Consider the following 72089-nt stretch of genomic DNA (forward strand, 5'->3'; position numbering starts at 1 on the left):
TTAAACTTTTCTCAGATTCCTGGGTAAAATACAGTAAGTTGCAGAAAAAATAGACTGGCTACATTTACTTGCAACAGTATTTTGTCTTTCACAGTTGCAACTATTTTTAGCATCACAAAATTCTAATTCTTTAGAAGAGATGTTGTTTCTGATCCTTTATTTTTGAGCTTTATGTAAAATTTATTATTAATTATTACTTTTTCAAAGGAAAATCAGCTTCTTTGTAACCATCAAAACAAATTGCATGAAATTAAGGAATAAATAATTAATGTTTTCCATTAAAAATACCCCCCCCCCCCCCAAATATATATATTCCTTAGATATTTATTGTTTACGTTCGATGTTCTGCACTGCTGTGGTAGAACATTTGTAGAGAGCTAGGGCAAAAGTCTTGATACCTGCCCCCTTTTCACTCTGTCCTGGTTTTGACTAGAATAGAGTTAATTTTCCTCCTAGTAGTTGGTATGGTGCTGTGTTTTGGATTTAAGATGAGAATAATGTTGATAACACACTGATGTTTTAATTGTTGCAGAGCAGTGCTTACACTAAGCCAAGGACTTTTCAGCTTCTCACACTGTCCTGCCAGTAGGCAGGCTGGGAGTGCAGCAGGAGCTGGGAGGGGACAGACCCAGGACGGCTGACCCAGACTGGCCAAAGGGGTATTCCAAACCATCTGACGTCATGCTGAACAATTAATATGGGGTGGCTGGCTGGGGTTGGGGGACTGGCTGCTTGGGGATAGTCTGGGCATCAGTCAGCGGGTGGTGAGCAATTGAACTGTGCATCACTTATTTTGTACACATTATTATTAATAATACTATTATCATTATTATTATTGTTTTCATTTCTTTTCTATCCTAATAAACTGTCTCTATTTCAACCCACAAGGTTTTGTTTTAATATTTTTTTTGATTCTCTCCCCCATCCCAGAGAGGGAGTGGGGAGGGTGAGTGAATGGCTGTGTGGTGCTTAGCTGCCGGCCAGGTTAAACCACTACACTCTCTTAATAACTAGTATGTGGTCTTGATACATCTTCTACAGAGACAATAGTAGTCCTCACAAAACAACCAGTGCAACTAAGAAAGGGCTATGTGTGATAGTAGTAGGAGACCCTCTTCTGAGAGGTATGGAGGTGCCGATTTGCTGACCTGATCCACTCTTGAGGGAAGTCTGCTGTTTACCAGGGATTTGTATCAAAGATGTCATCAAGAGATTACCAAGCCTTGTACAGCCTAATGACTATTATCCACTGTTGTTGTTTCACGTAGGCACCAGTGATGCAGCCAGCATCAATCTGAGGAGTATCAAGAGAGATTACAGAGCCCTGGGAGCAGCAGTAAAGGACCTAGGAGTGCAGGTAGTTTTTTTATCAGTTCTAACAGTCAAAAGAAGGCTGATTGAAAAAAAAGGGCCAGTCAAATCTGGCAAATCAACAGATGGTTTTAGGACTGGTGCCACAAACAGGGGTTCGTCTACTTAGACTATGGGATGTGCTTTGAAAAACCTGGTCTGTTGAGGGCTGATGGGGTACACCTGTCAGAAAAGGGAAAAAGCATCTTCAGTCATAGTTTTACGGAGAAGGTATCTCCCTCTATGTCAATGATCAGTTGGAGTGCATGGAGATCTGCCTGAAGATGTATGAGGAACTGACAGAGACCTTACGGGTCAGGCTTAAGGGGAGGGCAGGGACAGGTGACATTATAGTAGGGTCTGTTCCAGGCCACCTGATCAGGGAGACAAAGCAGATGAGGCCCTCTATAGATAGATAGAAACAGCTTCATGTTCACAAGCCCTGGACCTCAGGGGGAACTTCAACCACCCCAATATCTGTTGGAGGGACAGCACAACAGGGCATAGGCAATCCACAAGGTTCCTGGAATGCATTATGATAACTTCCTTCTCCAAGTGATAGAGGGGCCAATGAGGAGAAATGCCATGATGGATCTCATTCTCACCAGAAGGAGGGGATGGTGGGGAATGTGAAGCTCAAGAGCAGCCTTGGCCGCAGTGACCATGAAAAGTTGAAAAGTTTAGCATACTGAGGGCAGCTAGGAGGGAGCACAGCAAACTCACTACCCTGGGCTTTGGGAGAGCAGACTTTGGCTTCTTCAGGGATCTGCTTTGTAGAGTAGTGTGGGACAAAGCCCTGGAGGGAGGAGGGGCCCAAGGAAGCTAGTTAATATTCAAGGATTACCTCCTCCAAGCTGAGGAGCAATGCATGCTAACAAAGAGGAATTCAGGCAAAAATGCCAGGAGGCTTGCATGGATGAACAAGGAAGTCCTGGCCAAACTCAAACAAAAAAAGGAGGCCTACAAAGGGTTGGCCAGGAACAAGGGCAACAAGAAAGGCTTCTATAAGTACATAAGTGATAAAAGAAAGACTAGGAAAATTGTGGGCCCTCTCTGGAAGGAAATGGGAGACTTGGTCACTCAGAATATGGAGAAGGTTGAGGTACTCAATGACTTTTTTGCCTCAGTCTTCACTGGCAAGAGCTCCAGTCCCCACAAGGCAAAGGCCTTGCTGGGGAATGGAGAGAATGGAAGAATAAAGAATCACCCAGTGTAGGAGAAGATCCAGGTCCAAGACCAGCTAAATGTACACAAGTCCATGGAACCTGATGAGATGCATTCATGGGTCCTGAGGGAACTGGTAGATAAAGTGGCTAAACCACTATCCATCATAATTGAGAAGCTGTGGTAGTCTGGTGAAGTTCCCACTGACTGGAAGAGGGGAAATATTACCCCCAGTTTTAAAAAATTAAAAAAGGAAGACCCAGGTAACTGCAGGCTAGGCAGTCTCACCTCTGTGCCCCACAAGATCATGGAACAGATCCTCCTGAAAACTATGCTAAGGCACATGGAAATTAAGGAGGTGATTGGTGACAGCCAACATGGCTTCACTAAGTGCAGATCATGCCTGACAAATCTGGTGGCCTTCTACGGCGGGGTTACAGCATTGGTGGATAGGGTAAAAGCAACTGACATTAAATATCTGGACTTGTGCAAAGCATTTGACACTGTCTCTCATGGTATCATTGTCTCTAAATTGGAGAGACATAGATTTGACAGATGGACCACTCAGTGGGCAAGGATTTAGCTGGATGCTGGCACTCAAAGAGTTGCAGTAAATGACTCAATTCCTAAGTGAAGATCAGTAATGAGTGATGTTCCTCTGGGGTCAGTATTGGGACAGCCACTGTTTAACATCTTTGTCAGTGAAATGGAGAGTGGGATTGAGTGTACCCTCAGAAAGTTTGGGATAGCACCAAGCTGTGTGGTGCAGTTGACATGCTGGAGGATAGGGATGCAATCCAGAGAGACCTGGACAGGCTTGAGGGGTGGGTCTGTGTGAACCTCATGAAGTTCGACAAAGCTGAGTTCAAGGTCCTGCACCTGGATCATGGCAGTCCCAAGAACAAATACCAGCTGGGTGGAGAATGAATTGAGAGAAGCCCTCCAAAACTATTCTATGATGATTTTATAATGATTCTATGACAATAAAGTCTACTGATCTGAGAAGATTGTTGGGACAGGCTGCTAATGAACTGTGATATCAGCCACACTACCGCTTTACTGCTATTTTTTAGTCTTTTCTCTCACATACAGCTTTTCTTTCAGATATTGGATCATCCTAGTGCATCCTAGACTAGACATATTAACTAAGGCACATTGCAGCAGTCAAAGAAGTCATTTGGCTTGGAAGGGACCTGCAGGTATGCCCATTAGTTGGTGTCTCTGCATTGTGGCAAGTTCAAATGTTTAATTTGTATACTTAGTTGTTAGTCACCTAGATGGCTCATAGGGTGTCTCAGAATCCTTAACTATTTGCCCTTACAGCATCTGTGGGACTGTGGGAATTGCTTTTGTCACTGTTTTACAGCTAGGGAGCTGAAATGTAGTGTTAACTGGCTTGCCTGGGGTCACATAAGAAATCTGCAGTGCAGTAAGAAACTGGCTAGAGTCCTAACCACTGTGCAATTCTCCCTCTACCAGATTTAAAGCAAGAATAAGCTAAAACCTGAATCTCAGAGGGAGTTTTTCAGGTTCCTTTGGCAGAATATTGTGTTTCTAGCTGTTCTATTAGTTAAAGTTTTTCCTTTACACTTAACCTAGATGTTCTCTACTGCAGTATAAGCCCATTAGTTCTTGTTCTGTCCTCATTGACTAATGAGAATAATTTGTCCCTATCCTCTTTATAGCAACTCTTTATGTGTTTGTAGAAAGATCATTCCTCCCTTCAGTCTTCTTTTCCTTAGTCTGAACATGCCCAGTTCACTTAACCTTTTCTCATAGATCTTACTTTACAAACCTTTTATCATTTTTGTTGCTCTCCTCTGAACTCTCTCCAATTTGTCTGTCTTTTAAAAAAATATTATGCCAAAAACTAAACACAGTAACACAACAGAGACCTAATCAGTGTTGATGAAAACACAATAATTATCTTACTTGTTTTACATGTGATATGTCTATTAACACTATTTAATATAATATCTGTAACACTATTTAATATAATATCTCTTTGAGACAACGTACTGTTGTGAACTTGTATTTAGCTTTTCGTTTAAAGTAAAGCCATTTTTTCCATGTAGCATTATTTCTGCTAACATGCATGAATTTTATTTACCCACTGAGCCTCTAGATCTATTTCCTTTATTCTTCTTATTCCTGTTATCATTTATTCTCTCTTACTAGTCTGAATTGGAAGAAACATGTTGAGTCACCATCCCTGCAGGTCTTCAAGAAATGTGTACATTTAGAACTTAGTAGCATGGTATAGTGGTGGACTGTAGTACTAGGTTAAAGGCTGGACCTGATGGTCTTAGAGTCTGAATGATTATATGATTCTAAGCCTTGTCACCTGTGGATAGGGTCCATTGCTGTTCTGGAGGACTGAAGGACTTATGAGAGGATGGAGAGAAGTTTGATGGAATTAGTCTAACCACTACTGCTCACCAGCATACTAGAATCATAGAATCATAGAATCACAGAATATCCTGAGTTGGAAGGGACCCATAAGGATCATCAAGTCCAACTCCTGGCACCACACAGGGCTGCCCAAAAGTTTAGACCATGTGACTAAGTGCACAGTCCAATCTCTTCTTAAATTCAGACAGGCTTCGTGCAGTGACTACTTCGCTGGGGAGCCTGTTTGAGTGTGCGACCACCCTCTCGGTGAAGAACCTCTTCCTGATGTCCAGCCTAAACTTCCCCTGCCTCAGCTTAACACTGTTCCCGTGGGTCCTATCACTAGTGATAACGGAGAATAGGTCACCTGCCTCTCCACTCCCCCTTGCGAGGAAGTTGTAGACTGTGATGAGGTCCCCCCTCAGCCTCCTCTTCTCCAGGCTGAACAGGCCCAGTGACCTCAGCCGATCCTCATATGTCTTTCACTTCTAGGCCCTTCACCATCTTCGCCGCCCTCCTCTGGACAGTACTGGCTTTTGATCTCTGCTTTCAAACTCCTTGTCGTGTTCTTTCAAATGTTTCTGCCAACGTGCTAGTCACTCCATGACTTATTTATTTATTTATTTTATTTTATTTTATTTTTAACAAAACACATGACTCTGAATAACCTTGACAAACGTATTTCTGGTCCTTTTCTGCATGGCTAGGAGCATTCCTCCCACCAAGAGAGATATGAATGATGCCAAAGAAACATCTAAACACTTGTTTTAGATGGAGGGATTTTTGGTGGAAAGCTATCATGGGTAACCGATGAGTACATTTGATTATGCCATCATATAGTAGCCACTGTAGAGTTGTCTGTTGAATCATATTCTACTGATTTCAGCAAAAATATATTTTTAACAGATCAAGGTCATGCTGTATTGTAATTGTAGCATTCAAAATCCATAAAATATTCTGAAGGGTGTACGCTTTGTTTAAAATTGTTTTGTTAGTTCAAGTTGTGTCTTATATGTAATATGTTTCTTTGAAATATTAACCTTTGGTTAGTCATTATATGTCTGCCAGTCTTAAATTTGGTGAACATTTGAGTACTTTTATGCTGTAATCTGTATAATTTCAGCCTCAAAAATTGCTGCAAGAATTAATAGTTCCCCCTGGTGACAGCTGGCAGACAATGATTTACATTTTTCAGTGTGTAGCCAAATTTTCATTATTTGTATATGTTACTTCATTTACACAAAATATGGAACATATAATCATAGAATCATAGAAGTATTAAGGTTGAAAAAGACCTCCAAGATCATCTAGTCCAATCTTCCCCATACCACCAATGTCACCCACTAAACCATGTTCTTAAGTATCATGTCCAACTTTTCCTTAAACACCCCCAGGGACAGTGACTCCACATTTCAGTTCTTAGTCTAAATATGTAAGGGCAGCCTGCCCAATGCTAAGTGTAAGCATCTTGGTTCCTGTGTTCAGCTATTACATAAAAATCCTCACTAGGTAATAGAAAACTAAGCTCCAAGAGAGCTGCTGAGAAGATTTAAACTAAACCCGTTTGAGTGACGTATTTGCTTCCATTGTTCATAAAAGGCCACAGGCTGAGTCAGTTTCTAATCACACCACACTTCAACATGATGCACCGTAAGTCAGTGTAAAGGGAGAAAACAGTTTGTTAAGAACAATAAATTAAAACCTCCATTAAAACCATCCATATCTCACTTCAGTTGAATTAACATCCTTTTGTTCCGAACTGTTACCTGTCTTGTTTCTAGCTGGGCAGTCATCAGAAGAGAGTATGTAACTCTGTCAATTATTTTCTGGTAATTGCATACTCACCTTAAACATCTGAGAGGAAATAGAGAAGTAATGTTTCCTTTTTCTTGAGTTAAAGTTTGTGCTGTCATCATCTTCCACCGTCTACAGTAATTACCTTGTGTTTTAGTATTTTGTTAGCCTTGCAGGCAGTGTGGTTAATTTGTAAAGTTGAATCCAGTTTTAAGGAAGGGCAACTAGAGCATCTGCAGTGATCAAGACAATGGGGACCACACAAATCTGTTTTAGATAGCATTTTGAGTAATTTATGATGTAAGAAAGGAAAACCCATAAAAGACCATTGGCTCAGGGCCCCTTCACTGGCATCACATCAGCTGGGTTTTCAGTCCGTTTTATTCCTTTTTATCGTCATTGGAATCAGTAAAAAGTGTGGTAGCCTTCATTGGACTGATCAAGATTGTTCAAACCAGTGCAACCCTGTTCATACTGGAGCCTGGGAACAAACATATACTCTCAGAGTCTCTGTGTGCTGCAATGCAGCCAGTACAGAGTTTAAAGGGAGAGAGTACAAGGCAAGATTTTGTGACTGTTTCTTCTCTATAATTTACTGTGAGACTTAAACTCTGGACCTGTTTAATGGTCCTAACAGCAGAGTTTCTAGGCCAACAACTAAATCAGCCACAGTGCTCTGCATTTGCAGACAAGCCTTAAGATTTACAAAATTTAATAAGCTGCCCTCTTACGATTTTTTCCTTTCAAAGATACAGCTTTTATAATAGTTGCCAAGAAGATTGTCAAAGGTACAAATACCCATTGGTCCATTGGTATAGTGAAGTTTTAGTGTTTCTTTTTTATAACTCAATTTTTTATTTTATTTTTTTCAAAAGCATATAAACAGTCTCCAAGTATTGCTAGCTCATTAACAATGAATAAATTCTGGAGAGGTCTGCTGGCTGGCCATGGTAATATATTAATGATTTTTCATAGAATCATAGACTCACAAAATCATAGAATGGCTTGGGTCAGAAGAGACATTAAAGACCATCTAGTTCCAGTGCTCCTGCCAAGGGTGGGAACACCACCCATGAGATTGGGTTGCCCAGAGCCCCATCCAGCCTGGCCTTGAACACCTCTGGGGATGGGGCATCCACAACTTCTCTGGGTAACCTGTTCCAGTGCCTTACCATAGTCACAGTAAAGAATTTACTAACATCTAACATCTAACCTAAATCTTCCTTCTTTTAGTTTAAAACATTTCCCCTTGTTCTATCACTATCTGCTTGAGTAAAAAGTCACTGTCTACCTATTTTATAAGCCCTCTTTAACTACTGTAAGGCTGCAATGAGGTCTCCCTGGGCCCTTCTCTTCTCCAGGCTGAACATCCCCAGCTCTCTCAGCCTTTCTTCATAGGAGAGGTGCTCCAGCCCTCTGATCATCTTTGCGGCCCTCCTCTGGACTTGCTCTGACAGGTCAGTTTTCTTGTTCTGGGAGCCCCAGAATTAGTGTTCCAGGTGGGGCCTCACAAGGGCAGAGTAGAGGGGGACAATTCCCTCCCTTGACCTGCTGGTCACACCTCTTTTGATGCAGCCCAGGATGCAGTTGGCCTTCTGGGCTGCAAGCACACACTGCTGGCTCATGTGAAGCTTTTTTTTTTTTTTTTTTTCCACCAGAACTGCCAAGCCCTTCTCCTCAGGGCTGCTCCCAATGAGTTTTTCTCCCAGCCTGTAGTCTTCTATGGGAGTGCCCCAACCCAGGTGCAGCATCTTGCACTTGGACTTGTTGAACCACATGCTGTTCACATGGACCCATTTCCCCAGGCTGGCCAGGTCCCTTTGGATGGTATCTCTTCCTTCTTTAGTATCAACTGCACCACTCAGCTTGGTATCATCTGCAGACTTGCTGAGGGTGCACTCGATCCCATTTTCTATGTCATTGATAAAGATATTAAACATCACTGATCCCAAGATGATCCCCTGAGGGACACTATTTGTCACCAGCCTCCACCTGGGCATAGAGCCATTGACCACCACTCTCTGGCTGTGGCCTTCCAGCCAATTCCTTATCCACTGAATAGTCCATCTTTTATATCCATATCTTTCCAGTTTGGAGCTGCTTTAGCAGTGCAGTGAGCTACTGGCAGCTGGAGGGCAGGCACAGAGAGGAAATACAGATTATGTCATGTGTTGCTTACTTCTTTTTAAATTAAGGTTGCAAGAAGCCAAAGTTCCATCTTTCACCCAGACATGCCTTTTTAATACTGAGCTCCCACTATATTTTTAAGCTAAGAATCTTTTTCTAGTCTATTGATTCCTATTCACAGTATCTTAACTAATTATATGTCCTTTAATTAAAAAGACTGATATACATCAAACACCCAGGATGACTTTTAATGTTGATGGGTTTTATATATTTATGCCAGTTAACCATAGCTGTCTATTGAGCATTGCTCTTTGAAAGAAGGAAAGAACACAAATTTTCATTTTTCACTGAAATTTGGAATTCATGAAGACAATCATAGAAAATTCTTTAAGAACTGCAACATTTTATGCAGGCATGAAAACCTTTAAATATTTAGTCTCCTGAATGTGTCGTCAAAGCTCGTTAAACTTAACCTGTCATATTTACAAATCCAGTGACCAGCTTCAGAGCTCTTTGACTTCTCACTCTACATTTCTTCATTCATGTTTCTTTCTGTCTGTTCTTACCTAACATTTAGGGTATTATTTCCCCAAATTTACAGTCAGTACCTACAGGCAGAAACAGTTTCTTTGTCAAAAGGAGAACTTCTCAGTGTAATACTTTAGTAAGTACTCCATATCAAATATTTACTAATGCTTTGACGCAATTCTTCTCTATTCAGTTGTAAGGCAATTAGATTATTTATGAAGACTCTAGTCTAATAAAGCAGTATATTCCTGCTCAGATTAAGCAACTTTGAAAGTCACTCCTTCCAATAAAAATGTGAATATAGGCAAAATAAGGAAGATATTTATTCTTTTTAATTTAAATTTAAAAAATGAAAACAAAAAGTTGATATATGTTTGTAGTGGAAGTAATTCCTATTTCAACAAAACCCACATGTTCAATAGCCCCACATTTCCTGAATTCTTTTCTAATTTTTATGTTTGTGCTGTTCAATAAGGTTATTGGACTAGCTTGTGTTGCCTGTGTATCATGTAGAGAGAACTGTGAAAAAAAGTCGTGTTCCTCTGATTTTCTTTTAATATGTAGGATATTATGATTGTCCACCTGGACTTGAAAAACTACGGGAAAATACCAACAACTCTCATCCAACAACTCTGAGACATAAAACTCCTTGTGGAGTTAACCCAGAGGCATTTGTCTTCCGTTGCAGGGTACTGTTCCTGTTGAGGCTACTGTTCATTTGGTGTTCTGTCATTGTTTAAAACTTAATCACTCTTCCTTTTTAAGACAGTTTTCCTATAGCAAAAGTAACAAGTCATTCCAAATCTTTAAATCAGTTTGTCTTCTGTGTCCTGTTTCCTGTCTTCCATTGTTACATCCCTGCTCTTCCCCACACCCAGCTCCTTCAGCTTTCTTTATTACAGGATTCCCATTCATGTGAATTATCCCTACTGTTTTTCACTCAACCTAACCCTGAGGGGATATTACCCCTATTACGAATGCACACATTTTAGAAAGCTGTTTGGGAAGAATGGCTTAAATGTGGTGATAAATACAAGAAAACAGATATGTTTTTATCACATCCTGCCTGCAGTATTTTTTTCTATTGTAGGTAATTTTCATGGATGTATGGCAAAACAAATTGCAATCACTGGCATTTTTTCCACTCTAGTTATGTATTGCAAATGATAAGTGGTGTTATTGTTGTTGTTGTTGTTATTAATATTATTGGGGAAAATAAATAACTTTTTATATTTTTCTATGTAATTTGTGTAACACAGCAAAAATGTTTTGTTTCTGTCCCATAAGAATTCCCCTTTTTAATTTACTGTTTTACTGTTTAGCATTGTGAATATAAAAGATCTGTGTGGGACAGCTTTTAAGGTCAAGCAGAAAGGAAGATTTTCTTTTCCAAACATCTGTCAACAACCACATGGAAGAGAAGACAGTACTAGCATAATTTAATGTGCTTTCACTCAGTGAAAAATGTTCTTTGGACACTATGTCATGACTTGTACTTCAAGTAAAGCTTTTCTCGGGTGGTTTATCTTCACTGTATTGCTTTGCTTCTCTAATACTAATATTTTTTTGTTTCCTCTTTGTTCAAGGCTACAAACATGTCAGAAAAGACTCATAAGCATTATTTATTCTTTTGGCATTCAGTGTTCACTGTGATAAGAATAAGCAGTTGCCATTCTGCAGATGGCAGGAGAACTAGTTCCAGGTTTCAGTGAACTTAGAGGTCATTGATGACTGTGCTGGAACACAACTAACTGGTGATTAAGTGGCAGGTTTGACAGACATAGCTGTGGCGAGACCTATGCATCTGACACGTGTCCTTTTCCAGCAGGGGCTGCTGCAGAGCAGTAATAACCACACATCCCTAAGGGACTTGAAAATTATTTTCAATTCCCTCCTTCCTGACCCCCAGTATGTATTTAACATAAATATATCATGAAGATGTTTCTTCTTTTGAGTCAAGAGATACTGAAAAAGGAGAAAGCCACTGAAGAACATTAAATTTGGACTGAGATAAAATAAATGTTTTTGGATTCTTGATTAAAATATGCCTAAGCTGTGTTGGAGTCATCTCCTTTGACAGGAAAGACATACAAATATATGATGTAAGTACATAGAGTCACTGCAAAACAGCGTATCTGAAAGGAAACAATATGCTGTAAAGAAGGCAAGCTTTAAGCTTAGTATGAAAAATCACACAGTAAACAATAACGTGCTGTGTAGGGTTCAAAACCCTAACCACATCACCTGACCAGAACAATAAGGAACCCAGGGATTCAGTGGAAACCAGAAGTATTCTGAAGCTGAAAGATACTGTACCATAATATAAGAGTTTTCAGAGGCACAAAGCTTGTAAGGAGAGATCACATTTCAGACCAGGTTGTACAGTCAAAAAACAGATAAACTTCCAAGCACAGAGTCCATTCAACAGGTTAGAAAAATAGTTTTTCTAACTTTATAAGAAGATATAGATATATGGCTTTTCTCTGTTAGTTTTGATTAAGATTTGTCTCCTCAGATAGGAATTGTACTGTTACACTACAGCATCTGAGTTAGACTCTAAATTGTCTTTACAGAAACAAATACCTCCAGAGAGAAATTCACCTCATCCTAAAGGTGGCATTTAGGGTAGGTTATGTGAATTACCTCTGGAGACCATTTGTCACCTTTAACTATAAAGAAAGCTAAGATTTAAGTGTTTACATTCCGTATGTTATGATGATATGAATCTTAATCCATGTGTTTCTTATATGTTTAAACCATCACAACTAAAACATTGTTATCCAGTATTTTGTTATAAATAACACATTTGAAAGGATTTTATAGTTTCTCAAAAAGCTGCTTCTGCTGTCTGTTTATACTGCAGGTTGGTATAACAGCTTGGTTACATTGCCAGTGTTTCACTTATTAAAAAAAATTATGTGATTATATTGCTCCATACTGCTAGTTATCTTCTGAAGGAATATAATAGATTGTGGTGCCAAAGGAACTTACCTGCTGATACAGAAAATTGTGACATATTACCACAGTACAAATAGTTGTACAAGCACAAACTTAAATTAAAAAATAAAAAAAAAGCTAGTGAGGTAGAGAAGACTTGTATTATTTTGTTGAGACATGTTATACTAGCTGTCTGTAAGAAATAAGCCTTTCCTTGAATTGACCATAATGAGCACATTTACCCCTGAACTTAAAAATAAAAATAAAAAAATGGTGAGAAAACCTTTTATTTTCAGAGCACAGTAAGAACTCAGTGCAGACAAACTTGCAATAAAAACATATGTTATACAGAACAATTGAGGAACAATGCATTGGCTTAAAAATAATGACAAATATAAGAAAGTGAATTGAAGAAATTGTTACATTTTTCTTTATATGACTGTTCATTATTGTTTATAATGTTCATTATTGGTTGGGGCTAGGACATCTGGATTTATCTGTCAACTACTTCACTAACTTTAGTTCTTTCACTAACTCATTCAAAAAATGTTGCTAGACACTGCTAATCAATATAATATCTCTCTTCCGGTTCAGTCTGGGAAAAACGGTGTTTTCATACTACTAATAATATTTCCCAATTTTTATGTTGTTCCTGCCTGCTGTGTTTTGATGGATCATGATTTTATTGAAATGACAAGAGGTTCTTTCTTTAATCATAGTGTAATTTATACATACATATATATATATATTTCAGGTTGAATGAGTTCCACAAGTACTACACGATTGTCTTTGGAAACCAAAAGGACTCAGTTCTGATATTTAACTGACTTTTGCCCTCCTAGAGACTGTCAGATTTATTTCCCTTTTCCAGTCATGAGGCTTCTGGCTACAGCTTGCAAAGCAAGGTCTGATTCTCTACAGTAACTCCATACTTAATCAGGAAAGGAAGTGTCAGAATATAAATATATATATATATATATATGTATCAGACATAACTTCTTACTGTCAACATTTCTTGATTAATCATAAACAAAATCTCATATGGATGTATATAATTTTACTCTTGGATATTGTGGGTAGATGGAATTTTTACTTAGGAAAACAGAGAATTTCCTGAATGGCCTGTAGTTAGGTGCCTATGGCTGTCATTTGAACTATGGAAGAATCAGCTTCAGATCTCTGATTTACATCTGTTTTCAGACTTGGTTTCACAATACCACCTGTAAAGATTGTTTGAGTGAATAATGAACCAGACTGTGCCATATTTCATTGTTCTTTATTTTAGGCACTTAACCAAAATGTATAAACTAGCAGTCTACTTGTGTCTTATTTTATGCTCCCCCCTATCTTTCCATGTGAAGTAAAGACTTCCCAGCAGAATATTCAGCTCTTCTGAAATCCAAATTTCTCTCTGGAGATCATCTGCTCTTTATAAAGTGGATAGGTAAATGAATCTGTATTTGCATATAAAAAGTTGAACACATCACTTAAGTGTACAATCTGAAATCGGCAGATTGACTTTTTTTTTTTTTTATGTCCTTGTTCCTTTCCTAAAGCACAATGGAAAATAATAGTTGAACCTCAGAATTTTTCATAAAACAAATTACTTCTTTTTTTTCCCCCTACATTTTATATTAAGTTTTGCACTGTTATTTAGTATCCTAGCTATCTACTCGATTCTGTTCACTCAGAGGGTGGTGATGCACTGGTACAGGCTTCCCAGAGAAGCTGTGGATGCCCCATCCCTGGAGGTGTTTAAGGACAGGTTGGATGGGGCTTTGAACAACTTCGTGTAGTGGGAGGTGTCCCAGCCCACTGCAGGGATGTTGGAACTATATAATCTTTAAGGTTCCTCCCAACCCAAACCATTGTATGATTCTATGATTCTACTCAAGACTGGAAACAATGAAAAGCATAATCGCTGATACATTTTAGTATGGCATGCAAGAAGCTCATCTTACATTTATGTCAACAAAACAGTCGCCAGATTTCAGAAGAATTCAACAGTGGATGTGCTGAGCTTTAGGAAAAAATCCCTACCTAATGCACATATGGACAAAGAGTTACAATGAAAGACACCTACTCCAAAAAAAGTCTCATAGTATATTACAGTAGACACTTAACAAGTCTAAATGAAATCTGCACTATTTAGATCAATGTTTGTTTTGATATGTTAGTTTTGCCACTGACTTAACCTATTGTCTTTTGTTATATTTGATTCAAAAGAATTTGTCTTTCATACTTGATGACACAGAAATATTCAGGCAACAGGATACAGAAATCTTTCTTCAGGCACACCACTTTAGTAAAGGTGGTGGGTAAACTTCCTACATTCTCACAGACAGTAGGCACACATGCTTGTAACTTGCTCAGATGTCATCTTCCTTGAAGGGGGTTCCTGAAAAAAACTGATGCAAAAGAGATGTTAAAAAAGATCAATGACAAAATGTCACTGAGAATCAAACTCATGTAAAGATCCTTAGAGTGGCAGAATACAAAGAGAAAGAAATGCAGTTACTCTGCTTTTATCTCTTTGATCCTGTGTTCAAGACTAGCACAGGCCTGCAGCAGTGCTTAAACTGTAACGCTGTTACAAGAGCAGCTATTGACTTTGGCATTATTGAGAAACTAATAGCATTTATTGGAGTAGGCTCTTACTGATTTTTAACACTGACAAGATTTCTGTAAGAGCAGATCTAGTAACAGTTTCCCAGGAACTTCCCCTAATTTTCAAAACAAAACAAAAACAAAAATAACAAACAATAACAACAAAAAAGAAACAGCAGTAACAAAACACCCCAGAACTGTGCAAAGAGTATATATAGGAGTTCGTAACAGACGTGATAGAGAAGTGGAAAATATATTCACATTTTCTAATTTATTTCCATATAATGACTGAAAAAAGCCCAGATGAAAAATAGTAATTCACCTTTTGATGCATGGAGGTTTTCTTAAAATTGCAGTGTCTGCAAATGTGTATTTTTGAGGAAAATGTTTTATTTAGAACATTTAGAGGTATTTATTATTATTATAATTATTATTATTGCAAAAATCATTAAAAATAAAAGGAATTGATTCTTAAATCTGTAGATATGCCATTTCAAAGAGCTACTTGGTCTCCATTCTGTGGTTATGTTTATGATTTGGTTGCTAGGTCAGCTTCAAGTCAGTGGTAACACTCATGTATTAGCATGAATTCCTATGCTAAATTCAGAAGAAACAAACCACCAACTTGTGAGTTGCAGAATTTATCCCTTAACTGAAATTAACCTGAATTTAGCACATCACAGATAAGTAATCTTGTCAAGAAAAGACAAAAAATCAAAATAACACATGTTGGAGTCAAATTTTGCCTCATACAGGGCTGGATTCCCAAACCATGTGGAGAAACCTAGAAAAATGTGGGCTTTTTATCTATCATTACACTAGTTTGAAACAAAATCTTCAACTACTTATTTGTGAGCTTAAAGGAGAGAAAAAATAAGAGGTACTTTTCTACCACATTTTTCTACGAATGATCAGATTCCTATTATGTGCACCTCAAGTATCCCTGCTTAAGAAGTGGCTCAGTAGAAGTTACCTATTCAGAGGTAGAGTTTTCCAAATTGTGATTATGTCTGCTTCTAATGCATTGGAGTGGGAAGCCAGTGGTTCATTTTTATGTGTAAGAAACACCATATACAAACTGAATGACATCTGCATGTAGTAGCTATGACAGATCCTGTGAGAGATGAAAGATTCTTTAAAAAATGTGTGCTTGACTAATTTTCTGCTCAATATCACATTTACCATTTCTATTTATTTCTTACACTTCATATCGTATTATGAAATAAAGCGATAAGGATAATATTACACTCAGCAATAAAAGGTGAGAAAGGGGAAGGGAGGGGGAGAGGAACTCTCGTTGTGGAAGTGTCTGTCCTCCCGAACAACCGATACGTGTATTGAGGCCCTGCTTCCCAGGATGTGGCTGGACATTGCTCGTTGATCGGAAGTACAGAGTAACTACTTTTCCCCCTGTCTGCTTCCAAGCGGCCTTTTTTTTTTTTTAATCTTTTTTAATCTTTTTTTTCTTTCTTTCTTTTTTTTTCCCTCTTCCCTTTAAATAAATCATCCTTATCTCAAACCTTGAGCCCTTTGTGTCCCATTTTCTCCCCCTTCCTCTTTGAGGATGGAGAGTGAGAGAACAGCTGTGGTGGCTGCCCACCCAAGTAAAACCACCACAGATAAATGCTGGAATAGCAAGGTCTTGACTGAAACAATGAAAACTTATGAAGTTTTATTATGTATCTGAAGTATTTTCCCCTTTTTATTAAAATTGGTGTGGGAAAATACATATATTTCAAGGATGATGTATAGTTTTTATATATGTTCCCATATATCAGCAGAAGAAGAAACACATAAGCCTTTGTGTACACACAGATGCAAATATTCCACTCTGTAGTTCATATATGCATACAGTAGAAAGCACAACTGAAAATCACCAGTCACTTAAAATGTCATAGTCTGGAGTATGCCTGAGTTGTGCTGTCAGTATGGGAAATGAATTCGAATAATAGGTGCCATTATTGTAGCATGAAACTATTAGTTAAAGTTCACAGTGCTTGACTAGATCATTTAAACCTTTATTAAGAAAAAAAATGAAATTTTGAATGTTCTTCTTTTCTTCCTTAATTTGAGTAAGGGCTCAAAGTTTAACCAAAAGCATCTGGAAATAAGTTCCACTGCTGTATTCCTGGTTCAAGTTCCACAGAACAGAAGGCAAAATTCCCTGTGCGTGGTGCTAACAAGTATCACGGGGGTGTCAAGCTTGGTTTAAGGTGGATTGACATGTCATTATTCCTCTCATTCTTGCTTCTTTTTTAATGATCTGCACCTGAGCTCCGGTGTGTATTTTGTGACACTTATTAACAATCTACAGGTTTGAGAAAATGGTTGTTTATCCATCTCTCACCTGTGAAAATGTTAACAAGACAAGACGTGCAGCAGTGTCTGGTGCCAGCTGAAGGTCATGGATAGACTGAAGAAGCATCCGACATCTGTTTCTCGCAGTGGGCATTTAAGTGCATTTCACTGAAAGGAGTAGGCTGAGCGATCTCACACCATTAATATCAATGGGACTTGAGTGCATTGCTACCTACATTCGTTCCTCAGTTGCAGGAGTGGAAGTGTGGAGCTATTAGCACACCTCGCTCACATCCTAGATAAGAATGTTGAAATAGTTCCACATGGCAGATGAACAAAAGAAGTCATTAGGCTTATTCTTGTCCACATGCACTCAAGTGCTTGACGGCAACTGCCCCTGCTATTTTAAATCAAGACTGAGAGACTCAAGGCTACCGATTTACTGAATTTCAATCAACTCAAATTCATCTTTCCTTCCCCTTATTTTTCTTTTGTGAATGGCTGCTTCAGAACAACTAAATCTCATTGACTAAAATGGTTACTTTGATTTCCAGCTCTGCAGTATTTTCACAATAGGCTAGTATTAATGACATTTGCATTTTGGAAAATTAGCATATATTTTTTTTATATTTGAAGTTTTTAGGATAAGATAGATGCCTTGCCTGCAATATGGTTTTAAATTACCATCCTTCTCCTTCTTTGTGTCTATGAGAACATGTATGAGTGAATGATTGTGGGTGAAAAATATGGATTTATCTGTCAATATACATGCTTCTGTGAATACCTATGGAGACAGTCAGAAAACAATATATGTGAGTGACTATGATTTTTTTTTTCTTATTGAAATAGAAAAATATTTTTCAGAAGTACAAGTGTTATCTTCCCTTCCCCTTCCCCTTCCCCTTCCCCTTCCCCTTCCCCTTCCCCTTCCCCTTCCCCTTCCCCTTCCCCTTTCCCTTCCCCTTCCCCTTCCCCTTCCCCTTCCCCTTCCCCTTCCCCTTCCCCTTCCCCTTCCCCTTCCCCTTCCCCTTCCCCTTCCCCTTCCCCTTCCCCTTCCCCTTTCCCTTCCTTCTTCTTCCTGTTCCCAATCTTTCCCTTCCCCTTCTTCCCCTTCTCATTATTCCTGTCTCCTTCTTCTCCTTCCCTGCCTCCTCTCCTTTATTGGCCGCTACCCCCACTCTGCCTCTCCCTTCCTTTTCTCGTTCCCTCCATCTCCTTTCTCTCTCTCCTATCTTTCCACCCTCCCTCCTTGTCTTTTCTTCTTCCTCTTCTTTTTTATACTGAGAAGCTACTTTCTTTCTTTTCTTTCTTTCTTTTCTTTCTTTCTTTCTTTCTTTCTTTCTTTCTTTCTTTCTTTCTTTCTTTCTTTCTTTCTTTCTTTCTTTCTTTCTTTCTCTTTCTTTCCTTCTTTCCTTCTTTCCTTCTTTTTCTTCCTTCCTTCCTTCCTTCCTTCCTTCCTTCCTTCCTTCCTTCCTTCCTTCCTTCCTTCCTTCCTTCCTTTCTTCCTTCCTTCCCTCCTCTCTCCCTCCCTCCCTCCCTCCCTCCCTCCCTCCTTTCCTCCCTCTCTTCCTTCCTCTTTTCCTGTTTCTCTCTTTCTCTCTTTCTTCTTTCTTGCTAGGAACATTATTTTTCTTTTGCAAATCATTCAGGCACTTCAGTCCATGCTGGGCTGGCACAACAACTAACAATGTCACCAAAAACAAAAACAAAAAACAACAACAACAAACAAACAAACAAACAAACAAGACACTTCAATTTCTTGTACATCACACAAAATGATGCCGTTAAGCAGGCAGAGACAGGAAGGAAGATGTTCAGCCCTTACAATTTTTATTAATGGCAATGCAAAGCATATTGCTGGAGATACATAAGAACAGGTTTACTTTCTGAAGGAGCCAAATCCTTCTCAGTTGTCTCTAGGTGACAACCTATCTATCCCAATAATCATTGTAAATGGTTCTCCTGATCTCCCTCATCTTACTCTGAATTTTAAGTATATTTTTATGAATGGTTAAATACCTCTACTCTTCATCCCATTAGTGTAAGGGTCTCGTCCAAGACCAACTGAAAGTGGCAAAAAGGCATTCACTAATTTAAGTAGTCTTCAGTTCTGGCACTAAAAAATGTCCTACTGGCTTTGCTTTTCGAAGTCAGACAAATGAAAAATAATTTTATGCTGTTCTATCAAAAATAAATAGCAATTGTTTTCTCAGGTCTTTTTCTCAGCAGTTCCCATTGATGCAGGCTATACCAAGCTTTGGAACGTGACATTCTTTTATTGTCTTGTTCCTGTGGAAGAAAAATCCAAATCATTGTTTTGTTTTGTTTTGGGGGCTCATTGGTATTTAAAACGAACTCCCAATGTCTTGCAAGGTACAATTGTACTCATAAGTATAGTACTGGGCAATAAATAAGAAAGATTAAGCATTCTGTAGCCAGGTTGTAGTGGAACAACAACAAAAAGAGAGCCTGCTGCATTCTTTCTAAGCAAACAAAAAGCATAATTGGAAAAAATCATTTTTATGTTCTCTTACATTAGATGGGACCACTGAGTGAAACATCCACTGATGAATTACTCCTCTAATCTGTAGAGGAAAAACAGCTACTGGCAAATTAAAGAGTCCTGGAACAGAGCCATGAGAACTAAATGGCTAAAAATGAAAACAGGCAAACATTTGAAGAGTATTCTACAGAACACAGATCTTTCAACACCTCCCCCTTTTCCATGGCTAATTCATTGTCATGGAAACTGAATTTATCAAAATGTTCTTGTTCACTCCTAGTGACCCAGTGAGCCAACTTACAGAGTTGGTGAAAGGTAACGCAGGCTGAAGCAATTTTTACAAATGATATGCAGCAGTTCATAAATCGGTAAATTTTGAATGGTACCATTGTGTTTCCTGGATAGTTTCCTCTAGTCTCAAAAGACTCTTTGTCTGCAAGCTAGAGGTGTCTGAAACCCTTACTAATAAGTTAGAATGGGAGGCATGTCTGAGTTTAGCTCCTTTCTTACCCTCTGCTCTCCTTTAATTTGTTTTTCTTCTTACCCCATGACTTTATGCTAAAATCCTGTTATTCGTGTCTTTTATTTACTTCATGCATTCTCTACAGCATTTTCCTTTGCTGATCTGTAGCCCAAGGATGCAAAAATCCTTCATCAACTCATCGCAAACATCTCTCCTTATCTGTTGCTGAAGGTAGGTGTTGACTATCAATACACAATGACTAGTGTATGCAGTCAGCTTTGCCAAATCTGAAATAACCCTGGAACTCCAGGTGCTTTCATCCTTTCTCAGAACATGGGAACATGGGGTTGCTTGTATCTCTTCATCACACAGGAAAATTGTCCTATAATTATTTTGAAGTCTTTTTTTTTTTTTTTTTTTTTTTTTTTTTACACCTTACATTTCACTGCCAAATTCCGTCAAGGCTGATTTTTACTTTATGTTACCAATTAGTGACTTGTTGTCATGGAAACCACACTTCACATGATTCTTGAACTTAAATGGCTGAATGTGATCTTACAGTAGCCCTTCCTTCTTTAGCCTTAGTGGTTAAAGTCTTGCTTTTTGTCTGTGTGTGTCATCTTGATTATAGAATCACATAAAATATCTATAAACACACAAAATAATAGCAGAGAGCTACATCAATTAAAATTGAGTATTCAGTAATTCATTCTTTAATTAAAGCTCTTCCTTTTCCTATTGCTGTAACCTTTCAAGTGTTAAAGCAGAATCAGAGCTAATCATTTCTGTGAAATATATTTTCTAATTTGAAGGTTGTGAGATAATAATAAACAAAAAAATCTGGATTTCAAATACTTATGCTTTTCATGTTTAATGCAAAAAATGAAAACAAGAACAGTTTAGAGATTTTTTTTTCAGGATAAGTCCATGCTTAAGGTTATAGATAGACTATATTTATATGTATTTATATACAAAGAAAGGGAGGCAGTCAATTCAGCTTTTTGTCGGTAAATAGATGAAGTGATGACTCAGGACATAAAAGTCAAATGATATGACAGTATATTGTGAATAATAGGCATGTTTGAATTTAGTCATCCAGTAAATATGTTTGTATCTGTGAATCATAATTTTAAAACTTTACTCCAGAGGCTACATTTTTCAATAGGAAACACACTGAAGGATTACTTGACTATTGTTTTTTTGTTTGTTTGTTTTTGTTTTTGTTGTTGCATTTTTTTTTTCATGAGTGATATCTCAACCATTTAGAAACATTCCAGTTAAAGCTGCATCATTAGGATCCATTTACACAGATTTTTTGTGTTGTGTTGGTAAAATGGTAGTGGCAGACTAAGATGAAGTAGACTAGTATAAATATATGTGTAGAGTTTCCTGTTCCAGAATAAGAATAATTCTTTGGATTTGGTTAATTCACTTCCAACCTATCTGGAAATTTTTATATGTATGTATACACATACATACATATACATATATGCATATAAATATATATGCATATCTGCATATATATGCACATGCATATATACATATTTTTATGTTTATATATATACATACATATATATATACACATCATTTAGAAAAAGTTATATAAGCCAGAGTTATGCAAATGTAACTACAGTGTTTTAAATTCACACTTTGAATTTAATTGTCTAGATAAATAGTCCATGTAGTTGTATGTTCATGTTTCTCTCTATGACTCTTGAAAATTTTTTAATGTCCTGAAAACAATGAGTTCAAGGTATTTACACTCATAGGAAATGATAAGAATCAACCCTGGGCATGTGGCATTATACAAGTCACTCTAAAGAATACTAACAAGTAGAGACAGTGATTTTTGTAGACTTTTTCGATGCATGGAACACGAGAAGACTCAGTCTTGAAAGGACACTGAACTTTTAATTAAACTTTCCAAAAGACTGTTTCGCATATTAGAACTAAACTGATATATGGGTTAACGTATCTATCAGAGAGAACTGGAGTTTAAAGGCACGATAAGATAATTCTTCCCTGAGGTAACACAACTGAATTTGATGTTATTTTCTCCTGTCTCTCCTCCCATGTATTGGAGACTCATTAATTGGACTCATTAACTTTACACAGTAAAGAAGGCTGTTTGCTTTCAATGATACAAAGGCAAATATGGTGTGATTTCAGCAAGCAGTTCTTAAGTTGGATACAAAGAAGCAATTTAGAAGTGTTTTAAAGGAAAAAAATCCACTTATTTATCCAGTATGCTATATTAATATCAAACTTTTGATTGAATTTTTTTTTTTTAAGAGAAGAAAAAAAGAGATAAAACACTCAATTTCCTCCTGTATTCTTATACTTGTAGTAGTAAAGCTATGTGCCAGAAGTTAATCTAGTTATGAAATTTATCATATTTACTATGTTTTTATTAAGCATTAAGAGAATAGGTAAAATTTTCACTATTTGTCTTATGTTTCTGTGCTAACTTTAGTCCTAGGAAATCAAAACAATTATTCTGAAAACCATGTAGAAAGCAGTATGAGACCAGAATTTGCCTTGTGTTATGATACTCTGAATTCTAGTTTATTAAACTAAGAATGATATTTCAAATGACACTTCAAATGTATGTTTTCAGTGATAAATTATCCTAAAGTTTCTTAAGTGTACAGTCTAAAACTGCAAATGTAGCATAAATAACTGTCCTAATCATATAGTAGCTACAGCACAAACAAAATCTTTCTTGAAAATTTCCAGTGCAAGTTGATGTACTTTTTATCATTGTAAAAAGTTGCATTAAATTAACATTTCTTATCCATTGTACTCTGGATTTGTTTTCACAAATATGTGAAATTTAATATTTTACTTCATTAAAAATTCAGAGAGGGAAGAGGATCAACTTACTAATTAAAGTTTATGATGGAGTGAAATATTTGAACTTGCATAAACATTCCCCATAACTACTGCCATTATTACAGCAATTTCAAAGAAAATATTATGAAAATGAAAACTAGTATTCTCCAATATACACACTTAAGCAAACAAATACTCCTTAGAATCAGATGTAAGTGGAATTTCAAAATAAGAAGCTATAAACCAACTGATATTCTTCACTGCATGTGATTTCTTTGGGGTATAATTTCACTCTTGTAATCTGTTTAACATTTTTGTACTTCGAAAGAGAATAGAATATGACAGGTTCTTTGACAGTTTGTTAACACAAATTAACCTCATTTATGGGAAAACTGGCTGTGTGTGAACATCTAGTTTTGCAGTGCTTTCTAAGACAATCTTTAAATTGTTGTCTTTCTGGGAAAGATGCTTCCTAAAATTTCAGCATTCTGCTCAGTAATAACACTTATAGCATATATTTTATGATGGACTTGCATATGGATGATCTTATAATATATGCAAAAGAAAAGATGGAAAAGAGATTTACTTGATTTTTTTTTCAAGCTAATTGATATTCTTAGCCTTGCACCTGTAAAACATCATTGCTTGCATTGGGGTAAAAAAGAGGGGTATTTGGCAATGGTTTACTCTTTAATTCATAAAGAAATCACTCAAATGAAGTTTTATAACAAATATTTCATGATAGGAGTTAATCACATAGAAATAATGTTAGCTTAAGGGAAATCCATAAGATTATATTTGTTTCTTTATTTCTATCAGGTGTGACAAATGTATAAATGATTGTCCTCCAAAAACAAGGAGAAGAATAAAGAAGAATCTGATGTTAGTGTATTTCCCTTACAAATTGTTGATAACCATAAGTGTGAGACTTTTCTTATTTTCTTATTTTTCATCTTGATTATGACTTTAAATTCTTTCATAACTAGTTGATGGGTAAGATATAAGTAGAGTGAGGATGATGAGAAATATTTGTTAAATAAAATCAAGCTCCAGTGGACTTTATAAATACATTTATAAATGAAAGGATACAATAGCAGCATTTACATTCTGAAAGCATTTATATTCCTCTTTTCAGTTTAATACATATTCTTGAATACATTTTTAAGAAATCTAAATAACAGAAGTAAGAAAAGTTATTTAATAAATGTGTTACCTCATGAGGCTGTAAACCAGAAAACCTTGGCTTTGTCTTTAAATAACAATTATTTTGTTCTGTAGAACTCCTGATGATGAAGAAAGGACTGAAGAATTTTCGTTTGGGGTGCAAATGGCTTTTTCTAACATGAACTTTGGAATGAAAAAGCAATATCTTCAATGAGAAATATTTCTTTTGTGGGGTTACTAAATAAATACATAAAATTATTCTTTACCTCTCTCAGCCTGGATTGAAATTTTCACTTTAGGCTACCTTTTCTGAAAGTCTGTGCCATCAGTTGTGTTTGTTCTGGATGACCTACGTTTATGGTAGTAAAACCTTTAATGTATAATCACATCATCATATTTTCTGTAAGTGCCACACATTAGAAATAAACTATTTTAGGTGCATTTCAAAGCATTAAAGCATGTTTATGGATTATCTCTTGAACTGTTGATATGGATTTAGATCCCTTGGTTGCCGTAGGTCCAAATGTGAGCAGGTTTCAGAGGAAGCCTTTGAAACTTCTAAATATAGCTTTAAAGAGTTTCTCTATATCTGAAATGTCATGACATTAACATCTAGTATCTTGGGATACTCCAAAGTTAGAAATTGGGAAACTGATCCTTTCCAGTAGCATAAAACTCTAATTTCTAGCCTTACATGTCATCTAAGAAATGGACTTAACTTCTGACATTTCAGATGTAAAAAGAGTTTTGCGAGTCCTGCTCATCCTGTATACTAGGAAGTCATGTGTTCTGAGAAAAAAAAAAAGAAGTATGGATTTAAAAAGAGAAAGTAATGCCTCCCTGTTAATTTTAATTTAAAATAAGTAAATAAAAAATTCCTTACTGTTTCTCTACAAGTGTTCTGTAGTTCAGCATTTTATAGAAAGGTGGACCATGTCATAAAGCTGAGATAATTTATCACAAAGATATACAATTTATCATATAATCAACTATATTTATGAAAAGTGGACACACTTATGTAGTTCTGTGTGAAACTGAAGTTTGAAGACGCAAACATATATGAGCAGAGAAAGGAGATTTTACTTGCTGCTATTAAGGAGAAAGTTCAATTCAAGGGAAAAATACAGATATAGTATGTGCTTAGCTTTTCTTTGACCCAGTGCTCATCAGTGGTGATTGTCTATTCTGGGCTTTTTTGTTTGTGAGGCTGAATCTGTAATTAAATGTAGATATGAATATGAAAAGAAATTTTCTATCTCAGTTCTCTTTAGAAAAGCATTTTTGTTGAGCTGGATGACAAATCAGTGTCTGAAGTTGTATGTCATGGTCAGACTACTTTTCCATTTAGGGCCTATTGCACAGTGACTGAAAAATGGTAGAGTGGTTCAGCTCCATTTGCTGAATAACCTGAAGGTCCTTAGGGGAAAAGGGGAAAAATCTACTGTGTCTCAGAGAGTGCTGGATTTAACCTGAATTCTAGGCATGCAAGAAGAATATTCCTCTTACTTGCAATACCTTGTCTTAAGCCTGGTTTGACTAGTGTGATGGGAATATCAGATGTCTTCCCAGAGTAACATTTTGCAATACAACAAAAATAATATATTTTTATTTGTGTTTGTATGAGAAATTGTATATATGTTTGTGAGCTGGATCAGTAATGCTCTTTGATATCGTACATGCCAGTTTATAGAAGAGAATTTGTTTTCTTAACCTTAAATTCAAGAATTTTGAACTTGCCAAATTCCTTATTTTTTTTTTCTGTCTAGATACATTGGAAAGACCTTGTTTTTAAAATGTGAAAAATTCACAGCATTCTGAAAATCATATATTGTATGATATAGAAAGAACTTAGACAACCAGATTCTATAGCTTATTTTAAAACATGCAGTACAAAATAACTTCAGAAATTTATCCACCAAATTGCATTTTTGTTTATACCAGTTTTATTTTTTCTTACATACTATCTCTCAGAAATATATATTATGTGTAAATATATATATATGTAACAAATAATGCGCTGAAGGTGTAGATACAGATACATTATTGATTCCTGTAATGTACAATAGTTTCAATAAAATTTATAATCTAATATAGGTCTAATTGTATGTATAGGAAAACAGGACTTTTAATCATCTTATGGCCTAAGTGCTGTGTTTGAATCATGCCTGACTTACTGATAATAAAAATGGTTAGCACTAACATTGATGACTGAGGAAAGACTAATAGTTACATAGTGGAAAAAGTGGAACAGTTAGAGACTGAAAATTCAAAAAATATTTGAATTTATGTAACTGATAAGCGCTTGCTAAATAGTGAAAGCATGCCTGGTTCAATATAATTCAGATGTCAGTTGTTTTATTTTCTTTTTTTACATTTTCTCTCTTTTTTTTTTTTTTTTTCCTGTACTTTCTAATTTTGTATTGTGTACTTTCTAAATGTGAGGTTCTAAACCAGTTATTCTTAGTCATCTGGCTATCAAAGAAGGCTCTTAGAAAGATAAGAATGGATAAAATTGGATAGATTTTTTTCCTCCAGCTTTTCCTTCTCTCTAGCAGATGTTGACCATGATCTGAAGTGAATTTTATCCCTAAAGTAGCTTTATACAGCAATTCTGAAGTAACCTTCAGGTGTTGAGTTCATTGTTAACAATTATAAACTGTATTTTCACATTATCTATCATGGCTTATCATGAAGAATCCCCATTATTCTCTCTAGCCAATTCAATAGCCCTGACAATGCTGTAGTAGTGGTTATGTGTGTTTGCATGTAATTGGGGCACTGCAACATCCTTCACTGATATTTTCCGTTCCTGGGAGGCTATACATAGAGAGAAGATTGATCAAATGGACTCCTACAGGGGTGGCATTGCTGCAGGCTGGTCATTTAGGGTCGCCAACCAAAAACAAAATTGAGACAAATAAAATAAAAAAAAAGCACTGAATGGTATCCAGAGGCAGGAAAAAAAAAAAAAAAAGTCAGTCCATTCTTTTGTTATAGCTGTGCTTCAAGCATCAATGCTTGTAGGAAACTCAAAAGTGGCCCTAGGATGAAGCTCTGTAATTGGAGGCAAGCAAGGCACAGATGCTAGCTTTTATTAAATATCAACAGAATTTAACAGTGCCAACAGTCCAGTGCTGAAGAAATAAGGATGGGAAGGAAATTCCTTCCCTGGGCTAATTTCATGCTTACTGTCCTTCGGACCTACTTATAAGATCTGTCATTATACTCTGCATCCTTGACAAAGTCAGGCTATCTAAAATACCTGGATAGCTTTATGCACCTGAGTCATGTATAAATAACCTCTTGCTCATGAGATGCTATAGGCTATCCTGCCTAGCTCCCAGCTGTTGTTACTGAAGGCTGCAATTCCGTTGCATTCCCGTATGATATCTGTCAACCCTGCATATACATCTTGACTTCCCTGGAGTATCTCAAAAGTCATTAGACACTGATGTTCAGGCAACTGAATACTTCCCAAAATATTAAGTGGATTCCTTAAGTGGAGGAAGGCATATACCAGAGACACTGCTAACACCATGCAGTAAAACATTCCTTGCTACTATCTTTTTCTCAAATTTAAATTATGAAGTCTTATAGAAAGAGAAAATATATTGGGTCAGACTTCTCTGTTTATTAACACCTTGTTGCCTCTTTTTTTTTGTTTGTTTGTTTGTTTTGTTTTGTTTTGTTCATTTGCTTGCTTTTAATGAAAAGGAAGTAGTTAATTTGATATAAAGAGGAATATTCTTAGTAGTTGGTATGGTATGGCTTCATCCAGCTGGAGAATGGACTCATTAAGGCTATTAACATTGGGAGATTTACTGCAGCTCTTTGGACTTCTCTGAGTTTGAGAATATCTACAATATGAGATTTCAGGTGCCCTGCCCCTTCACAGCATTCCCTCAGAATGGAAAAAACAGAGTCATTTAGAAGTGCCTTGAAGCACTAGAAGAAGCCTTCACTCTAGAAGAAGCCTTGTTTGTTTAGGTTATATCTCTCCCCAGATTATTTGAATAATGTTGTGTTGTGCAGATCGTTGTTTAAGATCATAGAGGAAAGAATGTTATACGCAGCTTGTTTACATTGTCTACTACAGCAAATTATGATACTGAATTGAAAATTTAGCTGGTTTCAACTTCTGTTATGTTGTGTCGTGTTTGTCGCTGCACCCACACAGTATTCTGTTTCCTCAGATTGGTCATGTACAAACTGTCTTTATGATCTGGAATGCCACCCTGAAATGGCTTCCAGGAGTCGCTACCAAAGGCAACTGCCAAGCTGAAAGATATTCAGAGCTAACAGTACCCTCTTTTCCTCCTTTACCTCCCCTGCAATCCCCCATACTGCTACAGGAAATGTTAACTGTATAGATGATCTCAGGAGAGTTGCTTTCTTTGCAATATTCATGCCAAAAGACAGCACTATTTTTGCCAGAAGTTCTCTTTTATGACATCTACAGATCAGCATAAAGTATCCTGCAAAATTAATTGAATTCTTCAATAATTGTTTTAAAGCCAAATGCCATGCAGAGCCTTAAGATATATATGCATTTTCAAATGTCTCTGTAGCCTGATTTGGGCCATTTACCTCTTGAAATCTCAACTTAAAGCTGAGTGCATTAATGAAACTCTGAGTCAAGGTACATTCCTTCTTTCTTCTTTTCTTTTCTTTTCTTTTCCTTTCCTTTCCTTTCCTTTCCTTTCCTTTCCTTTCCTTTCCTTTCCTTTCCTTTCCTTCCCTTTCCTTCCCTTTCCTTCCCTTTCCCTTTCCCTTTCCCTTTCTCCTTTCCCCTTTCCTTTCCTTTCCTTTCCTTTCCTTTCCTTTCCTTTCCTTTCCTTTCCTTTCTCCTTTCCTTTCCTTTCCTTTCTGCTCCTTTCCTTTCCTTTCCTTTCCTTTCCTTTCCTTTCCTTTTCCTTTCCTTTCCTTTCCTTTCCTTTTCTTTCCTTTCCTTTCCTTTTCCTTTCCTTTCCTTTACGCTCCTTTCCTCCTTTCCTTTCCTTTCCTTTCCTTTTTTCCTTTCCTTTTCCTTTCCTTTCCTTTCCTTTACGCTCCTTTCCTTTCCTTCCTTTCCTTTCCTTTCTTTCCTTTCTTCCTTTCCTTCCTTTCCTTTCCTTTCCTTTCCCTTTCCTTTCCTTTACGCTCCTTTCCTTTACGCTCCTTTCCTTTACGCTCCTTTCCTTTCCTTTCCTTTCCTTTCCTTTCCTTTCCTTTCCTTTCCTTTCCTTTCCTCCTCTCCTCTCCTCTCCTCTGCTCTCCTCTCCTTTCCTCTCCTCTCCTCTCCCTCTCCTCCTCCTCTCTCCTCTCCTCTCCTCTCCTCTCCTCTCCTCTCCTCTCCTCTCCTCTAGTCTCCTCTCCTCTCCTCTAGTCTCCTCTCCTCTCCTCTCCTCTCCTCTCCTCTCCTCTCCTCTCCTCTCCTCTCCTCTTCCCTTCCCTTCCCTTCCCTTCCCTTCCCTTCCCTTCCCTTCCCTTCCCTTCCCTTCCCTTCCCTTCCCTTCCCTTCCCTTCCCTTCCCTTCCCTTCCCTTCCCTTCCCTTCCCTTCCCTTCCCTTCCCTTCCCTTCCCTTCTTCTCTTTTCTTTTGCCTTGCCTTGCCTTGCCATGACTTTGTTTTCTGCTACTGAGGACATGTTTCTTAGGTTTACGTGATTTATCCACCTGTTGGTGACAATATGAGCAAGGACGGGGAAATAACTGTGGGCATAAAGAGGAAGAATTATGTCAACGAAGATTAAGAGGAAGTATACAGACACAAAAAAATCAGCTTAATAGTTGCAGGAGATTTAACAGAGCAACGAGATCAGAGTTTCATTTTCGAAAGCTGTCTAAACAGTGGACAATATACTCCTTTGCAATGTACTGCACTGGTTCCTGCTCACAGGTTCTTTGATTCCTCCAAACTGGGGGTCTACTGTCATGGATGCTGTGCTAAAATTAAGGAATGAACTCACTGTACTGCCACTTAGTATAAAAAATGGGCACCTGTATCTCCTCATACAGGAAATAGAGGTGAGTTTGGTCAAACCAACTGGGATCAGTGAAGATACAAAAGGAGGACATCGTGGCACTGAGAGGATTGTAGGGCCAAGCTCTGACTGCCACACAAAATCAACAGGTGTTTTCCTTCAATGATAAAGTTTAAAGTAGATCTAAGATGTTAAAGTTGATTAAAAATTAAAAAATTATGACTATATAACACCCACAAAGAATTCAGATGTAAAATATCAGTAGTTATTGGCTACATTTACATGGATAAGTAATTGAACATGCTGACATTTACATCTGTTATAAATGAAGTCTGGAGTTTTAGCTTTGGACTGCTTTAAGCATGGTTCCCTAGGCTGAACATCCCTGCTGTGATTATGATAGGTCACTGATTCACACCTTTATGTTCCTGTCAAGACATGAGTGCATACATGAAGTGGCACTTTATGTTTAGATTCTGGTTAAAGAAATCAATTTTGCAATGACTGAAACTACTAAGGGCTGAATCCTATGTGATTTCTTGTAGACAAAAGCAATAAATACAACCATTGTTTAATGCCAAATAAATGCATAAAAAATCACAAATCTGATGTCAATAACAATAGAGTTTATTCTTCATAAATCAAAAGGTACGTCTAATTGTAACTCCAACTTCAGTGAATTTATTCCTAATTATACTTGAACAAATGAAAAGCCAGTCTATCTTCATTTGAAGACATTGATCACTAAGGCTAAGAATGACACCATCTATTCAGTTGTCCCCCACATGCCTATTGTACTTGAAACAGTAAGATACATACATACAAGCTTTAACTGGTGTAAACAATTTTTTAAAGTTTTCATGCATTCATCAATTTGTATGTATGCATACTTAAAAAAATATTATTAGTTAATTAAATTATTAATCTAATACAAAACCTGTGATATGTGATGTTAGTACTGTTAAGTCATATGCGTTGCCGAACAGTAAGTGGTAATATATTTTTATTCTTTTTATTTATTAATTTAACAATTTTGTTTTCGAATGTAGTATATTTCTCATATTTTGCATACTAGATCCTCTTTTATTATGTAATTTCCCCCTCCTATTTAAAGCACCACTAATTCACCTCAGTGCAGCAATAATGAGTAACTGGGAAGGAGTTTGGAAGGAGAGAGAGGGATAGAAAGCTATTGAAGTAAATGAAGCATTACCCATGACTGCTGCACACACCAGTGTCTGTTCCTGTACTAGCATCATTTTCCCTGTTCTGCACATTAGAAAGATAACTCATTTCCCAGAGCATTCCATGCTCAAGGGCAATAGCTACCTTCACCACAGAGAGAATTAGCACTGGGTGGTATAATTTTGGAAATATGTAGCAATTACTTGCAGTAGAAACTCAACTCTCAGAATCCCTTAATGAAGAATGACAAAAAGCTGAGTTCAGAGATGGTGGCCCAGAGCTGCTAGGTTCACTGTTCTACACTGCTAGTTCACAGAATCCCCATGCAAATCATCTTCCCTTTTCTGTTTTGCCTCCTCCTTTCCACCTGTCTTTATGACCTGATCAAATTAGCATTTCAGCTGTATTACCCTATTTGTCCTTTGCACTGTGTTTAGTTATGATTGCATTTGGGTCATTTTTCGACTTATAACAACAACAACAACAAAATGTTTAAACGAACTACGTTATATTGTTCCCTTAGATAAGCTCACAGTCTTTCTTGTTTTTCTTGGAAGTTCCTAGGATACTTGCCTCTGGTTTATTTTATTGGTTTCTCTGTAATACACAATTAAAATTTGTTTTAATTTGAAAGTCAAGGATGTATAAGAGAGATGTGTAAGTTTAAACTGTTGCAACTAACCATGTATTTATTCACATATTCATGCTGTTGAGGGTAGCGGTATTAGATAGCTCACATTTGGGATTGTGCTGTTTGTGATAAACTCAATCAAAAAGATAAGGTTAACCTTCTAAATACATGAACTCTCTAACAGCATTCATTTCCAAACTGACTCCCAGCAAATCTTAACACTAAGGATGATGCCTCAGCCTCTGTATGTTTCACTTTTACATTTACAAAAATAATTTTGACAGAAAAAGAGTGTTTGAAGCAATGTCTGAAAAATACTGAGGATAAATATCTACACTGTTTTGAATGTATTCTTGCTTGATACTAAAGCTTTTCTTTCTGAAGGGATCTTGGAGACTCTTGTGTTTGAAACACTCATGATTAGAAACGATATCATAAGCACACTGGTGTCTCAGAAATACAAAATTCATTGAGAATGGAAAGATTATGGGATATGGGACTTTTCACAGAACCCACCAGCAAGATGTTAGTTCTTGAACTGATTAAACTGAGGCTGGAATAACATTAGAATGTTTGTTAACTCAACAACTAACTTAGCATACATTGGTCATGATGTTTAGAAGCTGTATTTTCTAACTGAACATTTTCAAAGGTATGATGAACCTGGCATTAAGATGAGAAGATGGGTCCATCTTCTTTGCACCCACCCTTCAGGTATTTATGCATATTGATAAGATCCCCCTGTTCCTTCTCTTCTCCAAGCTGAACAGTCCCACCTCTCAGCTTCTCCTCAGGCAAGAGAACCTCTAGTCCTTTAAATATTTTTGTGGCCTTTTGATGGACTCACTTCACAACATCCATGTCTCCTCTGCATTGGAAAGCTCAGGACTGGCCATAGCACATCTCAAAAGGGCTAAGTAGTGGGGAAGGATCACCTCCCTTAACCTGCTGGCAACACTCTTCCTCTTGCAGTCCAGGAAGCTGTTGGCCTTCTTTGCTGCAAAGTGACATCGATAGTCACTTGGTGGTCAAATGTTTGTCTGCCAGGACCCCCAGGTCTTTCTCTGCAAACCTGCTTCTTAGACAGTTGGGCACCAGTTTATACTGGTGCATGGGGTTATTTCTCCCACAGTGTTTGACTTGGCATTTCACTTTGTTGAATTACATGAAACTCTAACCATTTTTCCAGCCTGTTGAGGTTCCTCCAAATCACAACTATCTGGAGTATGAAGGCTTCATCCCAACTCTGTATAGACTGCAAACTTGCTGTGAAGGTACTATGTCCAGTCATCCAGGTTATTAATAAAAATGTTAAACATTGTTGGCCCCAGTATTGAGCCTTGGGGCTCACCACTAGTGATTGACCTTCAGCTGGATTTCACATCACTAATTACAACCATCTAAGTCCAGTGGTTCAGACAGTTTTCAATCCATATTACTGTCTACTTATCCACAGACAGTCTCGAAGGCCTTACTAAAATCTGAACAAAAACCAGCCACTTCTCTTCCTTTAACCACTGAGCCAGTCATTTTGTTGTGGAAGGCTATGAGGTTCATGAGCAATGACTTCCCATTTATAAATCCATGTTGACTATTCCAGTGACCTTCTTTCCCTTTATGTGTTTGGAAAATGTTTCCAGGTTTATATACTCCCCCACCTTCCCATTGACTGAGGTAGGCTGACTGAACTGTAGTTGTCTGGATCTCACTTCTTGCCTTTATTTAAGTTAAGGGTGTCATTTGTCTTCACAGAATGCTTAAGTTTTGGAAGAGACCTCTGGCGGTCATCAGGTCCAACCCCTCTGCTCAAGTAGGGATACCTAGAGGAGGTTGCCCAAGCTCCAAGTCCTCAGAAACTTCTTTTGATCATGATGACCTTTCAAAGATGATTGAGAGTGGCTTCACAATGACATCAGACAGCTCCCTCAGCACTTATAGGTACATCCTATCAGACCCCAGGGATTTGTGCATGTCTAGTTCATTTAAATGCTCTGTAACCTGATCCTTCTCCATTGTGGGTAGGTATTCCTTGTTCTGAACTTTTGCACTGGTCTCAGAGATCTGTGATCTCTGTAAGATCATAACCTTGCAACTGTGCACAGATCTCCAATTCCTCTTGTTTGTTTCCCCATACTTCATGCCTGAATGTAGAACCCCCAAAGATGGGCTGCCAGTCTTACTGATTTCCCAGAAAAGGTACAAGATCACACCCCATTGTGCACTCCTGTGAACATTTCCTTATTTGTAAGCATATGCTTAACATTGGTTTCCTTCAGTCGTGTATTGCTGATTATTTATTATCTCTTGTACACATGATCTGTTGTCCTTTGTTTACCACCCCAATCTACCACATCCTCACATGATTGTTACTTATCATCCCCCTCTCGTGTCATTCTCAGTTTAAAGATATCCTCACTAGGTTTTCAAGCCTGTTGGTGAAGATGCTACTTCCCCACATAGTCAGATGGATCCCACCTCTTCCTAGCAGAATGTGATCCTTAAAGAAGATCCCATGTTTGCAAAAGCTGAGTTTCTGTTGTCAGCTTTCCAACACTAGCTTTTCAATTAGTTGTTAATGCACAGGATTGTTCTCCTCTTCCTCAAGCCTTTCTTCCTCACCAGTAAGACTGAGGAGAATACTGCCTAGGTATCTCTACCTTCCATCCTCACACCCAGTGCAGTCAGCCCATGCAGCCACACTCAGTATGATCTAGGTAGCAGATCATGGCAGCATGCCCATTTGGTGACACTCTGGAAAAGTAGCATGGAGTGATGGTCTGAGGGATGGACAAGCCTTGGCAGCCTCTCCACAATGTCTCAGATCCAAGCATCTGGCAAAGAGCAAATATCCCAAGGTAGCAAGCCAGACAAGCAGATAGGGCCTCTGTTACCTGCAGCTAGAGGTCTTCCGTTGCTTTTATTCACCCCTTCTTCCTAGTGCTGCTGTGTGAGTCAAACTTAGCTAGCTCAGAATCTTTGATGGACACAGCCTTCTGTCTGCTGCCAAGGCACTGATCCTATTCTTTAGTTACAGGTTTGTAGGTGGAACAGGAGTACCAGAAATTGTGAGGTTTGAGGCTTTGCCATCCTGGAAATCTCCATTTCCCAACTCAATATGCACAGGCTCTCCCTGCCCCTCCCTCAGTACAGCTGGGGGCTCAGGCTCATGTATCCTGCAGGCTCTCAGAGAAGATACATCCATTCTCTTTCTTACCATTCCTGATGCTGGACAGCCTGTTGACCTTCTCCCGCAGCTCCCCTGCTTGGCGACACAGATTCTCTCTGGTGTTCATGTCCTGAAGGCAAGAAGTCCATTGTCCCTGGCCACAGAATCATCAAGAGATCCCAGGAAACCCTGAAGTCATAGTAGTTGCTCCAGTGGGTGTTGGGGACTGTGCTCTGTGGCATGTCATTACTGCTACCGAGGAGGTGTACACTACTCAGCAGAATTTCCCTCTCACTTCACAAACTGTTGTCCCTGTGAGATCCATGCTAGGGACAGCATTTATACCAGAACCTTTCCAACACTTGCTGAAATGTTGCTAGCCCTCCCTAATCAGAAGACAGCTGGAACAAAGGCTCAGTGTACACTTTGGTCAAGTTTCTGCAGAAACTGCAAGCCACCTTCTAAGGAGGAGTCTCTGAAATTAATAAAACCATCCTGAATAGCAACAAAAGTCACATAGTTTTAGCCCATGACAGACTAATATAAATATGAAAGAGAGAACAAGAATTAAGAATTGTTACTGCTTTAGGAAGGCCAATGACATTTCTTTAGCATTGCTAATCAAAAGTGGTTGGGCCATGATGTTAGCACACTAATATTTATGATGTTTGTAACTTTTGTTTTAATTTTGAAAGCTTACTGTCTTTTCATTTTCTATGACTTATTGTCTTACATAAGAGTAACCTTCCAAAAACCATTTATAAAAACTAGATTTTGAATCCTGTTAAATAATGCTAATTTGGTGTTCTCTCTTATACTAATGCTTTGCCAGCATTTTAATGTTTGTGGAGCAAATGAAGAATTTCTAAACAGTGCCAGAGAGGCATCATGTTAATTCTTTGAGAGGGAAAAGCCTTACAATTTTAGTATGCCTCAAGCACCACTGGTTTATGATAAGGTCTTTGTAAAAATGTAATAAAGATGATGGCTTAGTTAAAATACTATCAATATACTTGGTTAGGAAATGAAAACCTCAGTCTTCCATGCATTGTATTCAAACGAGTGAATCTTACTATTCTCCCTTTAAGAATTTCAAGGTATACCTGCCAAATCAGTTATGATGATTTTATTTTCGGTATCAGTATGTTTGAATATAGAAATATTGCTGGAATTAAGAGTCAGCCCTCTCTGAAAGAGTCCTGTTCTGAGAGGAGGATGAATATATATTGGGATGAAGAAATACCATTGCAGATATATTTTCAAATTCAAGTGCAAATACAAATGCCCATATTCATAAAAAATCATGCAAAATAATATTCTACTAAATGTCTTCATGCTTTGTGAAGGGAATCAATAATATGCAAACCCGAACAGATTATTAAATAAATAACTAGATAAGAATAATTTAAAATACTTTTTGCAGATTTTGTGATCCATCATGTGTTCTTTTTTTATTAGTTTCAGCAAAAGCTGCTAAAGGTATGTGGCACTAATATAAAGCAGGCAGTGCAGTTTACTTTCCAGTGTCTGCTTTTGACTGCAATAGGCCACCTGAAGCATATGCAGGTAAGTAGGTGCATAGGGAAAACAAGGATGTATTTGACTGTCCAGGAAAGGGGAGTTCAATTATCTTTTTCTGGATCTCTCATCATATGTTTAAAATATGGTTGTAAAGTAATTTGATCAAAGCTGAGCAACAGCATGCTAGCAGCACTGTAACAGCAGCTTTAGATATAGCAGTATGTTATGTATCATAATTTTTTCTTCCCACTAAAACCTAATGGAATGGCATAGCTTTGTATCCCTTATGATAAGGCCTTGTACGCATTCTGTATGACAATGTGTATTTTAAGTGTGCTGACCATTCAAGGCTGGACATTATATATATATACTTGTTGTGGTTTAGCCCGGCTGGCAGCTAAACACCACACAGCCGTTCGCTCACCCTCCCCCCTCCCTCTCTGGGATGGGGGAGAGAAACGGGAAAGTGAAGCCTGTGAGTTGAGATAAAGACAGTTTATTAAGACAGGATAATAATAATAATAATAATAATAATAATAATAATAATAATAATAAAGTGTACGAAACAAGTGATGCAAAATGCAATTGCTCACCACCCGTTGACCGATGCCCAGCCTATCCCCGAGCAGCCGGCCACCCCCACGCCAGCTAACCACCCCTATATATTGTTCAGCATGACGTCAAATGGTATGGAATACCCCTTTGGCCAGTTTGGGTCAGCTGTCCTGGGTCTGTCCCCTCCCAGCTCCTGCTGCATCCCTAGCCTGCTCGCTAGCAGGACAGAGCGAGAAGCTGAAAAGTCCTTGGCTTGGTGTAAGCACTGCTCTACAACAATTAAAACATCAGCATGTTGAGTTCTTTGATGAGCTCTTTTCATCCTAATCCAAAACATAGCACCCTACCAGCTACTAGGAGGAAAATTAACTCTGTCCTAACTGAAACCAGGACAGATATCCACCCCTTATTCCATACCATTTATGTCATGCTCAGGTTACACTCTTTCCAATACCTTCTAATTAATCACCATTTTCATCTATGATATATAGCAATCATGGTAGTGATGACATACAGTATTATATAATAATTAACATAATACATTTCAACTCATGGGCTATTCTCACCCAGTATTAGGTCCCCTTGAGGTACACACCGGACCTCCCCATTCTTTTGCATTACCCACCAAGTGCATCCAGGTCCCTGAGCAAAAGCAATCCCACGAATGGGCTTGCCTTTTCCTGAGGCAGGAGTAGCCCAGACTGTCTTACCCAGCATGTTTCTTACGTGCACTACAGGAACTTTATCCCCTTCTACAGTGCGTAACAGGTTTGATTGGGCAGGTCCAGCTCGGTTGGCAGATCCTCTAGTATTGACTAACCAGGTGGCCTTTGCCAAATGTGTATCCCAATTTTTGAATGTCCCAGCACCCATTGCTTTCAGTGTAGTCTTTAACAGTCCATTGTATCGTTCAACTTTCCCGGAGGCTGGTGCATGATAGGGGATGTGATACACCCACTCAATACCATGTTCTTTGGCCCAAGTGTCTATATTGGCCCAAGTGTCTATAAGGTTGTTTCGGAAATGAGTCCCATTGTTTGACTCAATTCTTTCTGGGGTGCCATGTTGCCATAGGACTTGCTTTTCAAGGCCCAGGATAGTGTTCCGGGCGGTGGCATGGGGCACAGGATATGTTTCCAGCCATCCGGTGGTTGCTTCCACCATTGTAAGCACGTGGCGCTTGCTGTTGCGGGTTTGGGGGAGTGTGATGTAATCAATCTGCCAGGCCTCTCCATATTTGCCTCTCCATATCCATATATCCCACTCCTGATATAACTAAAACATTGCTAAGGACTTTTATAGATTTTGTCATGCCTCTGTGGAATAATTGCCTGAGGTGACTTGGAAATTAAACTGATATCCACATTTTAAAGAAAAGGTACAGCATTGAAGAAGCTTCCAGGGTGGAGTGTAGCTGAACTACTTAGAAGTTCCCTAGGCCTCCAACCTTAGATATTAATCACACTAGGGGAACTTGGTGTGCTGACTCTAAGAGGAACAGTACGGAGTGTGGAGAGAAGTGTAGATACCGCAGCGAGGCTCTGTGATAAGATGGGAACTTGATTGTTCTTGTGCACACCGAGACTGATAAGCTGCACATTTGCTACCCTGAGCCAACAATCTGCCATGTTTTTTACAAAATGCTGTAATTTAGTGAACTTCGCTCATTATAGTTTCATTATAATACCAAAACACACCTCCTTTCCAAAAGCTACCTGCCTCCAAGATGCGACCACCCCTCACTGAGCATGTGCTCTGAATTTCTGTGAGCCTATACCTTTAAATGAAAGTGAGAAAACTTTGCACCAATTGTAACAAAGATATGCATGACTAGAGTCACTCAAGCTCCACCTAAAAGATAGAAAATAATATAAATTGGCTTCAAGGGAGAGGGGATATTAGGTAAGATATCATTGTGACTTCTGGGATCAGTCAACAGGATGAGTTTCTCTTCTCCCCCCTCCCTGCCCCCCCATTGGGAGGCCTCTGGGTAAGATTTGTACACTTGGTTTTGCCAGGTGTCTCCATGGAAAACTTAGAAATCTCTATAGTCTTTATACCTTTTAACATGTTTATAGCCAGGCTGTGTTACTCATACTTTTAGTATTTGAATGTGCTTTGCAGACAGTGAATTTATCACCGGCAATCCAAAGAACCTGTGTACCTGTTGCTTTAATAAATTGCACTGCTCATTAAATCTAGCCGTGATGGTTCTCACTGAATGCAACCAAACTCAAGTGTGGCTGTGGTAGTTCATGGAACGTGACTAGATTGAGGGTGTATTACGTTATTTGTGAATCTGTAATCCTGATAGTTCAGTACCTGGAACACGACCAGACTTATAATGGCTAATCTTGCATACCCTTAATGCAACAGCCTCCCTATAATATTTTTTAAAGTCACTTAAGCTGTCAGTTACAATATGAGTTGCTGGTATCCTGATGTTTTCCATGATGATGTTGGCTCACTGTCATTTATTAAGTCTTCAGTCAGATATTGAACCTGGATGTTATGTTACTAACAGTTCCACTGGCTCCTACAAACGTTGCTATTATCTTCGTGACTTCTCTGGTGACATACCTTTGACCTTCTATTTGTTGGGTATATTATAATGATTCTGCTACTGTGAGGTAACCACTACTGCAAGTCTTCAGATATTGTCAGGTATAATGTTTTTCCAGATGACAATGGGGACAGTATTTTTCTGTGACAAGATAACAATTTTATTTTTTCTCCTTTTATTCAAGGACTTTCTGTGAACCAGAATGACAAAATTAACATCTGAAGAGCTGGCTTTTTTTTTTTTTTTAATGTCCCATTAATCTTTGTGAGATGAATACTTGACAGAATCTGAAGACAGTATGTTAAAACAGAGATGGTTATAATATTAAAATAAAATCTATTCAAAAAGTATTGCTTTTTAAAAATATATGTGCAGACATATATGAAGAAAGCAAGTACAATTAGGTCCATTTTATATACAGTGAAACAGATTAGAGAATGAGACCTGCTGAAATTTGTGCATGAAATTAAGTAAAAAGTTTAAGATCATAAAATCATAGAATAATTAGGTCAGAAAAGACCCTTAAGATCATCAAGTCCAACCATCCACCTAACTACAAGTCTGCCACTAAACCATGTCCCTCAATGCCACATCTCTTAAATACTTCCAGAGATGGTGATTCCACCACTTTCTTGGGCAGCCTGTTCCAAATGGTTAACCACTCTCTCCATGAAGAAATTCTTCCTGATATCCGATCTAAACCTCCCATGGTGCAACTTGAGGTCATTGCCTCATGTCCTATCATTTTTCACCTGAGAAAAGAGAGCAACACCCTCCTTGCTGCAACCTCTTTACAGGTAGTAGTAAAGATCAATGAGGTCACCCCTCAGCCCCCTTTTCTCCAGACTAAACAGCCCCAATTCCCTTATCCACTCCTCATGTCTTATTTTCTATTCCCTTCATCAGCTTTGCTGCTCTTTTCTGCACATTCTTGAGCAACTTTCTACCTTTTTCTACTTGAAATTCAGTACTTCAAAGGATTAGACTCTACTCTTAGCAATAATTTGTGCTATACCACCCCTTCCTGTTGTAGCTAGATACGGCTAGTTTTAATATTTCTTCTCTGTTTGTCATCTAGGAAAGCTCAATGAGCACAAAGTAGCAATCAATTAAAAGTAAATAGGTATCTTTGACAGCTTAAAAGAGTCCCAGAGAGGATGACAGGAAAATGGTACAAGACAATAAATAATTTATATCTGGAGAAAATTAATCAAGAACCCCCAATTCCCTCCGTCCCCACACACAGGTGCTCAATTACAGTACCTCTAAGAAGAGGCAGGAGACCATTAACCAAACATCTGTGACATAAATGAATTTAACTATTAGGGAAGAAAGTACTGAAACATCTAAACACACTGAAGTAACCAAACCAAATTACAATCCAGTGTACATTTACTTTATACAATGCCTTTCATTATATCATTTCCCAGAACTCTTCATGTAATTAAATACAAACGCTATAGACTATAAGTGAAATACAGCAGTAGGAGAGAGATTTTCTAATGGAGGCAGAGTATTGAATCATAAGCTAATTCACAGAAGTGAAAAAAAAAATAGAAAAGCTGAGATAGAGGAAGTTAGTAAGCTAGGCCTTAGCACTGGAGTATTAAAATGAATGGAAGTTACTGCATTCTCTTCAGTGGAAGAAGTATAACTCTGTAGGGTAATGAGTTGTTTGCCAAAGGCACTGGAAGCATTGATGGAGAAGGGTAAAGACAAAGATAAGGACAGTGTCTGGTCAGAAGAGGGAACAGGAAGAGGAGAAAAGAGATACATGGGGTCCCAAAAGTATTTTGGAAACACTTGCCTGTCTCATTATTGGTTTTCTTCATTTTGATGCCTGCATAATGCAGATGAAATAAGTCATCTGAATTAGCAGACCAGTTTAAAGCACAGAAGGGACACAACAAGACAGCTTAAAATAATTCCTAAAATGACTGTTGATTCATATACATGTATACATATACATATGTATATGATTCATATACATATGTATATGACTAGTCCTTTCTATTCCAATTGTACTTCCACTGTTTTACAACGAAGTAGTGTGTGAATCCATCTGGAACATTTCTTGTGACTTTTGAGACTCCCGGGGCTAATTCAGTGCATTGCTCATCTGGTTGCTTCACTGTTGAAACATAGTGTGGCAGCTACTCCTGCTATTGAAGAAGATTTCTGTTTGACTCCTGACAAATCACGTAGGTAAGAGGTTACATAACATAGTTCAATCTATTCACCTACTTTTATTTTTATTTTTTGAATTGACTAATCAATATGGTAGTCATACCTGCAGGTTTTTATAATAAATTTTGTCTTTATATAGACATACATATATATATAACAAATTAAATTCAAAGCTCATTTCTTATTACCTTACCATGGAGGACATCTATGATTCTACTTCAGTATTATTTTGGGGAGGTTCTTCAGAAATGCTCACATAAGACTCAGTGATCTGCCATTTTTGCTTTGCATTGACTCTTCTCTGGCCAAAATAATTTCTCCTACTCCTTTTTTATTTTTTTATTTATTTATTTTTACTCAGTAAATGCATATAGGCGGACAATTTGCTTGTCTGGTGAAGAATAAGTTTTTAAAATTTCTTTCTAAGGATCCCTGAATTTATTTATTTATTTTTTTCTCATTACATGTTATAGAACAATTATTTTGCTCTTATTCAAAATCAGACTTCAGCTTTTGTCATCTTAACCTTACCATTATTGTACCGATATAGTCATAAGATTTATTTCTACTCTATTCAGTTTATGAATCTCACTAATAGATTCATTTGAACCAAAAGGGATTATGACCTGTAGCTGATGAAGGTACAAGGCCTGATTGCTTATTATTTGAAACAAATAATAGTGAATTAAAATAAAAAAATAAATAAAAAAATAAAAAAAGGAAAAGAAAGATATAAACAATGATTAGAACATGCTATTTTTGCAGGACATGGATGACCATCCAGGATGCTATTCAGTAGCGCACAGGTCTTCTACATCTATATGCAGACAAATATTAGCAGTCTTTCTTTCTCTTTTTCTTTCTCTTTCTTTTTCTTTCTCTTTCTTTCTTTCTTTCTTTCTTTCTTTCTTTCTTTCTTTCTTTCTTTCTTTCTTTCTTTCTTTCTTTCTTTTTCTTTCTCTTTCTTTCTCTTTCTTTCTTTCTTTCTTTCTTTCTTTCTTTCTTTTTCTGCCTTCCTTTCTGCCTTCCTTTCTGCCTTCCTTTCTTTCTGCCTTCCTTTCATGCACTTTCACTAGTTTTGTGATTACTTTCTACAGGCATTTTTTACTTCTTTTATTTACAAGTAGAACTTTAGTACATAGCTGTCCCCATATCTCCTTTATTCTTCAGCATAATTTATTTGCTTAAACCTCATTCAGCAAATTTGCTGATGACACCAAGCTGTGCGGTGCGGTCAATGCACTGGAGGGAAGGAAAGCCATCCAGACAGACCTCAACATGGTTGAGAGGTGGGCCTGTGCGAACCTCGTGAAGTTCAACAAGGACAAGTGCAAGGTACTTCCTCTGTTCCTGGGCAATCCAGGCTGCTTCTCTATCTCAGGATTGAGAGCAGCCCTGATGGGAAGGACCTGGGGGTGCTGGTTGATGAGAAGCTCAACATGAGCTCAAGGCTCATGTATGTGTATGTTTTGTTGGATTAAAAACTAGCTGGGTGGCAGGACCCAAAGAGTTGTGGTGAATGGAGTTAAATCCAGTTGGAGGCTGGTCACTAGGGGTGTTCACCAGGTCTTAGTACTGGGGCCAGTTCTCTTCGATACCTTTATCGATGATCTGGATGAGAGGATCAAGTGCACCCTCAGTAAGTTTGCTGATGACACCAAGTTGGGCAGGAGTGTTTATCTGCTTGAGGATAGAAGCGCTCTTCAGAGGCATCTGGATAAGCTGGACCAATGGGCTGAGGCCAACTGTATGAGGTTCAGTGAGGCTAAGTGCTGGGTCCTGCACTTGGAGCACAACAACCCCATGCAATGTTACAGGCTGGGGGAGGAGTGGATGGAAAGCTGCCTAGCGGAAAGGGACCTGGGGGTACTGGTTGATAGCTGGCTGAATATGAGCCAGCAGTGTGCTTAGGTGGCCAAGAAGGCCAACAGCATCTTGGCTTGTATCAGAAATAATGTGGCCAGCAGGATTAGGGAAGTGATTGTCCCCTTGTACTCAGCTCTAGTGAGGCCACACCTCGAATACTATATTCAGTTTTGGGTCCCTCACTACAAGAAGGACATCAAGGTGCTGGAGCATGTCCAAAGAAGGGCAGCAAAGTTAGTGAAGGGTATAGAGAACAAGTCTTATGAGGAGTGGCTGAGGGAGCTGGCATTGTTTAGCTTGTAGAAAAGAAGGCTCAGGGGAGACCTTATTATGTTTTACAATTATCTTAAAGGAGGTTGTATTGAGGTGGGGATCAGGTTTTTCTTCCAAGCACCAAATGATATGACAAGAGAAAATGGCTTTAAGTTGCACCAGGGGAGGTTAGGTTGGATATTAAGAGAAATTTCTAAACTGAAAGGGTTGTGCTGCATTGGAATAGGCTGCCCAGGGAAGTGGTCAAGTCACCATCCCTGGAGGTCTTCAAGAAACTAGATAAATGTTTGGACTTATCAGTACTAGGTTAAAGGTTGGACTAGATGATCTTAGAGGTCTTTTCCAACCTGAATGATTCTATGATTCTATGTGCGCTTGTAGCCCAGAAAGCCAATCACATCCTGTGCTGAATCAAAAGGAGCCTGGCCAGCAGGTCAAGGGAGGTGATCCTCCCCCTCTACACTGCACATGTGAGACCCTACCTGGAGTACTGCACTCAGCTCTGGGGCCCCCAGCACAAGAAGGACATGGTCATATTAGAAAGAATCCAGAGGAGGGCCATGAGGATGATCAGAGGGCTGGAACAGCTCCCCTATGAAGACAGGCTGAGGGAGTTGAGGTTGTTCAGCCTGGAGAAGAGAAGGCTCCAGGGAGACATTATAGAGGCCTTCTAGTACATAAAGAGGGCTTACAGCAAAGCAGGAGAGGGACTCTTTTTCAGGGAGTGTAGTACTAGGACAAGGAGTAATAGCTTTAAATTAAACGAGGATAGATTTAGAGTAGATACTAGGAAGAAATTATTTGCTATGAGGATGGTGAGGCACTGGACCAGGTTGCCCAGAGGAGTTGTGGATGCCCCATCCCTGGAAGTGTTCCTGTAGCTCTGTGTAAATTGTCTTCATGCTGAAGAGTACGCAGTTATCAGCTAACTTGGCCTTATTGAGTTAACAGTAAATAAATTCAAGCAAAGCTTTGATGCCACACAGAATCAGAGAATCTGAGAACCACAGAATGGTTGAAAGGGATTTCTGGAAGTTATCTGATCCAACCTCCTGCTCAAAGAGGGCCACCAAAAACAGGTTGCCCAGGACCATGTCCAGATGGCTTTGAAGATCTCTAAAGAGAGACACTCCTTTTCTTTTCTTTCTTTTTTTTTCTCCTTTTCTTTCTTTTCTTTTCTTTTCTTTTCTTTTCTTTTCTTTTCTTTTCTTTTCTTTTCTTTTCTTTTCTTTTCTTTTCTTCTTTTCTTTTCTTTTCTTTTCTTTTCTTTTCTTTTCTTTTCTTTTCTTTTCTTTTCTTTTCTTTTCTTTTCTTTTCTTTTCTTTTTTTCTTTCCTCTCCTTTTCTTTTCTTTTTTTCTTTCCTTTCCTTTCCTTTCCTTTCCTTTCCTTTCCTTTCCTTTCCTTTCCTTTCCTTTCCTTTTCCTTTTCCTTTCCTTTCCTTTCTTCCTTTCCTTTCCTTCATTTCCTTTCCTTTCCTTTCTTTCCTTTCCTTTCTTTCCTTTCTTTCCTTTTCCTTTCCTTTCCTTTCCTTTCCTTTCCCTTTCCTTTCCTTTCCTTTCCTTTTTCCTTTCCTTTCCTTTTTCCTTTCCTTTCCTTTTTCCTTTCCTTTCCTTTCCTTTTTCCTTTCCTTTCCTTTTTCCTTTCCTTTCCTTTTTCCTTTCCTTTCCTTTTTTCCTTTCCTTTCCTTTTTCCTTTCCTTTCCTTTTTCCTTTCCTTTCCTTTCCTTTCCTTTCCTTTCCTTTCCTTTTCCTTTTCCGTCCTTTCCTTTCTTTCCTTTCCTTTCCTTTTCCTTTCCTTTCCTTTTCCTTTCCTTTCCTTTCCTTCCTTTCCTTCCTTTCCTTTCCTTTTCCTTTCCTTTCTTCCCTTCCTTTCCTTTCCTTCCGCTCCGCTCCTTTCCCTTCCTTTCCTTTCTTTCCTTCCCTTCCCTTCCTTCCTTTCCTTTCCTTTCCTTTCCTTTCCTTTCCTTTCCTTTCCGCCCCTTTCCTTTCCTTTCCGCCCCTTTCCTTTCCGCCACTTTCCTTTCCTTTCCTTTCCTTCCCTTTCCTTTCCTTTCCGCTCCCTTCCTTTCCTTTCCTTTCCTTTCCTTCCTTTCCTTTCCTTTCCTTCCTTTCCTTTCCTCTTTCCTTTTCCTTTTTCCTCTTTCCTTTTCCTTTCCTTTCCTTTCCTTGTTCCTTTCCTTTCCTTTCCTTTTCCTTTCCTTTCCTTTCCTCTTTCCTTCCTTTCCTTTCCTTCCTTTTCCTTTCCTTCCTTTCCCTTTCCTTCCTTTTCCTTTCCTTTCCTTCTTTCCTTTCCTCTTTCCTTTCCTTCCTCTTTCCTTTCCTTTTCCTTTCCTTTCCTTTCCTTCTTTCATTTCCTTTCCTTCTCCTTTCCTTTCCTTTCCTTTTCCTTTCCTTTCCTTTTCCTTTTCCTTTTCCTTTCCTTTCCTTTCCTTTCCTTTCCTTTCCTTCCCTTTCCTTTCCTTCCTTTTCCTTTCCTTTCCTTTCCTTTCCTCTTTCCCTTTCCTCTTTCCCTTTCCTCTCCTCTTTCCCTTTCCTTTCCTCTTTCCCTTTCCTTTCCTTTCCTTTCCTTTCCTTCCCTTTCCTTTCCTTCCCTTCCCTTCCCTTCCCTTCCCTTCCTTTCCTTTCCTTTCTTTCCTTTCCTTTCCTTTCCTTTCCTTTCCTTTCCTTCCTTTTCCTTTCCTTTCCTTTTCCTTTCCTTTCCTTTCCTTTCCTTTCCTTTCCCTCTTCTTATTTATTACCCTTCTGGGATTCTCATGCGCTGCACACAAATTACATGTGGTAAACTGAGATTTGAATTTTGTTTTGTGTACCACACCTAAAAATGAAATGCTACAATATATCTAAGTTAGATAATCATTTCAGTCTAGTCCTCAAATTAGCAGATACCCTGCTTTACCCCTGAAAGATCGCACAGCAAAGAACATTACACAGTCTTTTCTAATAGAAGTCTATATGAAGACTTTTTCTTCAGAACAGGCAGTTACATCTAGGGTTCAGTAAATTGGGTTACAATGAAAAGGAACTAGTATAGAATAGATAATCCATGCAATATTTTGTGGATTTAGCCAACGTCCCCCCGTTTCAAAAGTGCAATTCATAATCTCCAGTTTGTGCATTTGAATTTATTAAATTACAGTTTGACTCATCTGCTTGATAGAATATGTGTTTCTGAGTTGATTAGGAAACAGGTTTTATTCTGAGAGCTTTTCTGCCAGCTCTTAAACATATCTCATCAGCTAATAAATTTCGAAGCTTGATTTAAATTGCATGATTCAACAATATTAATCCATACTTAAGGTTTTTCAATTAAAATTGTAGAATTAGCACCAGCTGTAGTTTGTTCCATTTACTTTGAATAATCTAGGTGTCCCATATTATTAAGTCTAGTTTTAACATCATCATGAAAGAGTAGAGATTTTCTTTCTTTGGTAGATAATTTCTGTATTATTTTCCATTCTACAGTCAAATAGCCTAAATTATGTCAGTTTCTTTTGTGCTTGTTTAAGGAGCTTATAAAAGCAGTGTAGGCCATAGAGTGGAACTGTTCCATTCTTTTCTTACAGAAAGAATACTGAAGATACCAAGATCAATCTTTATATCTTTGAATCCTTAAAGCTGTGTTTTGTCATAAGTATAACAAACAAACAAACAAAAATCAGAAATGAAGTCAATCTAGGAAAAAAGTTTATCTTGCTTTTCACCAAGCAACTTTTAAACTGAACAATTTCAATAAAATCTTGATCCCTCTCATTTATCTCTGCTATGAGAAAGTTCCTTATTTCTCTCATAAGTTGCTGGGCTTCATTTGCATTTAAAATTCCCCATTTCCTATGTGTTTCTCTGCCTGCCTCAGTGTGTTATTCAGATATTTATTCCAGTGGAGCTTGTTCAGCTTCGTTTTTGAGAAAAGGCCAAATCTTCTGGAGCAGGAAGATTTTTTACTTCTGGTCCAAAGTAAAACTAGCATAACAAGGAGTAAAGGTGAACTTCCTCTCTTAGCCCCAACTACTTCAATTATTTACAACTATCTTTATGTTTACATGACAAATGCATAACATAAATATACTTTTTGTTAGAACATTTTGCATTTATGTACAAATTAGTTAATTCTCATTTGCTTTACTTCTGTTCATTTGTTCAATGACAAAAATATATATATATAGATAATGAAAATAATGGAAAAATTTTCTTACGTTTTCATTGGTGAAAGAGGACTGGAAAAAATATGTTTTTTTTTGTTTTGTTTTGTTTTGTTTTGTTTTTCCCCCAAGAATCTGAGAAGAAGAATTTTCTGAAAAATTAAAAGATTCTGAAAGAGGAATCTCTATAGGTGGAGAAAATTCTACTCTGTAAGATTTTATTACTGTAAAAACCATTTTTTCTGTATGTAGAAACATTTCTTTTTGTTATCCCAAATATTTTTAATCACATGCATTTCCATTATAGCAATAGCAAATATAATAAACTCTACCTATGCTATATGTAAGTGATAAGATTCAGGAGCGTAGTCCAGTGTTTTCAAAGTGAGTAGCTTTTTGGATAACACAGATCTTCTATTTTCCTACTTAAGAAAATTAAAACTGTATTTTTAAAACAGCTTTACCTCAGTGCTCTTTAAAATAGTTTTTCTTTAAATTATATCATCTTAAAAACTGTCACTTAGCAGCACTGGAAGCTTTTGAAAGTCTCAGCTGTGTTACCCAAACCATTCTTCACAGAGTAAGGCACAAACTGAAAAAAAAAAAAAAGGTATATATATATATATATACATCTATCTTTTTTTTTTTTCTGTTTTGTTGTTGTTGTTGTTGTTTTTGTCTGAAGTGATTGTAGGAGCAGATTTCTGATTTTCGTTTGTGTTTGTGTTTACAGACATTAGCTGATGCCTAACACTGAGGGGGTATTTTGGATACAGTCTGGTCATGACACAATGCTGCTGTCAAACCAGTAATCAAGACAACATATTTTGCAGGAAATGTTTATGTAAAGACTTTTATTGCGAAAGACTAAGTAATGTGCTCTGTTGTGTGGTCTTTATGGGGGAAAGAAGGGCTTCTACTCATCTGATCACAGCACTCTTAAGTTCTTTTGTATGCTTATGTATTGACATAGCAAAAGCTACGTCAGCAGCAGTAGCAAGAACAGCCAAATGGCATTTACAGGTTTCTCATCCCACTACTTCTCCCAGAGTTCATTCTTTCTTATCACCAACTTCAATGTACCCTGGCCTCTCTATAAGCAGACAAGTAAATTATTCTTCCCCACAGTAGATTCTCCTGTTCAAGAAGATGCATTTCCATCTACAAAGACAGCATCTTCCTCAGATGTAACAAATACAGAGTCAGCTTGCAGCACAAAACTTCAACTGTCTTACTAAAACTATGCAGATAGATAAATTTTTCCTTCCTCTAAATCAGACAGACCTCACCAGGGAACTCATTATCTTTGAGGGTCCTTTGAGGGTTTTTTTATTTTGCCTTGCTGATCCACTCCATCTCTGTCATCAGTATAGTAAAAGGATCAGTGATGTTTTGTCCTGTTTTTTGTTTGTTTGTTTGTTTGTTTTCTTACGATATGACTGATGCTCTCAAAGTTTGTTTTGAGAAGAGAAAGAACAAAGGATTATTTTTTTTCCCCTGAGGTTTATAAATGTTAGATTCCAAAATGGTGTAATTGGATTTACAAAGTTTTTCGTCCTGAAGTAGCAATAAGCAAAAAGTCAAAATCTGCTCCTGAACACCCTATGTTTATGTGAATAAAAATATGAAGATCTTGACATGAATTAAAAAGTGAGGATTTTAAAATCTGAATACACATCCAACTTTACAGATGGACTCCAAACTATGATGAGACTAGTTCGAATCCCCAGAATATAACATGCCTGAACTTTGTAAGGGGAACTAAGTCCAGATCTGGATTTGAGTTTATCTGGTGGAGCCCATCTGTATTTTGAAATCGCATTACACGAGTGTGTGGGATGCATGTGAGAATGGAATACTTGATGAGGGCTGCTATCAACCTGAAACAAAATACATTTTATGAACATGTGTGCTCAAAAAAAAACTTGACAGGTGGCACCCTAATGGGATGAACCTGCACAAATTTGCCACCTTTAACCAGCACACTGTTTGTAGAAGCAAACCGACAGACCTGACTGGCTTTGTTGACATAGCTTTAAAGCAGGCCATTGTTTCAGAGTGCATTAGCATACACATGCAATGGCAAGACACGCTTGATTTCATGTTTTTTTGTTTCTGCTTCTTTTTTTTTATTTTTTTTTCCTCTTTTCTTGTCACGGATGGTGCAGAACTTGCTCCTGCTCATCACTCTCTTTTAATCTGGCCCAGTGATGAAGCAGACGACTGGGGCGAGCTTGGCAGTTGAAGGATCCAGATGCTAAACTCCAGGATTAATTTCTCTAGCAGAGGCATCTGGGAGTCAGATCCTCTCCCCTGACTTTCCTGGCAGCTTGGTTTAACCCCCAGAAATCCAAAAGGCTCATTTTTGTTTTAAACTGGGAGTTGTTATTCTGGAAGGTAAAGGACTGCCAGATTGCCTTTGTCAAATGAAGGAATTTGTATTTAAATATCAGTGCCTCAATCTTCCCAGGTTTAGGAGCTCAGTCACTGAAGACCTCTGTATTCAATAATGATGCTTTCCTTTGGCATCTTCCTCAGAATATGACAAAAGAATGAAGTTGACATTAGCGAGAGAGAACAATGAAGAGGAAAAAAAAAAAACAAAAAAAAAAAACAAAACAACAGATACAGTGACATTAAAACAGGGAAACACAATCCTGATCCATGAAGAGTGACAGTCAAAGTAGCTTTATTGATGTAGAAGTGTAAAACTTGTGTAAATGAGATCAGGTCAACATCATTTGACCTTAGCTTTTTCTTCTTCTTCATTATTTTTTTTTCCTTGAGAAATGACCTTCTTTTATACATCATGACAGGGAAATAATCTGGAACAGAACCACAGAATGAAGAAATCTTGCATTCTTCCAGTAAACCTTTTCCCCCTGTAGCAGTAGTACTTCATGAAATTAAGCCCTGAATATTAAACTCATTTCAGATTTTACATCATGCATACTGTAGTTGCATTGACTATCAGTCATCAGAAGCCCTAAAGCTGTATAAACACAGTATGGATTTCTAGTGATAGTATGAATATAATGCACTGGCTTTTTAAAAATAACTTATTTTTATTGAGCAATACGGGTTCAAGATGCACCACAAATACATATAATTTCACAGCAATTTAATTAGGAATAGAATTAAGGTAACAAATGAGATTGAAAGTGTAACTACTATAGAAAATACTTAACAGCTGTATATAATATAGTGAATGCTCGGTTTCACTTTTGAAACCAGTTCCTTTTATATGACCATATGTAAACTAATATATGAACTTTTGAAATATCACATCAACTACTGGTTAAAACAACAATGAAAAAACAAAAACAAAAACATATATAACAACAAATATAGCCCACATATAGCCCACATTTCAAAAACAGATGGGGTTATGTTCAAACTTTTTTTTTCTCTTCCTGCTAATGGGTCATTCAAACACATTTTACAACTTCTCTTTATGAATACTTCTTTAAAAGAGGAATTTCAGTAAGCTTTGTGGAACAGTAGGAAAAACTGAAAGTCCACAGTTAGCATTGCTAGCACAGAGACAGAAGGTGATCTTAAATGTTACATTTATGTTAAAGAGTTATTCTGCTGCCTCTAGTAGTGTTCTTGTCCAAAAGGGCTCTCTAAGGCAGAAGAAGTTAGAATCCAGCTCTGGCAGAGGAGAGAGAAAGCTACAGTATGGGATTACTCCTTTGCCTTCTTGGGTGAGTACATTCTACCTAGAACGTAGACATAAATCTTACCTTGAAGGCAATCAGTGAGTTTATGCACATTGTTTCCACATTTGTGTTGCATCCACAGTTCAGCTAACACGCAGTCAAAATCAGATGGATTTTATTTAAGATGATAATACTGTGTGCGCAGTTTAAGTAGTGCGTCTGCTTATGTGTTGATCTGAAAAGCGACCTGAGACTTTTTTTGGCTGCTGTCAAGGTCTAATATGATGCCAAAATCCGTGACCTATGGTTCACTGGTGGTGGCAGAGGTCTCACAGTTGTTCGTGAGCAATAAATTACATGCTCTTGATTAGAGAATTTTGGAGTACGGCTTTGGTCAAGGCCTTGTCAAGCAAAATAGAAGCAAGAAATGATGGATCAGCAGAGGGATTAAAGTCTGATCTGAAGAAATACATTGAGGTGTCTCTGAGGATAATCACACCTTTACTCCAATTAAGGAAAAGTCACCAGTATTATATATCGGAAAAGAACATGAGTAGTCTCTAACCTGTGTTCATGGCACCTTGTAAAATTAGAGTTTTCTTGCCTGGGGCAGGATCCTTTATAGTAAGTATGTTGCAAGATGGTATTAAGTCACCTGTCTGCACTTACTACAGCCCCTCTCCCTTCCAAGCACTGTCATCATGGGCTAAGTCCTGACACCACCAAAATCAAAGACAAAATTCCAACTAACTCTTCTGCTGCTATGATTACCGTGTTTTACATTACAAACATATCTTGTTTGATTTGTGATAGGTAGGAAATTTTGCATTTTGGGCTGAATAGGAGAAAGAAAAATCAGTGCTTCTCATTGAAAGGAGTTTATTTGTGAACTGTTTAGTTTTATGTAATTTGTAGTTTTATCAATCTGCAGATGGCCTCTGGTGGGAATTTTGGTGGGAATGACACCCAATGTCTTTTAATTTTTAAGATATTTTGTCCTTTTCTTCAAAACTGCTGCAATTCACACTGAGTTACTCTTTAGAACATCCTAGCTCTGGTATCAGAGAACTAGCACAGAATATAAAGTCTCAGAAAAAATATTCCTCTTAAGGAGTTCACTTCTGTCAAATAAAACAAGAAAAAGCCTTGTCATTTTTAAGTACCTTTTTCAGAGTTTGTAACAGGAGGCATGAAGTCACTGTGAATGGTTCATCATGTCAGGATGGTGAATTATTCAGATATTTGAATCACTGAAATAGCTATTTAGCACTAAGGTTTATAAAAAAGGACACAGGTGGTGATGTCACAGTAGAATTATTTAATTTAGTCATACCATTTTCAAAATAAGAATTTGAAGGTATGTTCTTCAATCATGTCATTAAGGCATATAATATCATTGTTTAATTTAGAGTTAGAGACTGTATGTTGTCTCTAAACAATGTTGATATTACGCTTTTTTTCATTTATATGGGTCCCGATGATATCCTTGCTTGGCAAATTGCTACTGTGAGAAACTCTGTAGATCAATTTAATTTTCAGTAAAACCTTGCTACAAAAACAACCAACCAAACAACAACAACAAAAACCACCATCCTATGATTAATCCAGCAGAGCAGGTAAAAAGTGTAGGAACTTTTCTTAAGAGACATAAATTACTTTTTTTATCCACATATATAAACAAATTGGTTTGAATAAAGGAACATTCCGAACAATAGCAATCAAACCAGCCATTTTTCATTGAAAAACTGAAATTTTGTGCCAAACTGACTTTTCTTTATCACATCTATGTCCGCTCCTAAAATATTTGAGAATTTCAATATGTTTTTGAATCAGATGCTTGAAGGTGTGGGGTTGTGTCATGCTGGTTGGAAACCAATAGCTCATCTGAAAATGCAGAAATACTACATTGCATTTATAGAAGAAATGGAAGGTATAGTGGCTAAACATGAGTGAGTAGGCCTGATTTTTTTTTTTTTTTTTTTGGAAAGGAAGCATTACGCAACGTCTCTGGGGTTCTTCAATTGGTCTTCTAAATTTTTTTGTAATACTTTGTACAAAACCACTAAATAGTCTTTCCTTTTCAAAACTTTACCAAAATGAGATTTTTGAATTTCTAGTTGATAACCTAATATAAACAAGTGTGCCCTTGGTGTCTAGAAACTGGATACAAGAGCCTAAGACCTTAAAAAAAAATATATATATATATATATATATATTCACTTTCTTCAGTTTTATATTCCAGAAAATGAAAGGGCCATTAGGTGTCAATTTTAACAGAATGTTCCTTCTTGAGTTGCACCTAGGAAGGATTGTCAATGAAAAATGTTCACTTGTGAAGTATTTCAGAGCAAGTAATTAAACTGCAGCTCCCTCTGTTCCATGGCTTTTATTTGGACTTCAGTTGACTGTGTCACCCTTTTGCTCAGACAAATGCTGTTAAATGCTATTTTGAACTCTCATGCTCTAAAAATGCATTTTTCTTTAGTTCTCTTGACATACCAAATCAGCTGTGGAATATGAAAGTATAAGTATATGAGATACGTATGGCATATTTTGCCTTCTTCCTAAGAAGAAAATATAAGGCCAACAGATCTGGCAAGCAGTCTTTGCCTTTTGAGCCTTGATAACATCTTTTACACACGAGGTCCTTTAGTAAACTTTTGAATCTAATCTTGAGTCAAACACTTCACAGCAGAGATTGTGTCCTTACTTTTTTTTTTTTTTTTTTTTTGGACAGAAATCTAATCTAAAGCTATGAGGCAATCAAAAGATTATTTACAAGGATGTTATTATGCTCCATTCACTATATAAATATCAACTTGTGGGAAATAGTGTACAAGACATAGAACAAAAATTATCATAATTCCTATGTCCATACATGTTCAGTCATTGCCATAGTATTCTTTTGTGTGTGTGTGTGCCTTTTTTTTTTTTTTTTTAATAATGTGTCATTATTAGGTTATTTGTGTTCCAGTAGTGCCATTTCTGCAGAGTGAATGTCTGCCTGAATAAAATGGAATTGTATTCTTATTTCTAACAAAACAGAGATTTTTCATTTAATAAGAGATATATAATTCCATTAAGCATCAGATTAAACTAATAGATGTTAGGAGCAAGGGGTATAAGAATCAAAGGGTTAAGCCTTTCAGCTGACAGAGGCAGCTTTGTCCTAATGACACCTTTCATTAAAATATCTGCTTAAAAAAGTTAGTTTTTTGCCCCCTCATTCCTATTGAAAAGCAGTTCCACAAACTGAGTCCTCTGTGTTAGAAACCTTTTCTTAATTTCCAAACTAAATGTATTCATAGCCAGATAATATGCATTTGTACTTGTGCCAAGATCATCCTTTTGTTTAAGTATTTCTTATCTCTCTCTGGTGTTTATCCCTGATGTACTTGAAGGGAATAGTCACAGCCTCCTCTGGCTTTCATTTTGTTATGAGAAAACACTGGATGTTTATCTCAGGAGATACTCTCCATAATTCCAGTGATCCTACAAACTCTTATTTGTACCCATTTTAGTGTGAATGAATACTTTTTATCATGAATGGCAAAAATTGTGCACGATAGTACACACAGGTCTTTACTAGTATACTGTACAATGGTGTTTGTGATTTCTCTTCTTTCCTGGAAATATTTGGTCTAATGCATCCTAAGTTTGCCTGTTTTGCAGCTACATCGCCTTCATAACCTATAGTCATCCTGTGACTAACTGAATGCAGTTCTTACCCTTTCATTCTTTCAAACTGAGGAACTCCTGTTTGATAGCAAGAGCATTGTTATTCATTCCAAATTACATTACATTGTACTCTATACTATTCACTTTAATTTCTATTAGTATAATTTACTAAATCAAATTCTTTATTGCAGTCCATATCTGTCACTTCTCCTTCATTTCCTTTATCTGCTAGTCATTTAAAATCATCTACAAAGAATATCTAGCTAGTCTATTAGCCTGGCTATCATAATTTTAATGAGCTTGTTTTTTCTTTTCTTTTTTTTTTTTAATCTTATTTTATGTTTACTTTTATATCTTAACTCATGTTTTTCTTCAAATTAGTTCTAAATTAGTACATAATGATAATTATACAAATAACTTTTTTTTTTTTTCCTCAACTCTGATGGTGCTATCTGGCTTGAAAACAACAGATACACCCCTCTGAAAGAGTTAAAATTAGATGAGAGATCATTTCATCTTTCTGATAGGGATTATCCTGTCATCCATTTTGAGTGCATTGAATATCTAGAGGGAATTTTATGTATATATATATTTTTTCTGCATCTTACTTATGGTAATTTACATTTGCAGACCCTGATTTCTAAAAACTAGCTTGCCTCTTCTGGTATGCTTAATGCCCTCAACTTTACTGAAAACTGAGGCAAAATATTAATTCAGTTTTGGGGTCATATCTAGATTATATTTAATCTCTTTCCTTGATCTAGTTTTAATTATGTGGATAAGGAACTTTTCAGTATTTGTTTTAATATCCTTTGCAAGATGTAATTTATCTTGGCTTTTGCAATTCTCACTTTTTCTCTAAACATATTGACCTGTAACACACAACTCTTGCTACTGATTAAACCTTTTTCTTTTTCTTGCAGCCTTACTGCTTTTCTTACTTTTAAAGACACTATTCATCCCTTTAGATCTGAGGCTCTTTTCTACAAGTTTCCTTTACTTTGCTTGTAATGAAAATTGAAGAAAATTCCTGTACTTTTGACTAAGTCAGATTCTAAGCCTCTGCCACATTCAATTCCACTCTTTCAAGTTTTCTCTTTTGAATTTAAACCTTAATTATAGAGGTGCTTTTATTTGGTTCCCCTTCACTTCTGCTGAGTCACTCACAACCACTTGATCCAAAGTTACACCACTTACAACCACTTGATAAAGAGTTTTTAATAGTAGTGCCTCATCTGAGTCTCTACCGTCACAGAATTCCTATTAGGAAATATAATTAATATGAATTCACATGAGTTTATCAGAAGTAGACAGTCACCCCTTGTATATATAAGTATGAACAGCTGCATTTCTACCATTGTTAGAAGACTGACTCTATTCCCCATTTGTAGGAATGACCTGAGGAGGAAAACAAAACAAAACAAAACAGCAAACAACAAAAACAAACAAACAGGAAATGATCACTGGTAAACTTTGGAGATGACACAGTAATTGAAGAAAGACAGCCAAGTAGTAGTGAAGAAAAAGGATTACTGCCACTGCACTATTCAATCTGTCAAGGCAGACTGCACATAAATAATATGTGCATAATAGACTGCACATAAATAATAATAAATAAATATAAAATAACATAATTATATAGACAAAGAAAATGTCCATGAAAGAAGAGAATAAATTGCTTAAGATCTAGGACTAGATCTTGTCCTGAGTCCTCTATCTCAAAGCTAACCAAAGAGCAGGGTCACGCTGACTGTTGGTTTAATTCAATGCTAATTATTCAGTGGAAAGTAGAAAAACTTGTAGGAGAGATAGAGACCCTCTCTCATGAAAGAGTCAAAATATGCAGGAACCCAATTTACAGGAAGGATTGTATCTTTCATATATCATGGTGTAGTGGGTTTACATGGCAAGGTTTTGGTAGCGGGGTCTATGGGGGTGACTTCTGTGAGAAGAATCCAGAAACTGCCCCATGTTAGATAAGGGGCCCATCGCTGGCCAGAGCCAAGCCAATAAGCAAAGTTGTCTGCATCTCTGTGAGAGCAGATTTAAGAAAGGGGGAAAAAAAAACTTGTGAAGAGAGAGGAGTGAGAAACAGCCCTGCAGACCCCAAGGTCAGTGCAGAAGGAGGCCAGGAGGTGCTACAGGCATGCAGCACAAGTTCCCCTGCGGCCTGTGGAGAGGCCCCTGGTGGAGCAGGCTGTCCCCCTGCAGCCCATGGGTCCCACATGGAGCAGATCTCCACGCTGCAGCCCGTGGAGGAGCCCCTGGTGGAGCAGGTGGATGTGGCCTGGAGGAGGCTGCGGCCCATGGAGAGCCCCTGCAGGAGCAGGCCCCGGGCCAGAGCTGCAGCCAGTGGAGAGGAGCCCACGCAGGAGCAGGGGGCCTGTGGGGAGCTGCCGCCCGTGGGGGACCCGTGCTGGAGCAGTTTGCTCCTGACGGATGGACCCCATGGTACGGAGCCATGTGGGAGCAGTTCTTGAAGAGCTGCTGCCTGTGGGCAGCCCCCGCAGGCTCAGTTTGGGAAGGACGGCATCCCGTGGGGGGGACCTCAGACGGAGCAGGGGCAGGGAGTGACCGTGAAGGAGCAGCGGAGATGAAGTGCTGTAGACAAACCACAGCCCCCATTCCCCCGTTTCCTTGCACCACTCGGGGGAGGAGGTAGAAGAAGGTGAAGGGGGGGGGCGGGGGGAGTGGGGGGTGGAGGAGGAAGGTGTTTTTTGTTTCTTTGCTTCTCACTTCTCTAGCTTGTTAGTAATAGGCAATAAGTTTTACTGTCTCCCTGCTCTGAGTCTGTTTTGCCCATCATGATAATTGTTGAGCGATCTCCCTGTCCTTATCGCAACCCTTCAGCACTTTGCATCATATTTTCTCCCCCTTTCTCTCTGAGGAGAGGGACTGGGAGAGTGGTTGTGGTGGAGCTTGGCTGCCCACCTGAGTGTAACCACCACACATGGAAGCTCAAAAATTAACCTGTTAATAAAAATACAGTAATTATTTCTCCACTGGCTGAACTTTATGAGATAAGATGGGCCCAGAAAGGTAAAAGCAGAAAACAAAATAAGGTTGTCTGATAATCAGTTTTACACTACTTACGTCTTCAAGAGGAAAAATTCTTCTATTTTTTGCTGATGTTATTTCCATTTTTTTCAGAGAATCTCTTTGTCTTTTGGTCATCCTAGTTGTAAGCTTTGTTTTTGTTTTTGTTTTTGTTTTAGGAATTGGGTTGTCTCTTCTTTTCTCTCTTTTCTCTTATTATTAGGGCAGTCTGGTGACGTTCCCACTGACTGGAAGAGGGGAAACATTACCTTGATTTTTAAAAATGGAAAAAAGGAAGACCCAGAAAACTATAGTCTCACCTCTGTGCCTGGCAAGACCATGGAGAAGATCCACATAAATGCAGGCTGGGCGGAGAATGAACTGAGAGCAGCCCTGAGGAGAAGGACCTGGGGGTGTGAAACTCAACATGAGCCAGCAATGTGTGCTTGCATCACGGAAAGCCAACTGTATCCTGGACTGCATCAAAAGAAGCCTGGCTAGCTGGTTGAGGCTAGCTGGTAGCCTCTTCTCTGCTCTTGTGAGACCCCACGTGGAGTACTGCATTCAGCTCTGGGGCCCCCAGCACAAGAAGGACAAGGTCATATGAGAAAGAGTCCAGAGGAAAGCCACGAGGATGGAGCACCTCTTCTATGAAGACAAGTTCCGAGAGTTGGGTTCATCCTGGAGAAGAGAATGCTCCATTGAGACATTATAGCAGCCTTCTCGTACCTAACTGGGGCCTGCAGGAAAGCAGGAGAGGGACTCTTTGTCAGGGAGTGTAGTATTAGGGCAAGGAGTAATGGTTTTAAACTAAAAAAGGATAGATTTAGAGTAGGTACTAGGAAGAAATTCTTTCCTATGAGGATGGTGAGGCACTGGACCAGGTTGCCCAGAGTAGTTGTGGATGCCCCATCCCTGGAGAAACCTGGTCTAGTGGAAGGTGTCCCTGCCCATGGCAGGGGGGTTGGTATTAGACAATCTTTAAGGTCCCTTCCAGCCAAACCATTTTATTATTCTATGATTTTGTGTATCTAGAGTGAGTCTCCTAGTCTTGGCTCAGCCATGTACTTGTTGCATAAAATTGAATGAGCCATCCAATATCTTGCCTCAGATTTACCACCTGTGGAATGGTATAAATTATTTCTCTTTCTGCTTCTACAGTGATATTTTACAGTCTCTCTTTCTCTCTCTATACTCTCACTGCTCTCTTCATATTTTTCCAACTGTCAGATAATGACAATGCAATGCTCTTGGCATTGTTATTTTCTCCCAGTATGTTTTACACATTACACTTTACATTTTAATAATTGAATAGAGACCATAAATATCCCTGGGAAAAGGCAATGGATCACTGGACTCTGCTCTTACATGTTTTTATCTTCTTGGCACCTTAATTCTTGATTCACAAAGGCTCAGTTTCAGTAAATAAGATAGAAAGTATTTTCCTCTTTCATTTTTTTCCGTACTGCCACTAGGCTGTAGTCTGGAGCTGAGAGTTCTGGCATTAGGGTTTGAAGGTTTAATCTTGGGTCAAAATGGGCCTAGAATCCAATTTTATGTGTAAACTTGAATCAAAAAGCTGTGCTGTAAAAGGCCTATAGATAATCTCTTCCTTTTTGTAAAGACCTTGTTTTAGGTGTGAGCTCTACTTAGCTTTTTCAAAGGCTAACTGATGATTAGGTTCTGTGCTTCTTAGCCTAGGTGGAAGTGCCTAATAACAGCCCTGACTTAGAGTTTGTCTGGGGAAGGGACAGGATTGCTAACACATCTCACAGATTCAGCATTTTTCTGTTGGAACCTCCCTGAATTGAACAGGGAGTGGAAGTACTTTTCCCTGGGCTTTAGATTCCACTCCATGCAGCAGATATAAGCTACTAGTGTAGGACATAACCCAATATGGACAAGTAAAAAAGGTGTTGTACAACATCTGATTATGCACTCAGAGAGGATGTAGCATTTGTACAGAAGTCTGTGAAAGCTGTTCTCGGAAAGGGGTGGCAGGGGCAGTCCATGCTTACTATTCCTGGTAGCATAGCCATTAGCACAATAAAACTCTGTGGGACTTAGATTTCTAGACTGGGGAAAAAAGAAAAAAGAAGTAGGAAATACATTTATTGTCTGTTTCATTTCTTAATTGGACCTCTGAAAAGGATTCATATTACTAAGTATGTAATCTATTACATTTCTGAGAATGGCATTTTTTAGATGCCTTGAAATGGGTGACTCCTTTCTTAAGACAGGATAATGGTGGACTACATGCATTATATATTTTACATCTGAAAGAGAGAGACTACCATGCTAGAATTTTTATGGCATGTCTTGATCTCTAATTTACTCACACATAAAATGTACTTAGCCAAATATGTAAACAGCAAGTCAAGCAAAAAATCTCTTTCCAGATTCTTATTATTTGGTACCAAATGCATGTGAGACTCTTGTCCCCATCTGCCTGCTTCATCTTAGGTAAGAAAACATCATATTAATTGTGACTATCATATTAATTACATTTGATTGTTTGGGACATGAGTTACTGGATGTATTTCTCAGTGCAGGTGGCACAGTTTCCAATATGATGCACTATAGCAATCATGAAAAACTAGACAATTTATTTATAATTTACTCTGAAAGAGTGAAATTTAGTTTTTAGAGAAAACATGTAGATCTTTCAGTCATTAAGGAAATTACAGCCGCTTTTGTTGTACTAATTTCTCTTTTATAATAAAATTTTGCTTAAGGAAGAAAAATTAGTTGACTGTAATTGATTTCTATTATATTTTATTCTTTTATGCTACACCTGTCATCTTATCTGCATGTCTCTCAGATTTAAGACTACAGAAATGGCTGTAGCTGAAGGTGATGTTTGTGATGTGCTGTGGATTGTATCGAAATCTTTTGAACTCATTTATGCTATGGTATTCTATGGCAGATTAATTAAAATAATTCACAGTTACTTCAGCCTGGGATGGAGAACGGGAAACTAGTCTCAGATGTGAAATGCACTCATCAGATTCAGTCACTGCTTGATTACTCTTGCATCCATCACATTTGTTCTGTGGTGAGTTAACGTCAGTATTTTGGTCATGGAAAAAATGGGAGATGAATGCTCTTGTGGTAAAAAGACAAGTCTTTTCTCACTGGCAACACAAATACGCTTTCTGTATGCCTACGGAAGTGAGGTGAACAATGGAAAATACTTCCCTGTTTTAAACACTCTATCAAAAGCTCTGTGCGATTCACCTCTGTGACCTGTTTGAGCCTCTGTTCAGCAGGGAAACAAAAAGCAGGAGTTTGACTCTCTCTCAGCCCCACACTCTCACAGCACACTACTTTAGCCAATCTACAAGTCTGACCATAAACGGCCTGAAGAGATGACAACCTTTTATTTCTCTGGGTATTTAAAATTCACTGCAGGAGGTAAGAAGTCGTTCAGCTGTCTTTCTTTGTTTTATTGTGTCCTTTATAAATGCCCAAATTAAAGAGTTTTTCGCAGTTATCAATAGCTAGCAATCTTTTTAGCTTCAGTGGCCAACAGCTTTAAGTTTTTTAGGGAAGTGTATTCTGCAGTGAACAATGAAGAATTAAAAACTCATATAATAAAGCTGATTTCAACTGTCTTGGTGTTAGGAAAGAAAGGTTTTCTCTGCATTTAATGGTGCCATATGACTCAGATGAGACTTCAAAAGATCTTTGTACTCATTTTCTCATTTTTCAGCTGAAATTCAGCTAGGCTGGGACATGTTAGTGTGTTTACCTTCAATACCCCCTGCTGTTCTTCCAGGGATCTGTGATGATCCATGTCTTTATCTGCTAGTTCCTGGCTTATTCTGTCACATTGCCAGAGTTAGAATGTGTGTTATGTGCATTTCAGACCCTTGAATGTGATAATGACCTTTGAGTCTGAGAAGTGTACTGAGATGCCAGAACTGAGATGTGATGCTTTACATTTGCAGTCTTTGATTCATGAGTACATTTGGGAAAGTTACTTCTGAAGGAAAAAAAAAAAAAAAAAAAAAAAAAAAAAAAAAGGAAAGATTGCTTTAAAAACAGAAAGAACTTGTTTGAGCCTGCCAAGCTTGTGAACCTAGGACATGTCTAATTGAACTCAGCAGTAAAAGATGCGCGTTGTGGGGTCTCAGTCTGCTGCGTTGTACATTATGCAATTTCAGTGAAGAAGTAAGCCCAAAAGCTGAATTTGATACTGAAGCTACAGTGAACATCACAGCTGCTTGACAAAGTAATTTTTTCCTTTTTTTTTTTTTCTTTACATTCTGATTCTAATTCTCTTAGCAAGACTAATTCATGTTTTACATAACCACAGTACTCTTAAAATGTGAATCAGTCTTAGCAACTCTTTATGACAGTTTGGCTGTGGAGTCTGAAAAAGGGGTGGGAGGAATCAGACTGTAGTTAAAAAAAGATCATAGAAGAGCACTGTGCTAGAAATTTTAGTACAATTCAACTGTTCCCAGATATTTGATAAAGATGTTAGCCCACATTTATACTTTGAGAAAACGAAAGTAATAGGGCTTTTGTATCCTAGCACTGGGTACTCCAAAGTCCTCCAAAAGTTTCATAGTCTTTTCCAAATTTTCACCTGCATTTCACTTAACATCACGTTCCCATTTTAAAATTAAGAGGAAATAGATTTTTTTTTGTTTTGTACTGTGACAGTATAGACAGTCTCAAGACAAAATCACAGTTCCTCTGGCTAAATGCAGTACAAATATACAGCCAGACATAACGTGTGTCACAAAAAGTGGCAATCTCAATTGGTACACTGGGTTCTAAGTGAATATTGCAGATGTAGAGACACATTTTGGTTACATGAATTTACTAGGTGTTCTTCCTGCCAGAAATATATTACGCGATTTAAGTGGACAAACCCTTGTTTTGGATATTATGGAATCTTCCCATTAGGAGGAGAAGTTCATGACAAAGACAGATGTTTATTCCTTGCCACCCTGCTCACTTAGATAAAATGAGGCCCATCTTTCTGTAAGCACAGTTAGGCTCCAACAACAGGCGAATTCGGTTGCTTCCAAATCTTTCCTTATTCAGTACTGTCTTTAAAATCTTAATATTCACCACAGACTTTCTGAGATACTTGACTTGGTTCCTCCTTCAGGTGTGCATAATAGCAGCATGCCATGATGAGGATGCCTGGCTTTGGTATCTGTTAGCTGCGGCATCTGCATTGTACTCCAATGCAGAGTAGACCTACTGCTCCTGTGCTTTGTCTAAAGAATTATCAACACTTCTCTCACTTGCTTTTCAGTTCCCTGATGTTTCCCACAGGCACAAATATGTTCAGTGGTCAGTAATCAATAACTGGCATTTGCATTCATCCCTCAGCAATGTACTCTGCACTTGCATATAGAATCATAGAATGGTTTGGGTTGGAAGGGATTAGGCCCCCTTCAGGTACTGGAAGGCTGATATAAGGTCTCCCTGGAGCCTTCTCTTCTCTGGGCTGAACAACTGCAACTCCTTCAGCCTGTCTTCAGATGAGAGATGTTCAAGCCCTTTGATCATCTTTGTGGCTCTCCTCTGGACTCTTTCCAATACATTCCTGTCCTTCTTGTGCTGGTGGCCCCAGAGCTAATCACAGCATTCCAGGTAGGGTCTCATGAGAGCAGAGCAGAGGGGGAACCTCCCTCAACCTTCTGGCCACACTTCTTTTGATGCAGCCCAGGATATGCTTGGCTTTCTGGGCTGCAAGTGCACATTGCCAGCTTATATTCAGTTTTTCCTCCACCAGCACCCCCAGGTCCTTCTCATCAGGGCTGCTCTCTATTCATTCTCCACCCAGCTGGTATTTGTACTTGGGATTGCCCTGGCCCAGGTACAGGACCTTGCACTTGGCCTTGTTGAACTTCATGAGGTTTGCACAGGCCCACCTCTCAAGCCTGTCCAGGTCCCTCTAGATGGCATCCCTTCCCTCCAACCTGTGAACTGCACAACACAGCTGGTTGTCATTGGCAAACTTGCTGAGGGTGCACTCAATCCCACTGTCCACGTCACCGACAAAGATGTTAAATAGTGCCGGTCCCAATACTAACTCCTGAGGAATGCCACTCGTCACTGATTTCCGCTTGGACATGGAGCCATTGACCACAACTCTCTGAGTGCAGCCATCCAGCCAATTCCTTACCCACCAAGTGGTCCATCCATCAATTCATGTCTCTCCAATTTAGAGACAAGGTTGTCACATGGGGGACAGTGTCAAATGCTTTGCAGAAGCCCAGGTAGTTAATGTCAGTTGCTCTTCCCCTACCCACCAATGCTATAACCCTGTTGTAGAAGGTCACCAGATTTGTCATGCATGAAGATATCTATATCTATTTAATAAGTGTTTTGTAAGGTGTTCTATTTAATAGGTGTTCGGCCATTTAAATCCGGGGGGGCTTACCTGCTCCTTACCTCCATCCCCAGTGACACAAAGCTGTTCAAGCTGTGTTATTAGCTAAACTGTTATTAGATGAACATATTAGTGGCGCTAAATGTTGAGTGAAGTTGTATGTTCCTTACCCTATGTGTAGAAACATTTCAAAGCTTCAACTCTTAATTTTTTTTAAGCTTCAAAATGTCCTTTTTCTTTTTAATCACATTACGGATATTTTACACACTGTGATATTTTTGTCCCAGAGTGTGACTGGATTGCTCTTTTAGGCCCTGATTCAGCAAAGCACTGATACATTTCCTGCTTTAAAAATCAGCAAAGCACTAATGTATTTCCTGCTTTAAAAAAAGATTAAAGGTCTTAAAGTAATCCTTGGAAACTCTGCTCCAGCTTATTGAGAATTTTATTTAAAAATTCAGAAACTCTGTTATTCTTCAAACATATTCTTATGTCTTATGTCTATAATCTTATATATCATAACTTAAACATATTTAATGAAGGGATATGAAGCTTTTTTTCTCATTCACTATCTTTTGTTTTCTATGGGAAGTTTCGCAAGGCTCTGATGGCTCATTTATTTGAATTATATTGCTTATTTGTAAAAGAATGTAAGACCCTTATGTCACAAACCATGTTCTCCTGTCAGTTCAATACACAAAAACACACAGGTGATGCTGAAGAAATAATTAATAGTATTTGCTTGTTCCTGTTAACTACATTATTTCTCCAAAGAACAAAATTAAGATACTGGAAATACAAATCTCAGCAAGGAATTTAATTGTCTTATGCTTTTGCAGATACTGTAGCTTTTCAGAAATGTGTTTTCCCAAGATATTTGTCACTGGAGAAGTTTTGTTCTGTAAAACAGGTGTCCTATAGAATTGATGCCATCCTTGATCACAGTACTCCCTGTTGAAAAGTTCATAACAGTATTTCATAAAGTAAATTACAGATTAAATTGTTGTATCATGAGTTTTTACAGTGGCATAATACAGGGGTTGCCAAATCAGCTGTATGAGTCCCTGCAGAAAAGATACCATTTCAGGGCAACATTTAATTGACGTACAGCTGGCATTGCAAGTGCAAAAAATGCATGTGGACAGAATTAAGCTTGGAGGGATTGTCCCTTGCTGTTCCCAACTTGCTCTTTCTATCAAAGGGCTAGTGCAGGCACTGTTTGGATTTGAATTGCTAAACTCCATTTGGATGCTTGTTCTTGCAATGCTAGAGCAGCATTACTGTCAGGCACTGGAACAACACCCAAATGTTATAGCAGCACAACACAGATCAAGAGGTTTATAATAAAGAGATTTCATGCAACCAGAGTTCTACACATGACACAGAAATGCTGCTAAATAAGAAGGAACCAAATTTCAGTGTCCTTCTTTTGGCCAAAACTCTATACACTTCAGTAGTATTAGTTCATATTTATCACTGCTGTAAATGACAATCTTCCAGTTATATTTAAAAAAAGAATGTATAAAATGATTCAAGTTTTTATTTATGTATTTATTTATTATTTTAATTTTAATTTTTCTTTTGGATTATATGCTCCTGGCATAACAGTAAAGTGAAAAGCCTTCTGAAGACAAAATAAGAACTGAAACAATACTGTCATGATCCTTTCCTTTGCAAAGCCACAAATGAGACATTTGGGAATGGAAAACTGTTTTGAGGGAACATTAAATTGGCCAAGAACAAATTGCTACAGAAAATGACATTCTCTTCTGAACACCCATTAGTTTCTGATAATCATGAATTCTCGGATGCTTGAACATTCCATTAGTACGAAGCAGTGAGTTAATTGTAATAATTATCAGCAGTTTTAATTGTTTTGTTATAATGTATTTTGCAGTTTGTTTGACAGTGTGAAATCAATATGCACCTCTAGGAAAAATATCTAGTATAATAAAATTAGGCTCTATTACACCTTCCAACCTTAGAATTAAACTTTGTACATAAATATGTATTTCTGTTTGTGTACACAGACTAATTATACTGGATGAGTAGAGATGCATAAATATATTGGACTTCCTTGTTAAAGGGGAAAATGAAGTCTCTTCTTAAGGGTTGTTTCTGTATTTCAAACTTTTGATTTTCAGACTCGAAATCAGAAAAATGCTCCTATCTCTTCAATTTTATTGAATATTATTTCTGATAACAAAGAAGTACTTCACAAAGATAGAATCATAATTTCTAGAATACCTTTATTGATATCACTTAAAAATATGGTGAGATACATGGATATTAATAGTAATAATGATTTCAGATAGGAACCTCAAAGCACTTAGAGAGTGTAAAGAATTAAATGTTGCAACACCCTTGAGAAAGTACTACTTGCAGTTTAGTACATCTGGTGTAACAAAATCAAAAAATTTTGAAAAAAATAATTACCTGAGTTTACATAACAGTCTTCAATACAATGAGAACTAAATCACAGACATTTGAATTCCCATCCTGCACTTTAACTACAAAATCATATTGTCTCTCTCACACACAGTGAGATTGTTACATATACTTCCTCAATGTCTTTTTTCATATCATCTTTATACTGTTCCTGAACATTGTATTCAGGAGTCTGATACTGGAATGGGATTCAGTTTGAGTTTATGTGTTTTGAAGAAGATGTTAAAAAATTGGAGTTGGTACAGAAAAGAGTCATGAGAATGTTTTTGGCAATTTGGTTCTAGTGTTTTGGTTCTAGTTTTATGAGAACACTCCAGAAACCCTACTTAAGGGTTTTCTAATCCTGCTAAAAAAAAAATAAAATAAAATAAAAGTGGGTGGGGTGGAAAAAAAAAAAAAAGAACCAAGGGAAAGATGCTGCAGTAAGAAAAAATTAGACTGGAAATAAGTGTTTGTGTTTAACGCTCATTTTCATGGACAGTTAACTAGTGGAACAGACTACCAAAGGAAGTACGGTATTCTACATTTCCTCATTTCTTCCAGTTAACTTGCTAGTTCTGTTTTAGTCTAATGTAAAACATAAAGGGGTTGCAGTGGGATGGTCTAAGTTACGATGGTTTGTGATATACGAGATGTCAGACAAAATAATGTAATGATTCCTCCTGGTCTTATGCTGTGATCCAATTAAAAGAGATTATTACCTACACAATTTCTGCGCAGCCCCCACACTGAAGTCTCTTTGCAAGAGACATAAATGTCTGTCACTGTCTTGAGAGTGTTAAAAACTTCATTACTGCTTGTTCTTTTTGTTTGTCTAGAAAAAGACAGTCAACACTGTGATTCCTGGAGAGACTGGAGAGGGGAACAGGCTGAGCTGGATCCCAGAGGAAGACAGAAGTCATCCTTCATCCCTGCATGAAGACAGGAATCAGGGAAGGCAAAAAGTTAGTGAGGGGAAGAGACAACAGACAGGATGGGGGTGGGGAGCAGTGAGACCCACCTAATACGATTTGTGACCACTACACTTGGCAATGAGATGAGGTTTTGGAACTAATTTCCTACAGTCTAACTTGCATGTGAAATCTGAAGTAAGGGTTAGTGCACACTCTAGCAAGAATTTATGTAAAAAATTTTCAGCACACCTTTGCACAGTCACCACAATGAATGAGTACTAACAACATCCTTGGCTAAAAGCTGGTGTCACATTTTGAGGATACAATTGCAAGAAATGGACATGAATAGTGAGTACTGTCTTTCACTGCTGCTCTGCTCTTGTGATCTATAAATAAAGAGAACTTTAACCTTTTGTAAGCTCAATGATAAGCTATTAGTTGGAGCAGTAATGTGTCAGGCCCTAGCTGATTCAGAAATGACAACTAAGGCGCAAGCAGGCTATGCTTCATGTAAAACCCAATTGTAGTGCCATCATTATAAGGGAGGCTTGAGAGCTCTGTTGTCTTTTCAGTATTCAGAACATATACCTTTATTTCCTTATAATGACTAATGATGATTCACATTTTTCCTTTCCTCTCCCTTAGATTCCAACAATGCACGTTTTTAGACCTGCTGTCTTAAATCCTTTTTGTCATTGTTAAGAGAAACTTCTAAAGCAAGCAGACTCATGTCTTCTACGTACTGTCAGCCTTCCAGAGGGTCTTCAATAGCTCCAGAGGATTCTCCCATTTTTGAATACTGATCTTTACTGTTTTGGCTATTCTACCATCTTTGAGGTTATAATTACTGTTGTCATAGCCGTAGCAAGAGCCTCCTACTAGGAAGCTATTGGGGAATGCTCCAGAGGGAAGTGAGCTGCACCTCCTCCCTCCCCTGAATCCAGAAGGGCAGATCCTTCTCATCCCTGCTAGTCCCAAAGGCAAGAATCTTCTGGCTGTTATTTAACCCTGACCTCTTGCTTTGCAGAGGCTAGATCTGAAGCCAAATCACTGAGGTGACAGTGTATATAATGCCTTGCTTTATATTATTTACCACATTTTAAAACTCTGTCACAATTTCTTGCCTTTTAGCAACATTGTCAGGTTTTGATGGAACTTTTTTTTTTTTTTCCCCTTAGGGGTAAAGGGGACTGCAGCTTCTGATGGTTATTGCAAGTGACTTACATTTTTTTTTTTATGAAGACAACTGGTACTATCTTCTTTCTCTGTCTCTCTTACAGAGACTGAATTTATTGCTTACTTTTAACTGTGCTGGCTTTTGCTGAAATTACTTAAGATCATCTCTCCCCCCTTCCCTCCTTCCCTCCCCCCGCCCCCCCCCCCCCCCCCCTTTTTTTTTTGTATTTTGGACTACTGGGAGGAGACGTCTAATGTACTGTCTTCATATTTCTGAAGCTAATTATTCTGAGACTGTAGATTTGATTTTATTTCAGGGTGTCACTACTTTCCTCTTATAGGGAAAATCCACACTGGGATGCCACATTGTTTTGAGAAAATGCCAAAAATGCCTATAGAAGGCTTCTCCAAAGAAGGAAAGCTATGTAAACACATCAGTGGTTGTATTCAGAGGCTGCCTAACTCATGTGTACCAGACACAAACTAATGGATATGAAAAGAAAAAAGAGGCTATGGCTTGGCGGAAAAGGAGTGTTTTTAATGGATGATTTTTGTTCTGAACAAACTGTTGTTCTGTACAACTGATTTGTAGAAATTACATATTACTTCAGAATCCAGGTCTTTGCAGGAATAAAACTTGTGCTGTTACCATGTGATGTCAGAACTGCTGCAGACTTGAAAGGATCTTCAATGTGTTTTATTATATGCTTAACAAGAACAGAAAAGTTTCCTCCCCACTCCCAAGGAAGAGGCTACTACTTCAAACCTTTCTCTACAAATACATGAGAGCAGGGCGGAACTTCCTTTGGACTAGACCTGATGAACTAGTGTAACTCACTGAGGAGCAAGACTAAGCACCACAGGAGTATAACAGTCTCACCAGGTTGCAGTATATCCATTTATTTTTAGATTTCTGTGCCACAGCTGGAGCTGACAACTCCAGGAATAGCAGTTCTGTCCATGAAAAGTAAAGCAAACCACATTCACAACCCATCCTCTGAAAGGCATTAATAATAAAAAATAGAGCAATGTAAGAAAGATACTATTTAAAGGATGCTTTCAGGCTGGTCTGTGTACTGGCAGACTGAAAGTAGAGGAAAATCTCTGAGGCAAATTTTGTTAACAAGATACAAGGTGTTCAGAATGTCACACGGGCAATATCCAAACCACCATTTCCAAGGGTGGCTTAAGTGAGAGGAAAACAAAATGCAGATGTGCCTTTCCAGCTTCTTTTTTGCTGTATTAAGTGTCCCCATGGTATTTTTAAGTGCATTTTCTGCATATTTTTCCATTAAAAATATTAGGTATCACATCCTTGTGTATGCTCAAAGGTGAACGAATTAGGAGGTTTCGCAGCATACTGAAATCTTTGTACAAATTCTAAATAAATCATCTGGGAGGAAGAAAGAAACCTTTCTGTGTGAAAGAATTATTTCTTTATACTTTCGTAAAAGCAAGAGGCAGTTCTCAGTCTACTAACCTAGGACATCTTAAATAAAATGAAGACAGCTGTATCTCAAAGTTAAAAAGATCACCAACATCACTTCATCTTAATTGGGAAAGATACACTTTCTTTGCTATACCTCAACAAAGAAATCAGGCTCAATTTTCTTTCCCCCGATTTTATGTTATTTGAATTTATCTTTCTTAACTTTCCCACTTATACCACTATAATAATCACACCACAAATAAACTCTAGAACAAAATCTGGAAACTACCATAGTCATTGATCACCTGTGACCAAAGCAACACCAAAGATGTACTAATTGAAAATACATGCTAACTCTGGTGTGACACTAAGCCTGCTCTGTAACATCTGCTTCAGCACTTTTTTAAAGTGATACCAAAGAAAGCTTAGAAATGGATTTAATATTTTTCTAAATACAGTTTTCTAGATCATTTTGACTCAAATGCCTAAAATTCTTTCATTCAATCAATTTATACATCTTTCAACATTTTAAAACTTATAATCTGCATGGATTTATCATATAACAATTATGGTGTAAATGTTCTCTATTTCTAAATGATCATTAAGCTTCTAAAATCTCTCTGTCTTGTGTTTTGATGCTTCTCTTCTTCTCTCTTGGACATCTAGAAAAGAGGATTGTGGGTTGAAAGAGGAAAAGTGGAAGTATGTCAAAGAAGAAAGACTCCATTATAGTGAACTAATCTCAAGTATATATTGGTATATATTATATATTAAGTGCTTACTAAAGCCTTTAGAATAGGCTGTATTGCATGTTTGCAGTGAACTACAGCTGTTTCCACACTGCAGCCTGTGCATTTTGTATTTGTGTAAAATGATAATAAGAGTAATATGAAGTATTTTAAAATACGTTACATGATTGTGCTTTTATTTATTTCTTTATTTAAAGTAGAGGATGTTTCTTTATTGCCATTACTGCGATGTTTGATCACCTTTCAGGATTAAAAAAATACTGTGTGTTTGCTCTTAGTATAGTTTCTTCTCCCAGCTCTCCAGGAATAAATATGCTAAATAATACTCATAAGATGACTATTTTCCACAAATGCTGAATTTCTCTCCTGAAAACCCATATCAAAGAAAGTGGGGTTTGCATGTGAACTGCACATTTGTAGTATTTGTGATTATTCTTGGCTCTTCTATAAATTA

General features: G+C 37.8%; 1 long non-coding RNA gene across 2 annotated transcripts; it reads left to right on the forward strand.

Moving 5' to 3' along the window:
- The first annotated feature begins 1284 nt into the window (after positions 1-1284).
- On the forward strand, positions 1285-59985 carry LOC121061656. Of its 2 annotated transcripts, XR_005815204.1 has the most exons (4): positions 1285-1357; positions 3619-3713; positions 20308-20393; positions 58806-59985. It is a non-coding gene; the product is annotated as an uncharacterized LOC121061656 (long non-coding RNA). The 2 variants fall into 2 exon arrangements; XR_005815205.1 differs by lacking the exons at positions 1285-1357; positions 3619-3713 and adding an exon at positions 19992-20067.
- Positions 59986-72089: the final 12104 nt, after the last annotated feature.

The sequence above is a fragment of the Cygnus olor genome, chromosome 1 (genome assembly GCF_009769625.2).
Source record: "Cygnus olor isolate bCygOlo1 chromosome 1, bCygOlo1.pri.v2, whole genome shotgun sequence".
Classification (NCBI taxonomy): Eukaryota; Metazoa; Chordata; class Aves; order Anseriformes; family Anatidae; genus Cygnus; species Cygnus olor.